The sequence below is a fragment of the Lactuca sativa genome, chromosome 5 (genome assembly GCF_002870075.4).
Source record: "Lactuca sativa cultivar Salinas chromosome 5, Lsat_Salinas_v11, whole genome shotgun sequence".
In the NCBI taxonomy this organism is placed as follows: Eukaryota; Viridiplantae; Streptophyta; class Magnoliopsida; order Asterales; family Asteraceae; genus Lactuca; species Lactuca sativa.
In genome coordinates, this window is record NC_056627.2 from 351589545 (window position 1) to 351661633 (window position 72089).

A 72089-nucleotide genomic window follows, 5' to 3' on the forward strand; every position below is an offset into this window, starting at 1 on the left:
GGCTGCTTCAGTTGGACTGGACAAAACTGGAAAAATGAAGTCAAATCTTATATTAATTCTTTAAATAAAAATTTTGACTTACTACTCTCTAGTCTAGGCAAAGAGAAAGGTGTGTTTTTTCGCAGGGACAGAAGATATGTGTAAGTTGTGAAGATTCAGGACACATTGCAGATGAGTGCATGAGAAGTCAAGAGGAAATTAATCAAGTGCACGGCTATGGTCAATTCCAAAATAATCCACAATCATTCAATCGGAACTATAACCAAGGCGGGAACTACAACAATAATGGGAATTTCAACAACAACAACCTTCAAGGGAATTACCAAAACCAAAATCAGCCAAAACAGTTCCAATAGTCCAACTATAACTAAGGTGGAACATCAATGAAGGAGGAAACTGATGGCAACAAGTTGGACAAAATCGTGGAGTTCATAACCCAAACATATCAAAAACCGACACTAACTCCAAGTCCATAGCTGCTATCGAGAAGCAGATTGCTCAACTGGCGGAGCAAATTGGGGAAAGAGAAGATGGCAAGTTTCCAAGCACCACAACAGTCAACCCATCTCACACCCAAAGACTCGGAAAAGAGCATCAAGTGAACGAGGTAATCACCTTGCGTAGTGGAAAAAAGGTTGACAACAAGGCAAGTGCTCCTGCCTTATATAATGACAGTGACACTGAAGTCATCTTTGACGAAAAAGAAGAGTTTGAGAAAGATTCTAAATTTGAAAAACAAAAAGAAGCTAAGGGTAAAAATGAATCTAAAGTTGGGGGGCATGGTGTGGAGGTTAATACCGCACCATACCCTTCGACTTTAGAGAAATCGACATCCTTCCCTATTGGGAAGCGAGGGCCGAAAATGGAAGACATGTGGGATCTATTTAGTCAAGTTAAAATAAATATCACGTTAGTCAAACTTATTAAGGAGGTACCTTCTTATGCTAAATTTTTGAAGGATTTGTGTGTTCAAAAACGCAAACTCCAAGCACACCTCCCTAAAAATATTGACTTAACCTAGCATGCAAGTTCCATAATATCAAATAAACTTCCACCCAAGCTTAAGGATCCCAGAGCACCTTTAATTTCTGTTACCTTAGGTAATATTAATATCAAAAAGGCGCTCCTTGATCTTGGAGCTAGTGTTAATATAATCCCAAGAAATCTTTTTGATCAACATGACTTAGGCACTTTGGAACAAACTGATATTATTTTACGATTGGCCGATAAGTCAACAAAAATTCCTCGGGGCATATTATCAGATGTTATTATTAAGGTGGAAGATTTCTATTACCCAATTGATTTTCTTGTGCTTGACACCGAGAGCACTTATAAAGAAAGTCAACCTTCTATTATTTTGGGTCGTCCATTTTTTGGCAACAATAAATGCACAAATTAATTGTAGAACGGGTGCAATGGATATCTCTTTTGGAAATAGGAAGCTTAGAATTAATATTTTTAATATGTTTCCTAACCCACCATCATATTATGAATGTTATCATGTGGATTTGGTTGATGAATTAGTGCATCAATTCACTCCTAAAATCATACACCCCGATCCGTTGGAGTTTTTTCTTTCTAATGACAAGGACGAAGTTTTAGAGTTGGATGACATCAAGATGGTTTAGGAGGCATTTGAAAATGCTATTGAGCAAGAGAGGCCACCATGGAGTTATCAAGTTGAAAAATTGCCAACAAGTTTTTCGGACGCACTTAAGCCATCTTTGGAGGAGCCACCCACTCTTGAACTTAAAACTCTTCCTTCACATCTTAAATACTCTTTTTTAGGATCTAATGAGAACTTACCAATTATCATATCTTCTAATTTGACAGGTCCACAGGAGGAAGCATTACTGAAGGTGCTTTCCAAGTACAAGGGAGCAATTGGATGGACCATAGCAGACTTGAAGGGAATTAGTCTAGCCACATGTATGCATCGAATCATCACTGAAGCTGGAGCAAAGCCATCCCGAGATGCACAATGAAGGCTCAACCCGAATCTGCGAGAAGTTGTTAAAAAGGAGGTGCTGAAATGGCTTGATGCGAGTATTATCTACCCAATATCTGATAGTGATTGGGTGAGCTCGACACAGACAATGCCAAAGAAGTCGGGCATTACAGTGGTAGATACAGAAGATGGAGAGAAGATCTCAACAAGACTGGTCACTGGATGGAGAGTTTGCGTCGATTATCGCAAGCTCAATGCAGCAGCGTCAAAGGACCATTTCCCTCTCCCTTTTATTGATCAAATAATTTAAATTTTATCCGGGAAAAAGTTTTATTGCTTTTTGGATGGATACTCGGGGTATAATCAAATTGTCATCCACCCCGATGATCAATCCAAAACCACATTCACGTGTCCCTATGGCACCTTTGCTTTCCGAAGGATGCCATTCGGCTTGTGTAATGCCCCTGCCACATTCCAAAGATGTATGATGGCTATTTTTTCAGACATGGTGGAGGATGCATTAGAAATTTTCATGGATGATTTTTCTATTTTTGGATCATCTTTTGAGACATTCTTAGACCAATTAGAAAAAGTTTTGAAACGTTGTATTGAGTCTAATTTGGTTTTAAGTTGGAAGAAGAGTCATTTCATGGTAAAAGAGGGAATTGTACTTGGCCACGTTGTCTCCGAGCGTGGTTTTGAAGTCAACCGGGCCAAAGTACAAATTATTTCTACTCTTCCCCCACCAACTTCGGTAAAAGGCGTCCGTTCTTTTCTTGGACATGCCGGCTTTTATCGAAGATTTATCAAGGATTTTAGTGCAATCTCAAAACCTCTTTGTAATTTACTTTTAAAAGACGCACCATTTTCCTTTGATAAAGCACTAGTTGTGAGACCCGTATGTTATACGGGTTGGATAAAACAAAAAAAATATGAAGGTTTAAACAAAAACTTATTCAAATTTGAAATTTAAAATTTGAATTTAAAAGAAAACATATTAAATACTATATGAGTTGTAATATTGTAATTTAGTGGTTATTTTCAATTAAGGCAATTATTAATTAAGGTGTAAATATGATGTGTTAATTAAGAAAGATTAAAAAAATGAGAAAATGACAAATGGAAAAAACATTTATTCAAAAATACCACAAAATGACAAGTGTCAAAGCTAATGAGAGATTGACATGTGGCAAAAAAACCTTTATTTATTAAGGATGATGTCTCGAACCTTTTACCACATTAAAAAATAAGCTGGTTGAAGCTCCTATCTTGCAATCACCCGATTGGACTTTACCTTTTGAGATTATGTGTGATGCGAGTGATTACACAGTAGGGGCAGTTATGGGACAACGGGTGAATAAAAAACCCGTTGCAATATGTTATGCGAGCAAAACTTTTTCGGATGCTCAATTGAATTACACCACTACCGAAAAAGAGTTGCTTGCGGTCGTGTTTGCACTTGACAAATTTAGACCTTACATATGGGGATCTAAAGTTGTAATTTTTACCGGCCATAGTGCCATTCACCACCTCTTGGAAAAGAAGGATGCCAAACCACGTCTCATAAGATGGATCCTTCTTCTTCAAGAGTTTGATCTTGAAATTTGGGACAAAAAGGGTTCCGAAAATGTTGTAGCGGGTCATTTATCTAGAATAACTAATAATGATAACTCAACGGAAGTTATTCAAGAAAATTTTCCGGATGAGCATATTCTTGCAGTCAAAACTATACCATGGTTTGCTAATTTAGTGAATTACTTTGTGACAGGGGAAACTCCATCATATTGGAATGCTCAACAAAGGAGGTTCTTCCACTCTCAAACAAAATATTACATATGCAAGGACCCAGATCTTTTCAAAATTGGAGCGGATCAAGTGATTAGGAGATGTGTACCACATACGGAGCAAGAAGACATTCTTCGACACTGTCATTCATATGCATGTGGAGGACATTTTAGTGCCAAAAAGACAGGGCACCGAGTTCTACAGAGCGGTTTTTTTGGCCCTCTATTTTTAAAGATGCACATACATTCGTTAAAGCTTGTATTCGTTGCCAAAAAGTTGGGGGGATCTCACGACGGGACATGATGCCAATGATCCCAATTTTAGTAGTTGAAATTTTTGATGTATGGGGCGTTGATTTTATGGGCCCATTCCCCATTTCTTTTGGCAATCTATACATTCTTGTAGCCGTTGATTATGTATCAAAATGGCTTGAAGCCGAGGCTACACGTACGAATGACCATAGTGTTGTTTGTAAATTTGTCAAAAAGAACATCTTTTCTAGGCATGGAATCCCTCGAACGATTATTAGTGACGGGGTTCCCATTTTAAAAATTGGCATTTTGCAAAGTTGTTAAAACATTATGGTGTCACTCATAAGATTGATACTCCATATCACCCACAAACAAGTGGACAAGTAGAGGTGTCAAATAGGGAAATAAAACGCATCTTGGAAAAGACTGTTCGTCCCGACCGAAAAGATTGGTCCCTAAGATTAGATGATGCATTATGGGCATATCGAACAGCCTATAAGACGCCCATTGGAATGTCCCTGTATCGGCTTGTTTATGGGAAGCCATGCCATCTCCCGGTGGAGTTGGGACACCGTGCCATGTGGGCCATAAAAAATGCTAATTTTGAATTGAGTGATGCAGGTACGTAAAGAAAACTCCAACTTGTTGAATTGGAAGAAATTCGAAAGGAAGCTTACGAAAGCTCAAAAATCTATAAAGAAAAGACGAAAGCATTTCACGATCGACACATTGTCCGAAAACAATTATTTGAAGGACAATTGGTGTGGCTATTTAACTCTCGTCTCAAACTCTTCCCCGGAAAGCTTCAGAGTAAATGGAGTGGACCATTTGTGGTGACAAATGTGGCGGATCACGGTGCCATTGAAATCAAGGACACGAAAGGCGGTGAACCATTCAAGGTAAACGGACAAAGACTCAAACCATACATTCGAATGGTAGATGGTGAAACGACACTCGTTGAGAAAACAACGCTCGAGGTACCTCAATATTCAGATGCAACTTAGTCGTGGTAAACCGTCCGGCTGAAGACGTAAAACTTAGCGCTTATCGGGAGGCAACCTGCGGTTTGGTGTGTTTTTACTTTTATTTTTTGTTTTGTGTGTTTTAATTTTTTGTATCGAGGCCGATCCCAGGTTTAAAGTTGGGGAGGGGGTATTTAATTTTTGATTAAAATTAAAAATTTCTTGAAAAATGCCCGAAAAACGTTCCCGGACAGTCAAAAACGCGAAAAACAGCAAAGAAATAAAACAATAGCAGCTTCAGGCGTCCTAGGAGACGTCTTAGACGCCGCCGGGCTGCCTTTTATTTACCTCCAACGAACTTCCAAGCGAAATTACCAAAATACCCTTGTTTTGTGAGAGACGTCCTAGGACGCGTCTAAGACACTGCCTAAGACGCCAATGCGTTTTTGGCCTTTACTGATGCGTTTTAGAGCTGTTTCCTGCACCTTCTTCCCCCGCTTCTTTTTATAAATTGCCATGGCCAAGAATAGCTTCTAAAAAACCAATTTTTCTTGATTTATTCATCAAATCTCAACCAAAACTCTTGATTTTTGTTGCATTCTTCAAGAAATCAAGTAAGAAACATCACAGTGCAAGATTTACACACTCTAATCATTTATTTGGGGCCAATTTCAAAACCCACAAAAACTAGGGCTTTAAATTTTTGACTTATTTTCGGGTTTTTGCTTCAAGTAATTGCTTCTTCTTCACTAGAAACATCATCTCAACAAGGTATGTGCTTCAAAACTTCATCGTTTAAGCTAATTTCAAATTTCTCTTGTATGTTCATATATGGTAGAAATTTTGAAATTTACTTGAAAATATGACATATAATGGTGTGAAATCTTATGGATAAATGTTTGTTGCTGCTGGATAGATGTTCCAAACAAGTTGCATGTGTCATCTGTGAATTTTTCTGGAAATTGAATTTTTTGTTAATTGTAAAAAAAACACATATAATTTTGGAAAATCATTGTTATGTTTACATTTGTGCTTAGATTAAAATTCAAGTTTTTAGGAAATTTTTAGAATGACACTGAATTTTGACACTGTATTACTAGTTTGAATATTTACTTGTTACACTTCTGTTTTGGTTTCAGTTAGAACTTGTCAGTTGCAGTTAAACTTGGGTTTATCTGTGTTTTACTGATTGGATAAATTTTTGAAAAATATTTAGTTACTGAAAACATAACATGACTTAAAACAGTTATTTATTTAGACTGGATTTATTTTAACTTTGTTTGGAACAGCTTGCCAACTGAATATTTGTTTTATTTTTGTGACACTTATGTGTTTAATGGCAAGTTTTGTTTTGTGGTTTTGTGTGTGGTTGATTTTGCAGATGCCAGCAAAGAGATCAAGGGTAACATCATCAAGCAGTGCAGCCAGACAACCAGCTAGACAGCCAGAGCCGAATGTACCTGTGGCTTTTGACCCACAGTATCAAACATTGCATGAGCATCCAGACGACATTCACCCGACAGTTTATGAGGCGACTCATCCGATTACGAGTTTTATCGTAGAGTACATGGTGGAGCGACCGAGCTTCACTGGGTACAATATTGTGGAGACGTTTGATCGACATGGATGGGTGGAGTGCTGGACTTCAATCCCACATAGATTTATGTTGATATAGTGCGGGAATGGATGAGGACACTTCGATGTGTCGAGGTGCCTGGTAGGCCGGAGGAGTTGCAGCAAATTGGGACGGTTCGTACTCATGATATAGTGATGACTGTGCAGGGTATTCGGGACATGTTTCATGTAGATACTGGGTATCATCTGCATGATCTTGAGAATCAGCCGACTGAGTATAGATGTATTGACACGAGGGGGGTAACCCCGGGGTTAGCATAACAGAAGTATATCGTACAGTATTCTGTGAGGGGACGAGGGTATATGACAGATTTCGCGAATTGGTACCCTTAACAAAGGCATTGCATAACATTATCATGGAAAATGTGAACCCGAGGAATAGTGATCCCAGGGCGGTGAAGACACAGGATTTATATGTATTATATAGATTGATGACAAGATCCATATTTATTTCTTATGCATATAATGATATGTGCAATATATGGTCCTATTTTGATATCCAGCACAGAGTCACCACCCCCCATGTCGCCCTGATATCGACATATGTGACTAGGGAGCTGGGGAATAGGATCAGGGTCCCACGAGTTACATTATACCCGCGTATCCTTCTCCCTACTGCTACTTCTTTCAAACACATCTAATTTCATGTTGAAAATGGGAGACATATTCTGAGGGATTCTGCCACAAACCTGACATACACGACACCACTCGGAGTGAGGGATGAGGAGCCATTCGTTGGTGATTTTCAGGAGGATCATCAGCAGCAACAGGGACAAGAAGTAAGTCAGGGATGGAACATGCAGGCAACTTGGGAGGACTTTGTGGGGAGACAAAACACACATAACCATGAGGTACAAGCTTGGATGGGGAGAACATATATATGGATGGAGGGTGTCGACACGACACTAGCTGACCTTACTGAGCAGATGTGATAAGTTGGCATTACAGCTAGCAACACTTATAGTGTTGCCACTCGTCAACTGTACCAGCAGGAGTACTATGCAGATGTCGCCTACAGACAGAGTTGTGTCCAATATGAACCAATGGACATTGATCAGCCACAGTATCGATACCGAGCTCCAGCTCCGGTCTTCTACTGATCCGAGGATCCGAGTAACTATCCACCGCCATCCGAGTATGAGCATTACCAGCCACCACCAGCTACAGAGGACTCTACTCGCTTTGAGGATTTAGTTGGATCGATCTTTGGGTATCCTCTACCATACCCACGTTATCCTCCACAGTCGCCTCCGCAGTGAACTTTGGTGAGATCCTCTTTTGATTTTATTTTTATGGTTGTGTGATGAAGACTTTCTTTTTCTTTTTCTTTTTTATTTTTCTTTTGATTTTCATATCTTTATTTGGGATGAATGTACTGCTATTAAACTTATTATTATTATTATTCTCTCCTGAGCTGGTTCTATGAAATATGTGATGATTTAGTAGCATCTTTATATCTTGAATGTAACTCATCAAGATGGAAAATGATAGGAGTTTCATACATCGATCGAGTCATAATATCTATTTAATATTGATTTTGTGGGTTGCTTAGCCGGTTTGGAAATATTTATATTTATTTAGAAATTGTTATGTGAAATACCCAAGTGTTTGAAAAATGAAGATTTTTGGCTCGAGCCTACGATCTTTCTTGAGGACCCAACCGAACAATATGTGTCATCACGCTCTGAGTACTTGGTCTTACTTACTCCTGCACCTTTGGGGTTGGGAGGGGTCTATTATTGTTTTCACACAACCAAAAAGCATCATAAGACATTGAAGAACTTCAAAGTATATATATTCAAGCTAAAGTCAAATACAAAGAGGATTAAATCCGATGAAGCATCAAAGAACTTGAAGAATGCACAATCAAGACAAATATGAAGAAAAGTTCAAGTTGAAGATATTGTGTGAAACAATATGTGACCCCTCGATAGCGGGAGTGTATGGGTTGGTCCATTAAGTGTTACCGACCGCGCTAACTATGTTAGTGAACCTTGAAAAGGGGACTTTGGCAATGAGTTCAACTGATTACTCATGAGGTTGATTATTGGAAAGGGTTCAAAAAGTGAAGGGTTTCAAACAACAAAGTAAAATAAGCATAACATGTGTTTTGAGTTTAAAAGTCCGGATATGAAACTAACAACCCCCAAAATCAATATATTGTGCTTATTAAATAATGTGATAAAATGTACGGAATTCGTGATTCCATTGAGTTTTTCTTAGGATAAGAGAGTAAGACTACACTGATTATTTCAGGCCAATCTCGGGACGAGTTTGGAATAAGTTGGTGAGGTTTGATAAGTCCATCTTATGAATGTACTAAATTGTCATAAATCTGTTGAATTGATGTATAATTGTTCAAGAATGGCACTACTTTGATGAGTTGTTGAACTTCATATGCAGGTCAATATATTGTACTAAATGTGGGCGGAACCTGCAAGTAAAACGGATTACTAAAGGAATAAAGAAACATTGCTGGGAAAATTGACCATGCTACAATGTTTTGGTCATATCTCAAGTTCTGGAACTCCGATTGACATGAGTACAGAATTTCTGGAAACTAGACAAGAATTTCTACAACTTTCGTGTTTTGTGTTTTTGCTAGATATGTCGTCTTGACCACCAAAACTTGCATGGAAGATGAAGGACACCTCCAGGCGTCTAAGACGTCCCCTAGGATGTCCAGGTCAAACGGTCAACATTTGGTCGTTATTTCAGAGCAAAAAAGAAGGAAGAACCCCCGTCGGCATCTTACATGACGTCTAAGATGTCCCCAAGGACGTATTGGCGTTTTAGGGATGTCCCGTGTTGGAACGGTGTGTTTCAGAAAGTTTGGAAATCAAGGAAGGGCGTCCTAGAACGCGTCTAAGACGTCTCCTAAGACGTCTGACGTTTTTGGCAATTTTTTAGTGTATTTCAAGGACAGCAGAAGGCATGTTATGTACAAAGAACGCTTGGGCGTTATACCCGACGTCTAAGACGTCTCCTACGACGTCCAACGTCCCACATCGCCCAATTTCATTATTTTTTTGTCTCACACTATAAAAAAGGGACTTATGCATTCGTTTTTAAGGTTCCCACCTTCGAATTTCAAAGTCTTTTCCTGCGTTTTTGAGGCTTCTAAACCCTTGGAAACATTTGGAAACACAAATCCATTCCATTTCAATCCGGATTCAAGGCAAGATTGGATTCAATTCATCATCAGGCAACATTTGAAGATCATTCAACCGGTGATTCTCATTAATTTGGGTAACTTTCAGAAACGATTACCTCTTCCCAAGGTTTATTTGTTTCATATTTTGATAATCATTAGGTTACAATTGTTGGATGATTTTAAGTTTGTCTATGAATTCTATTATGCATTTCAATCATTTCATCAAAGTTATTGTTTTTATGAATTTAATGGAAGGTTAAATCATTAGGGTCACTTCCGGGGATGTTTAAGACTTTTGGATGAACACACTTGATTATTACTTGATTCTAATTAATTTCAATTGTTATTTTATGCTTCATATGATGATCTTTGGTAATGATAAGTGAAATTGGGTTGTATGAATTGTTTGATGTCATAATTAAGATAGTCTATTGTTGATGGGATGTCAAGCCCACCAATTACACCCTTTGATTTCTAAATAAACGTAATATAATGGTAAAAAGGGGTATCGATCCTCGGGGAAATGGTTGTATTCAATCACCAATGCAATTCAATAGAACTAGTGAAATTAATCTAACTAACTACAATTAAACTAAAAGGGGGGGGGGTGTTTGATTACTTGAAAACTAAAATACTTGAATAAATAAAAAAACCTTGCAATTAAGCAAGTTGATGAGACGCTCAAAGGTTGAGAATAATTGGTTAACTAAGGCAATTCAACACAATGAACATTTGCGTGTTTATCATTAGGATCTAATACAAAGCTTATCCTTCATCCCAAATTGGTTATAGCAATCATGAAGCATGATATGCCAAGATTCCTCATAGGTAGTATGTGATGGGTTTTGGTCATAAGACATCCTATGTGCTCATACAAACCCTAAAGCTTGGATCTAGGTTTCTCTATTGTACATACTTTGAATCCAAGACTATGAACCCTAATTCCAGCATATGGAAATCAGAATTCACATGTAAATAGGTTTAAGAACATACCTTGATTGTTATATAGCAATAACAATCTAATTCCTCCTTGAATTGACCTTGGAAAGCTGAGAGTCACAAGTGTCACTCCTCTAATGGCTTACAAACACCATAAGCAAGTGGAGAAGGTATAAAAAGAGAGGAGGGAGGTTAGAATTCGTCTCTAAGACTTCCTGGGAAGGGATACACGAATTCATGACCCTAGGGGTGTTTATATAGGTGTAGAGATAGGGTTTCAGTCATTATCCTTATCTAGTTGCTTATCCACCAAGCAACCAATAAGATAATCCTTGAATCCTTATCATACTCGAATTCTAAGGGATTTACACCTCAAATTCGTTCACCATATATATAAGATAATCCTTACCTTATTTTGTAACTATCACATAATTACAATTCAGCCCCTCTAGTTTAATTAATTACACTTGATCACAAAATTAATTCTTAATTAATTATTGACCAATATTAATTAAACAAATATGATTTCTCCTTTAATATATTATTCTTATAACATATTAATAAATCATAATAACCTCTCTCTCTTTATTTATTTCTCCATTCAAGTTGCTTTGGTGAAGGCAACCCAAAAGGACCATGCACCATCGGGTCAAGTACATACCAAAATAGTTATGGACTTAGACACTAATCCAACAGTCTCCCACTTGGATAAGTCTAACAACTATTATGCGTATGACTTCGGATCCCAATCTGCAATCGTAGCTTTCCAAAGCCGCTGTCAACTCTGATCCTATCAGATACGCGTGTCCTTAGATAAGGGATCATATATTCCTCCATTCTAGATATCATATGAGATATGATTTCTAATCATTCTCTTTGTACTATATCTCGATTTCCCGATTTATGATGACTGACTAATTGAACAAATCAAATTAGCTCTAGCCCGACCGAGCATTTACGTTTGTCATCACTAAACCATCGAGGGGCCCAAAGATATCGCTTTTATCCTACTTTGGATAAAAGGAACGGATAAACTTTGATACAATGCTCGCTTGTACTCACGCACCGAATCACACACAACAATATGTTTTATAACACCAAGTTACTGGTGCGTTTACATATTATCAATGTGCAACCGATTCGCAAGATACAACTCACACATCTCGGTTTCAAGAATATAAGATGTTATCGTCTCACCAATCACTCGTGATACAATCCATGGAGTGATCCAAGTGAACGTGGGTCTAATCCAATGCTCAAATCACATTCATAAGCACTCATGAACGTTGCAGCAAACACTTGCTTATGTCTAATACTCTTTTAGACAATCCACACACCAATTCACGACAGTCTTCATTCATATCTACTTCCAACATATGAACGACTGTGGCCTATTTGAATAATTCGATTATTCTTAATAAACTCAGTTATTCTGGAAGTCAAAACATGCAAATGTGAAACACAAGAATAATACTAATCCCATATGCCTCAAACCTTTGAGTATAAATAAAACGCCTTTTATTTATCACCATATTGATTACTCATTATTTGTCGTTTTGGGTAATCAACTTCTTACTTGAATTCCCACACTTGTCCCATGCTCCTAGCATGAACACAATGTTTACCTATGGTTCTTACTTTGTGAAATAGATCTCATTGAATACATTTCCAATCCTTCTCATTTCACAACTCCAAATCCGTTTTTCATAAGTCAAAGAATATCAAATTCTTGCTACTTATATAATATGCTAGATTCTAACATTCTTTGCAACTATCCTTTCGTAATGTCACTGCACCAAAGTCACAAAAACTATTGTCAATGATATCACAAAGTCCTCTATCGGAGATTGTTACAAGACAATTCCATAGACGTGATGTCTCTCACTCAAAGTACATTCTTTGAACATCCTTTTGCATAGAAGTTTCTAATCTAGTCATAGATTTCTCAATATTCAATTCCTAATATGGACACACTTCCATATGTTCCATATGACAACTCATTCTTAATAGAATCTTATCTATTCGTAATGATGTCGATACGATCCATCCAATATGGAAACATTTCCATATTTTCCAATACTTCCAACTACTCACAAGCAACCAATCCTCGTCGAACTTTGGGTTGTCCTTTGATAGTTGTTTAATTGTTTTAGTCAAAACCAATTCTAGTCCCTTTTCCCTCTAAATGCGCTCGACATTTGGAAAATTTTAGAATGGTCAAACATTAAGTATTTGCAATCGATCCTATACCCGAAGCGTATGGGACACGACGCATAATGTTTTATTTGCTATGTTCTCAAAATTCGAATTGTGAAGAGGGATGCCGTAATCATAATCGAAATTTTAAGAACACACTATGTACCCTTGACTAAGTTTATAAACATTTCTCAACCTAATCCTTTAGATTTGAAATGAAGCATAATATTCTCTCCCTTAATTATAGCAAAACAACCTTTCAACTCTTACAACTTTGCAAAGTATGGCTCTTGTTTTCTATAATTAATATTGCTGACCTTGCAATACTTTCCTTAATAATCATACAATCATAACATTTATGCTCCCACTATCATGATGATTATTATAAAACATAACACTTATGCTCCCACTAGCTTCGACATGTATTCATAAACATCTTAACTTTCAGAAAACAATACTTATTGAATTTCTTAAGTTCATGTTTCTAATACATAGTGCTTTGATAATCCTTTATCAATGCTTCTTGAACTTATACACCTTTGCCTTCGATATTTCATATATGTGTCTAAACAATTAAGACTAATTGCCAAACCTCACAATTCAAATTATGGAAAGGGATGCCGTGACCATAATTGAATTCGAGAATGCAATTTTACAATCACTATCTTCTTAAAATCTCTCTTAGTGAAAGCATTTCTTCACAATCATTTTCATGAATGAGGAAATCTTATGACACTTAGATTTGAGCGGTGTATGTGTTCCTATCCATGTAAATTTGTTAAAACCAAAGTTTACGACAAATTCAAACTCATATGGACCGAACTATCTTAATTTTGATTTCTTGCCTTATGGTAGCACAGCTGCCCACCACGTCTTCCAAGTAGTTAAGCATCTCACCTTTTCCTATCAATGTACTTTTCATTGATTAAGGTGCTTTGCCTTTTATGCATTCAAGATGAGAACTCATAGGACTCATATGCATAATTAACTCAATTGTAACATAATCAAAATAATGTCAACACGATAGGTTGTAAACCTCAACTCGTGTGCTAGTGATGATCGATAAGGTTTATTTGATTTGTTCTTGAAACCTTTCAAGACCATTAAGACTCCCACTGACTCCTTGACATATACGATTCTCTTGTCAAAACATTTCTTGACAAACAAATATTCAAGAGTTAGTGTAGCTTTTATCAAAACTCTTCATAAATTGGTCCTAGTTGGTCTTTGTCTTACCCAAGACATCACAACTTTCCACATTTGATGAATGTTTCAAACCTTCTTAATACTTTTCACTCATTGTCACAATCTTAACTTTAAGACTTGTTTTGGAACGAAGTATGATTGACTTATTGATTTAACCATTTCTTCAATTCTTGATTCCTCTTCTTAGACATGCAATTGTACTAAGACTCACTTAGAGGATCAATTGAGACATGGTTCTTAATCATTAAGACCTATCATAAAGCATAAAAGCGACTCTCCCTTCTTCTTAGAATGGAAAAACTTTTATCTTTCTGCCTACTTGATTCTTCTTATTCGTTCTACTATTGATCTAAACCCTTTAATCAATTTAGAATTACACTTAATCTTGTAAGTATAATCATATTTACTAAGCCTTTAGTAAATCATGACGAATATCTTTGTTATTCTTATGGTGAACTTGATCAATACACTACTTTGTGTACTTGATCTCCTAGTCCTTCACTTGACACTTTGTCAACGAATTGATCTAATTTCCAAATATGAATTTCTCATTCATCATGCAACCAAGTTGCATGATTCCAAATTTCTGTCCAATTGAAACTTGGGCGATGAGAAACTCTCCCTATTTGGTAAATTCTTGACTTTCCATAAATAACATAATAAGAACCAAATCCATTATTGCTAATAATAGAACCATTTTAACATCAATTTTTCATACACGCCATTGTAAGGATAAATAAATAAAATTTAAAATCAAAATTCATTTTATTGCGGAAAAATTTTGTCCTTACAATGCAACTCATTTGAAAACTTATGCTAATACATCTTTCTTAGCAATCTAATTCTAACTCTAAGTAGTAGCTCAAGAATCTAATCTTCGAGAAACGCGATCGAAATCCATTCCTTCACGGTTAGATTCTGCTCACTTCTTCCTTTAAGCTTCCTTTCTTTTCTTCGATCCTACAAAACATCAATTGTAATCTTATTACATTATGTATTAAGAATCTAGAATAGAAGCTTAAAAGAGTTAGTAAATGGATTTTACCTATATTAGAGCCATACATTTCGACTCTCCCATCTCTTAGATCTCTTAGGTGAATAGGGCAGCTTCGTCTCCAATGCCCTTTCTCTTGGCAATAAAAGCAAATCGACTCTTTTGGAACAGGACATGGAACTACTTCAGACATCGCCTTTCTCTTATGATCAAACTTTTCGATCATTGCATGTCTTTCATTGCCATTGTCTATATCCATAGAGGTCTTGAAGGCAGATTCACCAATTAACTTTGCTTTTCTATTGCGCCAAACCATTGCTGATTCGGCAGCAATAAGCATAGAGGTGAGATCTATAAGGGTCACGTCATGGTTCATCATATAGTACTCTCTTACGAACTCACTATACGAGTTAGGAAGTGACTGAAGAACTCAATCAACAGCCATCTCTTCACTAATAACGGATCCCATCATTCTTAGTCTATCAATGTGCGACTTCATCCCGAGGACGTGTGCACACACCGACTTACCTTCTTTATGTTTACTTGCCAAAAGGGCTTGAGTGATCTTGAACTTTTCAAGCCTTTAAATTTGTGGGTTAGGGAGAATAATTGGAGGAGGTAGAGGAAGTGAAGCATGATTTCTTGTTCCTCGATCGAATCGTGGAATATCATCTTCATGTGGAATGCTTGTTCCACGGGATTTGAGAAGACCATAGTTGTCGAACTTTGACATCTACAATACGGGAGAAAACGAATTCAAGTTAGTTGATTAATTGAGTCCTTAGTAAATCACCCAAATGAGATACTAAGGCTAGGACCCAACACAATACGCTACAACCTAGAAAAGGGATGCCGTAATCTAGTTGCAGAATATTTGAAGGTAAGTGAATGACAATTCACTAATTTCCACCATGAAAAACGAAAAAGAAATTTAAGTTTTAAATCTATGAAAACTCCTAGATCCTTTGAGATACATTGAACTTTCAATGGCATGTTTATATCTCGATATGCCCCTCTAGTTTGTGACTGGGATGCCGAGGATCACAAAGCGGGTGTGAATAACCATGCAAACTACATAGTGCCCTCACATGTTACAATCACCTATTTGATGTGCCGGTAAACCACACACGCTCCACCGAACTATGACAAACATTGAGTCACCCTTTGCTACCTTTGCTTAGACCCATTTAGTGTGCCGGTTAACCACACACGCTCCACTAACGTCTTCGCAAGGGCACAAAGTGTAATTTCATGGAATTGCATCAATTCACTTTTGCCTAAGTAACTAAGATTGGGAATTTTATGAAAACATTTAGTTACTTTAGTGATTCATTATACTTATAATGGAAGGTTTCGTCCTATCCTACCCGTTCGGCTAACGACCCTCCACTAGTCAAGAGTGCGGTGGGTAAGAGTGGATACCCATTCAATCGCCATTTTATAGGCAATTTCCTTAAACACCCCTTATAGACTAGCTTCGTGAATGAGGCCTACTAACGGTAAGACTGACCTTTAGTTATACATATATATAATGTTAGACTTTTAATGTTATATATAGTATAGGGTGTATTTTATAACTTTTAAAATACTATGTGGTTAACTATAACAATTATACTTTTAATTAAATGGTTAACCTAAACTTTTATGGATTTATTAAATCTTTTTTAATTATACACCTTAATTAATTAATAAAACCATAAGGGTGTATTTGAACTTTTTCAAAACTAGGGTTTTAGAATTTAACATTCCTAATTAACTTTTAATCAACTTTTAAATTCCAAAACTTGAGGGAAAATTTTGAAACATTTCAAATATTAGGGTTTAGAATTTAAATATGCATCAAAATTAAACTATTTAATCAAAATTTAAATTCCAAAACTTGAGGGCAAGTTTTGAAACCTTGTCGGCATCTTACATGACGTCTAAGATGTCCCCAAGGACGTATTGGCGTTTTAGGGATGTCCCGTGTTGGAACGGTGTGTTTCAGAAAGTTTGGAAATCAAGGAAGGGCGTCCTAGAACGCGTCTAAGACGTCTCCTAAGACGTCTGACGTTTTTGGCAATTTTTTAGTGTATTTCAAGGACAGCAGAAGGCATGTTATGTACAAAGAACGCTTGGGCGTTATACCCGACGTCTAAGACGTCTCCTACGACGTCCAACGTCCCACATCGCCCAATTTCATTATTTTTTTGTCTCACACTATAAAAAAGGGACTTATGCATTCGTTTTTAAGGTTCCCACCTTCGAATTTCAAAGTCTTTTCCTGCGTTTTTGAGGCTTCTAAACCCTTGGAAACATTTGGAAACACAAATCCATTCCATTTCAATCCGGATTCAAGGCAAGATTGGATTCAATTCATCATCAGGCAACATTTGAAGATCATTCAACCGGTGATTCTCATTAATTTGGGTAACTTTCAGAAACGATTACCTCTTCCCAAGGTTTATTTGTTTCATATTTTGATAATCATTAGGTTACAATTGTTGGATGATTTTAAGTTTGTCTATGAATTCTATTATGCATTTCAATCATTTCATCAAAGTTATTGTTTTTATGAATTTAATGGAAGGTTAAATCATTAGGGTCACTTCCGGGGATGTTTAAGACTTTTGGATGAACACACTTGATTATTACTTGATTCTAATTAATTTCAATTGTTATTTTATGCTTCATATGATGATCTTTGGTAATGATAAGTGAAATTGGGTTGTATGAATTGTTTGATGTCATAATTAAGATAGTCTATTGTTGATGGGATGTCAAGCCCACCAATTACACCCTTTGATTTCTAAATAAACGTAATATAATGGTAAAAAGGGGTATCGATCCTCGGGGAAATGGTTGTATTCAATCACCAATGCAATTCAATAGAACTAGTGAAATTAATCTAACTAACTACAATTAAACTAAAAGGGGGGGTGTTTGATTACTTGAAAACTAAAATACTTGAATAAATAAAAAACCTTGCAATTAAGCAAGTTGATGAGACGCTCAAAGGTTGAGAATAATTGGTTAACTAAGGCAATTCAACACAATGAACATTTGCGTGTTTATCATTAGGATCTAATACAAAGCTTATCCTTCATCCCAAATTGGTTATAGCAATCATGAAGCATGATATGCCAAGATTCCTCATAGGTAGTATGTGATGGGTTTTGGTCATAAGACATCCTATGTGCTCATACAAACCCTAAAGCTTGGATCTAGGTTTCTCTATTGTACATACTTTGAATCCAAGACTATGAACCCTAATTCCAGCATATGGAAATCAGAATTCACATGTAAATAGGTTTAAGAACATACCTTGATTGTTATATAGCAATAACAATCTAATTCCTCCTTGAATTGACCTTGGAAAGCTGAGAGTCACAAGTGTCACTCCTCTAATGGCTTACAAACACCATAAGCAAGTGGAGAAGGTATAAAGAGAGAGGAGGGAGGTTAGAATTCGTCTCTAAGACTTCCTGGGAAGGGATACACGAATTCATGACCCTAGGGGTGTTTATATAGGTGTAGAGATAGGGTTTCAGTCATTATCCTTATCTAGTTGCTTATCCACCAAGCAACCAATAAGATAATCCTTGAATCCTTATCATACTCGAATTCTAAGGGATTTACACCTCAAATTCGTTCACCATATATATAAGATAATCCTTACCTTATTTTGTAACTATCACATAATTACAATTCAGCCCCTCTAGTTTAATTAATTACACTTGATCACAAAATTAATTCTTAATTAATTATTGACCAATATTAATTAAACAAATATGATTTCTCCTTTAATATATTATTCTTATAACATATTAATAAATCATAATAACCTCTCTCTCTTTATTTATTTCTCCATTCAAGTTGCTTTGGTGAAGGCAACCCAAAAGGACCATGCACCATCGGGTCAAGTACATACCAAAATAGTTATGGACTTAGACACGAATCCAACAGTATGGAGGTTAGGGAAGCCCACAACACACCTTCTTAATTAAGATTAAGGGTCAATTGAAGCAATTAATCCCAATAAATCAATTAGCCTTAAGAATGAAGGAATCCCTAATTCCTAGAGGATGTCAAATGCTTACACATCCATAAAGGAGATATGATTCATAAGCTAGAGATGATTTCTACCATCATAAAGCCTTTGTTCTAGATAAATTCAATGATCCAATGCAAAATCAATGAAATAAATCAACCATTGCTCAATCAAATACTAAGCTCATGATCAAAGCATCAAATAAGCATAAGAATTGCAAACTGGAATCATAAACATGGAATAAATTGATAATCAATATAAATCCTTCAAAACCCACAAACATTCATTGGTTTTCAGCCAAAGTCAACCAAATAAGAGTATTAGCCACTCATGGCATCAAAGTAACAAGAACAATAATCTAATTGCATAAAGAAACTACCTAAGATTTGGAAAGATGAAAGGAAATGGTTTCTAGCTCCCAAAATCGCCTCTTGCAGGTCTCCAATGGTGGAAAATCATGTATGAGCCTCTAGATCTGATCCCCAAAGGTTATGGTGTGCCAAATGACTAAAATGCCCAAACTGGGCAGTTGCGCGGGTACCCGAGCGACGAAAATTCCACCGGCGCAAATGTTGCTGTAATGCTATTGGTCCTTCCTTCCACCACTCCACCCTTCCACTACCAAAGATTCCTTTGGTCCCCCCCCCCCCCCCATTTTCCATGTAATTTGAAATGCACCAATCATCATTTAGCCACCAAATGGATGCTCCAAGCCCAAAATTAGAAATTTATGATCCATCTTCACAAGCCCAAATAATCCAAGCTAATAACTTTCAAAGCCCAATTCTTTTTCTTTGATTATTCCAAGCCCAATAATGCTTCGGGAGCCCACTAAGCCCGTCTCCAATCAACCCGCAACCGCAACAAGCTCCAAAACCCTGCAAATATCCTCATGAAACATAAAAAGCACCCGGTACGATCCATACTAAAGAAAAATAAATAAAATACAATGCATTAATGATAAAAAGATCTAAAAATCTAAAATAAACTAATAAAAATAAGGAAATAAAATAAGCTATCAAATCACCCCAAGCTTAAACCTAACTTGTCCTCAAGTTAGAACAAGACTAAAAATAAGCTCGGGATGAACTATCTAAAAAGGAAAAAGAAAGATACCATAGAACTTGGTCAACATCAGTCAACATGGTCAGAATTAGTCCTTCAATGGACCCTACGCATCTTCAAAATGTTCCCCGCTTTAGAACCATAAACCACATTCTCAACCACTTGATGGGCGAATAGATCACGGCTGGATGCGGTCACGGTGTGCAAGACAAAGGAAACAGAGATGTGCCCAGTGGGGGTACTTTAAATCACCAATGTAGACCATAGTGCATGAAGGAAAGGCGCCTCTTCACACACTATGATTCCTACATTTGTTAGGCCAAAGTGTATAATAACGAAATAGGGTTTTGCAGCACGGCCTCCGGGCAAACATCCGGTTTCAGAGGCTTCTCCCTTGTATTGTCCTTTACAGTCTACCGTCTCATCGTCGGGGCCTTTTCTCACCAAAAATAAAAAATAAAATAAAATAAAATAATAAAAACTCTACTTAACCTAAATCTAAACCTAACAACCTAAATCTTCAATCTTGAACTTCTGTTATTGGGTCTTCAATCACATTTGCTGCTTGACATCCAGTTTTTTTTTTTTGAATAATATATATAACATGAGTCTTGAACTTGGAATCTTGTTCTTCTTTTTGTGCTGCTCTTTTTATTCATTTTTCTTCTTTGCTTTTGTTGCTTTTCTTGAATCATCTTTAATAGGCTCTAATTGTCTTCACATTTTCAAATTTCTTCATTTATTTTTTTTGTTGTCTTCTTGGAAGGTCTAAGGAATTTCACCATGTAAGATAGGATGGAGACTAACATGAACACCTAATGATTATTGACAATGTGCCAACATCAACTAAAAAGGGTGGGATATGACTCAAAAATGGGTGTTACCGAAAAAACTTGGTCCCAAAAGATGTGAATTGGGGGACCCACTTCAAAGTTCATCAAGCACCTCAATGCAAGGTGTGATAAACAAAATCTATCTAACTATCTACTCTAGACCCCTAGAAAAATGATAACCTATCCTAAAAAGGTGGTGAGAATCTAACTAAGCAAGGCTTGGACGAGACTCGGGAGTACTAAGGGGTACTCCCTCCAAAACCAAGATGCGAGTCTTCAATATCTTCAATGTCTTCAAAATACCTTACCGGGATAGTCTTTGCTCGCACACATTGGCATGACCAACCACATCCCTCCGCAGCTAGACCCAATCAAGCTACCTGCATCTGACCCCCACACAAGCGGTCTCAAAGTGGTCTGTGAGGCTCAAAACGTGTCCCATTCATCAAATACAAGAAATTCCATATCAAGACCCGGGACCAATCTATGATTCAATACTTATGACTCGGTGCTCTGGTACCTGTACGGATGAGAAGACAAGAGAGAACAAAAATGCATGAACTTAAACTAGAATGCATCTAAAAAGTATGAAAATTAGAAAAGAAAGAAACAAAATATGCAATATTTTTTTGAATTTTTTATGCAATTTTTATGAATGCCCTAAATGACTAACTCTAAATGCAACTATATACAACCTAAATGCAATAAAAATAAAAGATTAAATTACCTCACCCCAAGCTTAAAATTAAGCATTGTCCTCAATGCTTAGGATGAGAATAAGGAAGGATCATACCGGGATCAAGGTGGAGGAGGCACGTGAGGACGGTATGGAAGCAACACATGGGTCGCATAATGATGCTTGGATGGAGTTCTTGGCCGCCTTAATACACATAGATGAAAGCTTGGTCGCGCAAAGGACGCATATGAAATGGCTCGAAATTTTCTTATGAAATGACATATTTGCGCGGGTACCCTCGCAAACTTTGCGTGGGGGGGGGGGCACCGCGCGCACACATCAGAATACATCCCATGTGGGGGTAATTTAGAACTCGGAATCTGTGCGGCTGTGCGGGCACCCGCGCGCAGCAATTAGGAAGCACCCCATGTTGGTGTAATTTGGAACTCGGGACCTGCGCGGCTGGGGTCGGTCGCGCAAAGCCTGTGCGGGTACCCGCACAAAAGTCGAATTTTTGGAATTTTTCAAACTCCACCAAAATCACTGGAAGACTTCTATATGCTTATTTTTATGCCAACTTCAAGTGTAGAAACACCCAAAACTTCAAACGGACATTATTTATTTACATTGCATTTATTTAACGTCTTTGCCAAGACATAGTCCCGCGTCCATCAACTTTCGTAATTTGGGATTTCCAATGTTATGTTGTCGAATTCTCTAATATAAAAGCCTTCATAAAATGGTTTCAAGCGGTGTCCATTCACTTTGAATATTTGATTTGTTTCCAAACTCTTAATTTCAACCGCACCATGATCAAACACTTTTATAACAATAAAAGGTCCGTACCATCAAGATCGTAACTTTCCCGGGAATAACTTTAAGTGTGAATGATAAAGAAGAACTTTTTGGCCCGGAATGAAATGCTTTCGAGTGATGTGCTTGTCATGAAATGCTTTTGTCTTATCTTTGTAGATGCTTGTGTTTTCGTAAGACCCGTTTCTCAACTCCTAGATTTCTTGAAGTTGTATTTTTTGGTGCTTTTCACTTTCTTCAAGATTGAAATTGCACTTTTTAACCGCCCAATATGCCTTGTGTTCTAATTCCACCGGTAAATGACAAGACTTTCCATAGACAAGGCGGAATGGAGATATACCAATTGGTGTTTTGTAAGCGGTCCGATACGCCCATAAAGCATCTTCTAACTTCAAGCTCCAATCTTTTCAGGTAGTGTTGACGGTCTTTTCAAGAATTTGTTTGACTTCTCGATTTGACACTTCGGCTTGGCCATTTGTTTGTGGATGGTAAACGGTTGATATCCGATGTGTGACACCATATATGTAACATCCCCCTCTGGCACGTATCACAATATTGTCCGCTTTGGGCCACTCGGCACGAGGACTTCCCAAGGGGTCACCCATCCTGGTACTACTCCCGCCCGAGCACGCTTAACTGCAGAGTTCTTATGGGATCTGCTGCCTCACGGCTTTAAAACGGGTTGTGATAGGGAAAGTATCCACACCCCTTATAAGGAATGTTTAGTTCTCCTTCCCAGCCGATGTGGGATCAGATCTAACCCACTTTCACCCCCCCATTATAGGGTTTGACGTCCCCGTCGAACACATCGACCCGTGCCTTGGCTCTGATACCATTTGTTGATGGGTTTTGGTCATAAGACATCCTATGAGCTCATACAAACCCTAATGCTTGGATCTAGGTTTCTCTATTGTACATGCTTTAAATCCAAGACTATAAACCCTAATTCTAGCATATGGAAATCAATATTAACATATAACTAGGTTTAAGATATTACCTTGATTGTTATGTAGCAATAACAATCCCAATTCCTCCTTGAATTGACTTTGGAAGGCTTAGAGTCACAAGTGTCACTCCTCTAATGGCTCACAAACACCATAAGCAAGAGGATGAAGAGGAGAGAGGTTAGAGGTTGCCCAAAACGTGTGAAAACCCTAGCAAGAAGCTTAGCCACGTTTTTAGTCCTTAAGGGATCTATATATAGTGAGGCTATTAGGGTTATCTAACAAGGAAACCCTAATTTGGTTGCTTAAGCCCTAAGCAACGCATAGACTCCTTTAATCAAGCCCTTGGATGATTTCCTTATGGGCTTCCCATAAGAATTCGTCCACCTCTTGATTTAAGACAATCCATGGCCCAAATTGCAATTATCTTATAATTACAATTCCAGTCCCTTAAGTTTAATTAATCTCTTTTAGTCACAAAACTAATTACCAATTAATTATTGACTAACATTAATTAAACAATATGATTTCTCCTTTAATATATTATTCCCATAATATATTAATAAATCATATTTAATCCTTTCTCTCCAAAATTCATCCTATCAAGTTGCTTTGGTGAAGGCAACCCAAAAGGACCATGCACCATCGGGTCAAGTACATACCAAAATAGTTATGGACTTAGACAATAATCCAACAGTCTCCCACTTGGATAAGTCTAATAACTATTTTGTGTATGACTTCAGATCCTGATCTGCAATCGTAGCTTTCCAAAGCCGTTGTCAACTCTGATCCTATCAGATACGCTTGTCCTTAGATAAGGGATCATATATTCCTCCATTCTAGATATCGTATGAGATATGATTTCAAATCATTCTCTTTGTACTATATCTCGATTCCTGATTTATGACGACTGATTAATTGAACAAATCAAATTAGCCCTAGCCCGACCGAGCATTTACGTTTGTCATCACTAAACCATCGAGGGGCCCAAAGATATCGCTTTTATTCTACTTTGAATAGAAGGAATGGATAAACTTTGATACAATGCTCGCTTGCACTCACTAACCAGATCACACACAACAATATGTTTTATAACACCAAGTTACTAGTGCGATTACATATTATCAATGTGCAACCGACTCGCAAGATACAACTCACACATCTCGGTTTCAAGAATATAAGATGTTATCGTCTCACCAATCACTCGTGATACAATTCATGGAGCGATCCAAGTGAGTGTGGGTTTAATCCAATGCTCAAATCATATTCATAAGCACTCATGAACGTTGCAGCAAACATTTGCTTATGTCTAATGCTCTTTAGACAATCCACACACCAATTCATGACAGTCTTCATTCATATCTACTTCCAACATATGAACAACTGTGGCCCGTTCGAATAATTCGATTATTCTTAATAAACTCAATTATTCTGGAAGTCAAAACATGCAAATGTGAAACACAAGAATAATATTAATCCCATATGGCCTCAAACCTTTGAGTATAAATAAAACGCCTTTTATTTATCACCATATTGATTACTCATTATTTGTCGTTTCGGGTAATCAACTTCTTTCTTGAATTCCAACACTTGTCCCATGCTCCTAGCATGCACACAATGTTTACCTATGGTTCTTACTTTGTGAAATATATCACATTGAACACATTTGCAATCCTTCTCATTTCACAACTCCAAATCCGTTTTTCATAAGTTAAAGAATATCAAATTCTTGTTACTTATAGAATATGCTAGATTCTAACATTCTATGCAACTATCCTTTCGTAATGTCACTGCACCAAAGTCACAAAGACTATTGCCAATGATATTACAAAGTCCTCTATCGGAGATTGTTACAATACAATTCCTTAGATATGATGTCTCTCACTCAAAGTACATTCCTTTGAACATCCTTTTGCATAAAAGTTTCTAATCTAGTCATAGATTTTCAATATTCAATTCCCAATATGGACACGCTTCCATATTTTCCATATGACAACTCATTCTTAATAGAATCTTATCTATTCGTAATGATGTCGATATGGTCCATCCAATACGGAAACATTTCCATAATTTCCATAAGACAATTCATTCTTAATAGAATCTTTTCTATTCATAATAATGTCGATATGGTCCATCCAATATCATGCTTCCAACTACTCACACGCGACCAATCCTTGTCAAACTTTGGATTGTCCTTTGATAGTTGTTTAATTATTTTAGTCAAAACCGATTCTAGTCCTTTTTCCCTCTAAATGTGCTCGACATTTGGAAAATTTTAGAATGGTCAAACATTAAAGCATTTGCAATCGATCCTATACCCGAAGCGTATGGGACACGAAGCATAATGTTTTATTTGCTATGTTCTCAAAATTCGAATTGTGAAGAGGGATGCCGTAATCATAATCGAAATTTCAAGAACACACTATGTACCTTTGACTAAATTTTATTAACATTCCACAACCTAAGCCTTTAGATTTGAAATGAATCATAATATTCTCTCCCTTAATTATAGCAAAACAACTTTACAACCCTTACGACTTTGCAAGGTATAACTCTTGTTTTCTATAATTAATATTGCAAACTTGCAGTACGTGCCTTAATAATCATATAATCATAACATTTATGCTCCCACTATCATGATGATTATTATAAAACATAACACTTATGCTCCCACTAGCTTCGACATGTATTCAGAAACAGCTTAACCTTCAGAAAAACAATACTTATTGAATTTCTTAAGTGCATGTTTCTAATACTTAGTGCTTTGATAATCTTTTATCTATGCTTCTTGAACTTATACACCTTTGCCTTAGATAGTTTATATGTGTGTTTAAACAATTGCCAAACCTCACAATTCAAATTATGGAAAGGGATACCGTAACCATAATCGAATTCGAGAATTCAATTTTACAATCACTATCTTCTTAAAATCTTTCTTAGTGAAAGCATTTCCTCACAATCATTTTCATGAAGGAGGAAATCTTATGACACTTAGATTTAATGGTGTATTTGTTCCTATCCATGTGAATTTGTCAAAACAAAAGTTTACGACAAATCCAAACTCATATGGATCGAACTTTCTTGATCTCGATTTCTTGCCTTATGGTAGCACAGCTGCCCACCACGTCTTCCAAGTAGTTAAGCATCTCACATTTTCCTATCAATGTACCTTTCATTGATTAAGGTGCCTTGCCTTTTATGCGTTCAAAATGAGAATTCATAGAACTCACATGCATAATTAACTCAATTGGAACAGCACAGAAACCAAATAATGTCAACACGATAGGTTGCAAACCTCAACTCATGCGCTAGTGATGATCGATAAGGTCTATTTGATTTGTTCTTGAAGCCTTTCAAGACCAATAAGACTCCCACTGACTCCTTGACATATAAGATTCTCTTGTCAATAATCATTTCTTGACAAACAAATATTCAAGAGTTAGTGTATCTTTTATTAAAACAAAACACTTCATAACTTTGGTCCTAGTTGGTCTATGTCTTATCCAAGACATCACAACTTTCCACAATTGATGAATGTTATAAACCTTACTTTTTCACTCGATGTCACAATCTTAACTTTAAGACTTGTTATTGGAACGAAGTATGATTGACTTATTGATTTAACCATTTCTTCAATTCTTGATTCCTCTTCTTAGACATACAATTGTACTAAGACTCATTTAGAGGATCAATTGAGATATGGTTCTTAATCATTAAGACCTATCATAAAGCATAAAAGGTACTCTCCCTTCTTCTTAGAATGGAGAAACTTTTATCTTTCTGCCTACTTGATTCTTCTTATTCGTTCTGCTATTGATCTAAACCCTTTAATCAATCCAGACTTACACTTAATCTCATATTTACTAAACCTTTAGTAAATCATGACGAATATCTTTGTTACTCTTATGGTGGACTTGATCAACACGCAACTTTGTGTATTCGATCTCCAAGTCCTTCACTTGACACTTTGTCAATGAATTAGTCTAATTTCCAAATATGAAATTTCTCATTCATCGTGCAACCAAGTTGCATGATTCCAAATTTTTGTCCAATTGAAACTTGGGCGATGAGAAACTCTCCCTATTTGGTAAATTCTCGACTTTTCCATAAACACCATAAATAAGAATCATATCCATTTGTTGTAGAAATATGCAAACACCAATTTTCATAACGATTTCATTGCAAGGAAATAAACAAATAAATAAATAAGTCAAACGGAAATTTATTTTATTTATAAAAGCAACGGAAAACATTTGTCCTTACAATGCAAAATCCATTGAAAACTATGTATTTCAAAAGAAAATTATCTAACAACTCTATCATAACTATCTAAGCTCAAAATCTAATCTTCAAGTCCATGCGATCAAGATCCATTCCTTGTGATTAGATTCATCTTGCTCTTTCACCAAGCTTTCTTTCTTTTCACCGATCCTGTAAAACATTCAAATGCAATCTTATTACATTATGTATTAAGAATTAATGAATAGGAACTTAATGGAGTTAGTGGATTTTACCTGAAGCGCAGCCATACTCTTTGACTCTCCCATCTCCTGGACTCTTCAGACTCTTTGGGCAGACTTGTATCCAACGCCCTTTCTTTTGGTAGCAAACGCAGGTCGGTTCTCCTAGAACGTCCTCGGAAGCATGGTTGGTTGACTTTCCCAACAAATACGCTCCATTGCTTCGCCAAATCATTTCTAATTCAGCAACAATGAGCATGTAAGTTAGGTCAATGAGGTTGTCGTCATGATCCATCATATAATACTTTCTTTTGAACTCATTATATGATTCAGGAAGTGACTGCAAAACCCAATTCACAGCCAACTCATCTGGGAATGACACACCCAACATTACCAACCTATCAATGTGTGATTTCATTCGTAGAACGTGGGCATACACGGGTTTACCATCTTCATGTTTCATTTCCAACAGGTCTTTAGTGATATTGAACCTTTCAATTCTTCGATCTTGTGGGTTGGGGAGAACAATAGGAGGAGGAGGAGGAAGTGAAGCATGATTTCTTGTTCCTCGATTGAATCGTGGAATATCATCTTCATGTGGAATGCTTGTTCCACGGGATTTGAGAAGACCATAGTTGTCAAACTTTGACATCTACAAAACGGGAGAAAACGAATTCAAGTTAGTTGATTGATTGAGTCCTTAGTAAGTCACCCAAATGAGATACTAAGGCTAGGACCCAACACAATATTCTACAACTCGGGAGAGGGATGCCGTAACCCAAATTGCAGAGCATTTGAAGGTAAGTGAATGACGATTCACTAATTTCCACCATCAAAAACAAAAAAAAAATTAAGTTTTAAATCTATGAAAACTCCTAGATCCTCTGAGATTCATTGAACTTTCAACGGCATGTTTAAATCTCGATATGCCCCTCTTGTTTGTGACTGGGATGCCTAGGATGACAAAGCGGGTGTGAATAACCATGCAAACTTACATGGTGCCCTCACATGTTACAGTCACCTATTAGATGTGCCGGTAAACCACACACGCTCCACCGAACTATGACAAACATTGAGTCACCCTTTGCTACGTTTGCTTAGAACCATTTAGTGTGCCGGTAAACCACACACGCTCCACTAACGTCTTTGCAAGGGCACAAAGTGTAATTTCATGGAATTGCATCAATTCACTTTTGCCTAAGTAACTAATATTGGGAATTTTATGAAAACATTTAGTTACTTTAATAATTTATTATACTTATAATGGAAGGTTTCGTCCTATCCTACCCGTTCGGCTAACGACCCTCCGCTAGTCAAGAGTGTGGTGGGTAAGAGTGGATACCCATTCAATCGTCATTTTATAGGCAATTTCCTTAAACACCCCTTATAGACCAGCTTCGTGAATGAGGCCTACTAACGGTAAGACTGACTTTTACTCATACATATATATAATGTTAGACTTTTAATGTTATATATAGTATATGGTGTATTTTACACTTTTAAAATATTAGGTGGTTAAATTTAACAATTATACTTTTAATTCAATTAAATTGTAAACCAAAACTTTTATGGATTTATTAAACTTCTTTTAATTATACACCTTAATTAATAAAACCATAAGGGTGTGATTTGAACTTTTTCAAAACTATACTAGAGTTTTAGAATTTAACATTCCTAATTAAACTTTTAATCAACTTTTAAATTCCAAAACTTGAGGGTAAGTTTTGAAACATTTGAACACATTACGGTTTAGAATTTAAATATACATCAAAATTAAACCATTTAATCAAAATTTAAACTCCAAAACTTGAGGGCAAGTTTTGAAACCTTTTTTCAAAACATTAGGGTTTTAACTATTTAAATTTCAAAACAACAAAACTTTTGGGTTCAAATTTAAACTATAAAACCTAAAGGGGAAAATATGAAACATTTCATAACAACAAGGATCAAATAACAAATAATCTAAAATTAACATTTAATCACATAATTATCCATATTTGATTTATTTAATGATTTCTTGCAAAACAATTTATCAATTTAGTCAAAATAATTAATGATCAATTATCACATAAGGAAACAATTATCTTATTAACTGATAAATATCTTCAATTAGATCAAAAATATAGTTAAATATATCATAAAATCGGATTTATATTGATCTAACATGATAAGGTAACTATCCCAAAGCAAAAACAACAAGAAATCCCGAGATATACTCCATCTGACGAGTTGACTTGTCGAGTCAAGCATGGACTCGTCGAGTCACCATGGACTCGGCGAGTTCAGCTATGGACTCGGCGAGTCCAGCCTCCAGAAACCAAAAATCGATTTTTTTTCAAACATATCAAGCATCAATACAATAGAAACCAATCAAGGCTCTGATACCACTGATGGGTTTTGGTCATAAGACATCCTATGTGCTCATACAAACCCTAATGCTTGGATCTAGGTTTCTCTATTGTACATGCTTTGAATCCAAGACTATAAACCCTAATTCTAGCATATGGAAATCAATATTAACATATAATTAGGTTTAAGATATTACCTTGATTGTTATGTAGCAATAACAATCCCAATTCCTCCTTGAATTGACTTTGGAAGGCTTAGAGTCACAAGTGTCACTCCTCTAATGGCTCACAAACACCATAAGCAAGAGGATGAAGAGGAGAGAGGTTAGAGGCTGCCCAAAACATGTGAAAACCCTAGCAAGAAGCTTAGCCACGTTTTTGGTCCTTAAGGGATCTATATATAGTGAGGCTATTAGGGTTATCTAACAAGGAAACCCTAATTTGGTTGCTTAAGCCCTAAGCAACCCATAGACTCCTTTAATCAAGCCCTTGGACGATTTCCTTATGGGCTTCCCATAAGAATTCGTCCACCTCTTGATTTAAGACAATCCATGGCCCAAATTGCAATTATCTTATAATTACAATTCCAGTCCCTTAAGTTTAATTAATCTTTTTTAGTCACAAAACTAATTACCAATTAATTATTAACTAACATTAATTAAACAATATGATTTCTCCTTTAATATATTATTCCCATAATATATTAATAAATCATATTTAATCATTTCTCTCCATAATTCATCCTATCAAGTTGCTTTGGTGAAGGCAACCCAAAAGGACCATGCACCATCGGGTCAAGTACATACCAAAATAGTTATGGACTTAGACACTAATCCAACATTTGTAACATCCCCCTCTGGCACGTATCACAATATTGTCCGCTTTGGGCCACTCGGCACGAGGACTTCCCAGGGGGTCACCCATCCTGGTACTACTCCCGCCCGATCACGCTTAACTGCAGAGTTCTTATGGGATCTGCTGCCCTCACGACTTTAAAACGCGTTGTGATAGGGAAGGTATCCACACCCCTTATAAGGAATGCTTAGTTCTCCTTCCCAGCCGATGTGGGATCAGATCTAACTCACTTTACTAAAGTGGGTTAGATCTGATCCCACATCGGCTGGGTAGGAGAACTAAGCATTCCTTATAAGGGGTGTGGATACCTTCCCTATCACAACGCGTTTTAAAGCCGTGAGGGTAGCAGATCCCATAAGAACTCTGCAGTTAAGCGTGCTCGGGCGGGAGTAGTACCAGGATGGGTGACCCCCTGGGAAGTCCTCGTGTCGAGTGGCCCAAAGCGGACAGTATTGTGATACGTGCCAGAGGGGGATGTTACAATATCTCTTTGTAATTGCTTCCATCATTTTATTGCAAAAATGAGTGCCCCTATCACTCACCAAGGCTCTCGGTACACCGTATCTTGCGAAAATGTTTGACTTCAAGAAGTCAATTACAGTTTTTGAATCATCATGCCGTGTAGCCTTTGCTTCAACCCACTTTGAAACGTAATCAACCGCCAAGAGTATATAAGTATAATCAATGCACACCCTCCATCCATTTTGAACTTGAGTGGGTACCATTACGCCTTTGTTATTCTCAACAACCGTGATTCCCGTTTTCTTGGGAACCACTTGCATCGGACTAACCCATTTGGAGTCGGAAATTGGGTAAATCATATCCGCATCAAGTATCTTGATTATCTCCTTCTTGACAACTTCCATCATGGGAGGGTTTAATCGTCTTTAGGCTTCCTTCCTAGGCTTGCAATCATCTTCCAAGAGTATCTTGTGAGTGCATACATTAGGACTTATCCCCTTGATGTCCGCTATGGTCCACCCCATGGCCTCTTTATGCTCTTTCAAGACTTCAATCAATTGGTTTTCTTCAAAGTCTTTCAATTGAGAAGAGATAATCACCGGTAGAGTCTCATCTTGACCTAGATAAACATATTACAAATGGCTAGGTAAGACTTTCAATTCAAGTGTGGGTGGTTGGATTATGGAAGGTGGCATCTTGATTGGAGAATGAGATAAGGCAACTTGAGAAACATCCTTCTTTGTGGAATTAGTAATTTCTAAATACTTCACAATATCTTCAACTTCGGAATCCAATGTATACAAATCCAAGGTATTCTTCAAACTTTCACCTTCAAGACTCATGTTAAGCACCATCTTCAAAAGATCCCCATTTGATAACTCGGATAATTGTTGGGTGATTGGCTCAATCACATCAACTCGATACAATGGAGATATGTTGCTAGGATATCTCATTGCTTCAAAGATATTGAAGTGAATGTTCTCTCCATCAAACTCCATGGTGATCTTCCCATTGTGGACATCAATAATCGTGTGAGCGGTATTCATGAAGGGTCTTCCAAGGAGAATCATAGATGACTTGGAAGGAGTCTTTTCTTCAAGGTCAATGACATAGAAATCCGCGGGAAATACTAGTTGATTAACTTGAACTAGTACATCCTCCAACACGCCTCTTGGAAATACACTTGACTTGTCCGTTAATTGAATGATTACTCCAGTTTCTTCCAAAGGTCCAACATTGAGAGATTGAAAAACCGACTATGGCATCACATTGATCGAGGCTCCAAGATCTAGCATGGCACTTTCGACATGCAAATCACCAATGGTACAAGGGATAAAAAATATTATCGGATCCTTGCATTTGGGAGGTAACTTATTTTGGATAACCGCAGACACATTTGCATTGACTTGAATCTTTTCATTTGCCTTGAGTTTTCTCTTCTTGGTGCATAAATCCTTGAGGAATTTTGCATAACTTGGAATTTGCTTAATAGCATTCAATAGTGGAATGTTGATTTGGACCTTGCGAAAAGTTTCAAATAATTCATTTTCTTCCTCTATCTTCTTGGAAAAGGCTAACCGGGAAAGGAAGGGCGGTGGTATGACCAATGGTTTGATGGGTTTGTTGGAAGAGTCGGGTTGATCAACGTTTGGCACAACCGGTTCCTTTGGAGTAGCTTCAACCTTCGGAGGCTCAACAACAATAACCTCATCTTCTTCTTCTTCTCTTGAAACTCTTTTAGGGTTGCTTTCTCCAAGTGCTTTGCCACTTCTCAAAGTTATTGCACTCATATTGGGGTTCTTCTCGGTTTGAGATGGAAGTCTACCCCTTTGTTCTATCTTGTTGATAGCGGTGGCCAAGTCTCCGATTTGTGCTTGAATGTTGAAGAAGGTGTTCTTGGTTTCTTGTTGAAATTGGGTTTGGCTTTGAGCAAGAGAAGCGACAAGTTCTTGAAGGTTCATTTGATGGTTACCACTTGATTGGCCTTGTTGTGGTGGTTGTTGGTAGTTTGGAGGGTTATAATAATTTTGTGGATATGGAGGTTTTTGGGATTGGTATTGTGGATGTTGGGGTCTCATCAAAAGATTTGGTGGATTTTGCTTTGGTGGATAAGGGTTGTTTTGGTTATTCCTCCAATTTGGGTTGAAATTGTTTTGAAATCCCATGGGTCTTAGTTGACCTTGATATCCGCCCATTGCATTCACATCTTCCGGTTCACTTCCAAGTGTGGCACACTTATCCGTATAATGGCCTGTCATTGCACAAATGCCACATACCATCAATTGTTGACCACTTCCCACCACCATTTGACTTAGCACATTAGTCAAATCTAATAGTTTTGATTCCAAGTGTTGAGTGTTGCTAACTTCACCAACCACTTGTGTATAGTTTCTCTTCATGTCATTTCGAGTCCCAAAATTCCTTTGATTTTGAGAAATGGTACCAAAAAGTAATCGGATCTCGTGAGGGGGTTTGTTGAAGATGTCACCACCACTTGAAGCATCAATCATCCTTCGATCTTTTTCATTCATACCCTCATAAAATTGTTGAAGAAGTAGTTGTTCGGGTATATTGTGTTGAGGACAACTTCTACACAAATTGTTGAAGCGCTCCCAAAAATCATGAAATGTTTCATTTTCCCCTTGACGAATCCCCAAAATGTCACTTCTTTGATTTGAAATGTGGGAGGTGGGATAGAATTTGCTATCGAAGGCCTTGAGTAACTCTTCACATGTGTGAATTGATCCCGGTGGTAAGTTGAATAACCACTCTCTAGCTTTGTCTTCCAAGGTGAGCGGGAATGCGGTTAACTTGAAATCATCCAATGTCACATTGTCGGGCAACATGATAACACATATCATATGAAAGGACTTCAAATGCTTTTGAGGATCTTCTCTATCCAAACCATGGAACTTGGTAAGTTGATGTATGAAACTTGAATTCAATTCAATTCCTCGGCGGTTTGCGGGATAAACAATAGCAAGAGGTGTATGAGTAACATCCATTTCCATCATTTGTCTAAGTGTCAACTATTGAGGAGGATTGGGTGGAAAGGGGTTATTGGGATATTGTTGCATGTAATTGGGATGTTGTTGGTAAGGTGGGTATGGGTATTGTTGGGGATTGTAGATTGGTGGTGGATAAGGTTGGTAGTTAGGGTATTGGTTGTAAGGAGGTTATTGTTGTGGGTACATTGGGTTTTGGTACATTGGAGGGTGTTGGTAATTGGGTTGATTTGGGTAATGTACTTGTTGAACTTGAAAAGCATTGTTTTGAGGTTGGTTGTTTTGGTGGAAGTGTTGGTTTTGTAGTTGTGGTGGCGGTTGATAATTGGGTTGGTTTTGAGGAGGGGCTTGATTCCAAGGTGGCATATCAATGAGAGGTTCTTGTGGTTGTTGTCTTGGTTGATGGGGTGGGGTATTGGCATCTTGATTGATTGGGTTTGGGTTGGCATTGTGAGGTGGAGTGTGATTCATGGCTATGTGGTTTTCAAACGGAATGTCTTCAAAGGAATGACCGACAATTGGAGAACTCGGTTCGGTGTCGGTATCACTTGAAGTATGAACTTGATCTTCTATGTTGATTAGTGGAGAAGAGGAAGAAGCTTGAACGAGTTGTTGTTTCTTTGCTTGTTTGGCTAACTTTTTCAACCTTTTTGCTTCTCTTTCAATTTCCGGATTGTAGAGTAGTTCACCGGTTCTTGTAGACTTAGGCATAAACAATCAAATAACAATAACCAATTTCACCGGCAACGGCGCCAAAACTTGGTGGGATGTCAAGCCCACCAAGCAAATTACACCCTTTGATTGCTAAATAAACGTAATATAATGGTAAAAAGGGGTATCGGTCCTCGGGGAAATGGTTGTATTCAATCACCAATGCAATTCAATAGAACTAGTGAAATTAATCTAACTAACTACAATTAAACTAAAAGGGGGGGTGTTTGATTACTTGAAAACTAAAATACTTGAATAAATAAAAAACCTTGCAATTAAGCAAGTTGATGAGACGCTCAAAGGTTGAGAATAATTGGTTAACTAAGGCAATTCAACACAATGAACATTTGTGTGTTTATCATTAGGATCTAATACAAAGCTTATCCTTCATCCCAAATTGGTTATAGCAATCATGAAGCATGATATGCCAAGATTCCTCATAGGTAGTATGTGATGGGTTTTGGTCATAAGACATCCTATGTGCTCATACAAACCCTAAAGCTTGGATCTAGGTTTCTCTATTGTACATACTTTGAATCCAAGACTATGAACCCTAATTCCAGCATATGGAAATCAGAATTCACATGTAAATAGGTTTAAGAACATACCTTGATTGTTATATAGCAATAACAATCTAATTCCTCCTTGAATTGACCTTGGAAAGCTGAGAGTCACAAGTGTCACTCCTCTAATGGCTTACAAACACCATAAGCAAGTGGAGAAGGTATAAAGAGAGAGGAGGGAGGTTAGAATTCGTCTCTAAGACTTCCTGGGAAGGGATACACGAATTCATGACCCTAGGGGTGTTTATATAGGTGTAGAGATAGGGTTTCAGTCATTATCCTTATCTAGTTGCTTATCCACCAAGCAACCAATAAGATAATCCTTGAATCCTTATCATACTCGAATTCTAAGGGATTTACACCTCAAATTCGTTCACCATATATATAAGATAATCCTTACCTTATTTTGTAACTATCACATAATTACAATTCAGCCCCTCTAGTTTAATTAATTACACTTGATCACAAAATTAATTCTTAATTAATTATTGACCAATATTAATTAAACAAATATGATTTCTCCTTTAATATATTATTCTTATAACATATTAATAAATCATAATAACCTCTCTCTCTTTATTTATTTCTCCATTCAAGTTGCTTTGGTGAAGGCAACCCAAAAGGACCATGCACCATCGGGTCAAGTACATACCAAAATAGTTATGGACTTAGACACGAATCCAACAGTATGGAGGTTAGGGAAGCCCACAACACACCTTCTTAATTAAGATTAAGGGTCAATTGAAGCAATTAATCCCAATAAATCAATTAGCCTTAAGAATGAAGGAATCCCTAATTCCTAGAGGATGTCAAATGCTTACACATCCATAAAGGAGATATGATTCATAAGCTAGAGATGATTTCTACCATCATAAAGCCTTTGTTCTAGATAAATTCAATGATCCAATGCAAAATCAATGAAATAAATCAACCATTGCTCAATCAAATACTAAGCTCATGATCAAAGCATCAAATAAGCATAAGAATTGCAAACTGGAATCATAAACATGGAATAAATTGATAATCAATATAAATCCTTCAAAACCCACAAACATTCATTGGTTTTCAGCCAAAGTCAACCAAATAAGAGTATTAGCCACTCATGGCATCAAAGTAACAAGAACAATAATCTAATTGCATAAAGAAACTACCTAAGATTTGGAAAGATGAAAGGAAATGGTTTCTAGCTCCCAAAATCGCCTCTTGCAGGTCTCCAATGGTGGAAAATCATGTATGAGCCTCTAGATCTGATCCCCAAAGGTTATGGTGTGCCAAATGACTAAAATGCCCAAACTGGGCAGTTGCGCGGGTACCCGAGCGACGAAAATTCCACCGGCGCAAATGTTGCTGTAATGCTATTGGTCCTTCCTTCCACCACTCCACCCTTCCACTACCAAAGATTCCTTTGGTCCCCCCCCCCCATTTTCCATGTAATTTGAAATGCACCAATCATCATTTAGCCACCAAATGGATGCTCCAAGCCCAAAATTAGAAATTTATGATCCATCTTCACAAGCCCAAATAATCCAAGCTAATAACTTTCAAAGCCCAATTCTTTTTCTTTGATTATTCCAAGCCCAATAATGCTTCGGGAGCCCACTAAGCCCGTCTCCAATCAACCCGCAACCGCAACAAGCTCCAAAACCCTGCAAATATCCTCATGAAACATAAAAAGCACCCGGTACGATCCATACTAAAGAAAAATAAATAAAATACAATGCATTAATGATAAAAAGATCTAAAAATCTAAAATAAACCAATAAAAATAAGGAAATAAAATAAGCTATCAATTGTCAATTCATAATTTGTTCCAAGTTCAATTAGTTTAGGAATAAAGACAAGTGATTGAATCAACATATATTATTCCAATTTATGATATTGAATCTTAATATGGTAATAGGTAGTCGTAAGACATTTTATTGCTAGTTCACTAATTGTTCCCAATTCATTTAGATATAAAGGAGTAAGACAACTAGTTGAATGAACATATTGTGTATCCCAACTATGTGTTACAAGTTAAATAACCCCAATTGCATCTAAGTAACTGAATTAGGATTCTAGGGAAGAAAGTGGGTGAATCTAAAGTGTCTATAACAGAGTACTCTAGTTTTCTCATTTTAATTAATAAATCTCCAAGTTTTTGTTTGATTTTTACTTTAATCTTTTCCGTGACAATTGCTAGTAATACTTTTCTCTTTATTTATTACTTTGACACAATGTTTAACCACGAACTCCTTGTGGATTCGACCCGACTTACCCTATCTACTTAGGTTAGTTGGTTTATTTTTGATTGATATAACGAATTCGATCAATTACGGGGTGGAGGCATAGGAATACCATGTCCTATGTGTTGAAGCATACAAGCCCCACTGACCCCACACCCCTTTACCACTTAGGTTCCACCTCACTAATTTACATCGTCCATAAACATCCCTTTACCACTCAGGCTCCACATCATTAACTTACATAATCCATACACATGAGGGCATGAAACACCCACACAAATAGAGAGCAAGAGAGAATTCCATGAAAATATACCAAAGCCTTTATCAAACGCGATAAGATAATCAAATTCAATATATTGTTTAATCATGTTCACGTATCAAGATGTTATATTTCTACAATATATTTAAAACTAGCAAGTTAAATGAAAATTAAAAATAATAAAATGGGGCGTTAAATAATACAACAATGATATTAGTTTTATTATATTGTATATGCTCTTCCATTTTAATATCATGCACCCTAAATTACATACTTTTATTATAATCTAAATTGTGTCAATGGTCTCTACATACGGGTTGATCATGAATAAAATTAAATAAAAATACATGGTTTAATGATATTTATAGTTGTTGCTATGATTAATTCATTTAAAAAGTTTATTTGCTTAAGAGTTTAATTTCTATCATTATAATTATTTAAAACATCAAACATTATTTTTGCTTTTAAAGGTAACAATATAATTTTTATATATAATGTTATTTTTAACTATTATTGTTGTAAGTTATTTAAAATAATGTATTTGGAAACTCTTAACTATTTTAATTTGATTTCATAAATTTAACCTTTCAAAAATTTATTTGAGGAATATTGTTAGTTTTTTTATTGTAATTATTTAAAACAACAAACATTATTTTTGTTTTAAAGATAGTATAATTTTTTTTATATAATATTACTTTTTACTATTCTTATTCTAAATTATTTTTAAGCTACTTATTTGAAATTTTTTATGATTATAAAAAAAAGTTTCATGATTTTTTTTTGTTAATTTATGATTACAATTTAGGTTTAACAATATAATTTTTAACTTTTCAATATTTATAAAATAGTCTCTCGATTTTTTTTCAAGTTTAACTGAAATTTTGATTTAAATTAACCGTTTAACATTCTATTGAAGCTAACAATTTAACTATTTTACATAAAATCATTAATTATACAAAAGTTGTGACTTTAAAATGAGAATTGCTCATATACGACAATATGTCTAAACTAATAAGTTAATTATAATATGTAAAAAGTTAAAGTCATAACTTTATAAATAGAAGTAAAATATGATATTTTAATATTGTAATTTATTTAATTTATGATTACAATTTAGTTTTTGCATTAATTGAACATTATTAAACCAATATATAATAATTATTAGAAAGAAATTGAAAATTCATGGAGGTTTAAAATGCATGTGGTGCATTTAAAAAAGTCTCTTTTATATTTAAAACATCAAATATTATTTTTGTTTTTAAAGGTAACAATATAATTTTTGTATATAAGATTACTTTTAACTATCATTGTTGTAAGTTATTTAAAATAACGTATTTGGAAACTCTTAACTATTTTAACTTGGTTTTAGAAATTTAATTTTTCTAAAATTTATTTGATGAATATTATTAGTTTCTTTGATTGTAATTATTTAAAACAACAAACATTGTTTTTGTTTTTAAAGATAATATAATTTTTTTTTATATAATATTACTTTTAACTATTCTTATTGCCAATTATCTTTTAAGTTACTTATTTGAAATTTTTTAATGATTATAAAAAAGTAGTTTCATGATTTTTTTGTTAATTTAGGGTTACAATTTAGGTTTAACAATATAATTTATAACTTTTAACTATTTATAAAATATTGTATTGATTTTTTTCAAGTTTAACTGAAATTTTGATTAAGTTAGCAGTTTAACATTCTATTGGAATTAATAATTTAACTATTTTATATAAAACCATTAATTATACAAAACTTGTGACTTTAAAATGACAATTGCTCACAACGACAACACGTCTAAACTAATAAGTTAAGTATAATATGTAAAAAGTTAAAGTCGAATTTTATAAATAGAAGTAAAACATGATATTTTAATATTATATTTTATTTAATTTATGATTGCAATTTAGTTTTTGCATTAATTTAATATTATTAATCAATTTATAATAATTATTAGAAATAAATTAAAAAGTCATGGAAGTTTCAAATGCATGTGATGCAAGTAAAAATGTATATTTTATAGGTATATATAGATATAGATAGATATGATATGATTTCTCGTTATGCATTATAGTGTTATGTGAGAATTTGAGTACAAAACGTGGGTTGTTTGCAACAAGTTCAATTGTGATGTATTGTTTAATATGTTCCTTATACGATATATTTAATGACCTCTAATAGAATTAACACATCAAACAACTTGAAATTGTTGTGCTTGGTAAAGAAGTTCCCTCTAGATGATATTGTGAAAGAGATTTCACAAGTAACATGCTTGTTAAAGCTTACTGATAGTGTCTCGTTGAATTTCGGTTCGGAACTGATAAAACCCGAAATCAAGGACCCAACAATTGATTTAACTGAAACTGAAAATTGAAAATACGAAGAACCGATAACCGAACTTATAAGTGTATTTTGTTCGAAATCGGTTTCATTCGGTTCACACAATTTTTTTGCTCATCCTTACATTTAATCCCTATTTTTAAACGGAATTATATATATATATATATATATATATATATATATATATATATATATATATATATATATATATATATATATATATATATATAAGAGTTCATTTGAGACGGACATAATTTTGTGAGACCGCGAGACCAAATTTTTTTATTGAAATATTCAAATATTCTATTGTTCGTAAAAATAAAATATGTTGTTGGGTTTTTATTCAAAAATCCGATTTCACAACTGGTAGAATTGACAACGGAAGCTTTAAAATTGTTGAATAAAACTAAAACTATTTTACTTACCAAGTATCATTTTGCAAGAGTTAGAAAGATTAAAACAACCATAGAAGTGAAAACATAACAACCTTTGAAGACTTTGATCCTCATGGGAGGTTGGAAGTTGATGAAGTGTGACATTAAACTCTAAAGCAAGAGTTCTCTACAAGTATCCACCAAGCAAGAGTAGAACCATCAAAACATGTTAGTATTCACTTGTAATTTTTTGTTCATAAGCCTTTGAAATATATACCAAATATATGTTCAAAGGTAAAGGAACAAATGGACTTTGTCTAGCATCAAAATGAAAGAGAATGGAGAAGAAGAAGAGTCTTCAAATTCCGAAATTTGGCAATCCTCTAGAGAGCATGGAGCTCTCAAATTTGGCTTTAAGAAGAGGAACAAGAAGACTTGCAAGGAGTGTATCAAAAACTCTTCCATGTTCTCTCTTATATAATAGCCAAAAAGTGAAAGGAGACCATAAAGTAGAAAGAGAGACGGCAAAAGAAGACCATGCTTGGTCTCCTCCCTAAATTTTGAGAAAAACATGTCCAAAAAGAAGAAAGAAGTTGTATCATAGCTAGTTTATACACACATACATATTATCTTTATAAAAATCAATAATTTTTATAAAGAATTCCCAACATATATATATATATATATATATATATATATATATATATCTTATTTATATAAAATTATCTTTTATCTAAATTGTAACTAGTTTATTAAGATATGAATATATAAATATCTTATTTTATATAAAAATACCTTTATATAAATTGAATTAGTTTATTAAGATATAAATATAACTTATAAATAATCATACTTTATGATATATTTCATAAGTTGTTATTTCTCCAATAAATATTACTTCCACAGATAATAAATTCCCAATTAGTAAAAATATTATTTCCATGAAATAATAATTTTCCAATTAAATACAAGTGTTGATATATTTATTAATAATCAAATTATATTAATAAATAATCAATTGATGGTTACTTGTTATATGGTGTGACCTTATATGATCATATATTATTAGCAATATCATTCTATAATGACTCTTGGGGATACTAGATCTTTCAATCTCCCACTTGCACAAAACTCATCATAGATTGATATAGACAATGTCTAGCAATATTTCACTGCCCCCAATAATATATGACGAAGAATGCCATTCATCAACATCTAATTCCGAAAATCTCCAAGCTTCAATTGATGTATCAAGGTAAGTTTATCAATTATCCCTTTGTTACAGACATCCTACTGAACATGAGCCTTGGATCGCAATCAATCTCATTTGTAATTCAACTTTGGGTAACATGCGTTAGATGTCTAACTCTCAACTCATAAGAGGAACAAATCTCATCTTGAATATATAAGCCTCTTGTATAGTTCACACCATACCTGAATATGACTTTTATAACTGCCCGGTCAAGGAACAACATCTGGTCATATCAAAGCACAAAACTCCCTACACTTAAGTCCTATTATGTATCTCAGGTGTTAAGGATACAAAGATAGTACCTTTAATCAAGTATTACCCATAACTGTGATCTATGAAATGATCTTGATGTGGGTCCGTTCATTACTAGTTCTCTGACAAGTACCTATGAAACTTTGTTACAACCACTTGCCTACTTTCATCTAGTGAGAGTCAACCAATCCATTTCATATTAGTCTTACTTCATAATTGCTCCCACAATCATGGCCGACTATGAACCTTTAGAATAATAATATTATTCATGGATTAAACATGTTAATATAGAACACAACAAGTATTAATGTAATGATCATATCTCAGTATATCAAAACATTATTTAATAGTTGTTGTTACAATGTTCCAATATCCAATTACTAAATTCAAATCAAAATCCCATTACTAGAATAACAAAAGTCTTATGGCTGAAGTTTGACCACTCATACTTAGCTTAGAAGGAAAGACTTTATTAATGGGTTCGACTAAATTTAATTTGTGTGAATTCTACGAATACAATCATCTCAATATTTGACAATACTCTAAGTATAGTTAAATATTTTGGAGAATATAATTGGTGCTCTTATGTGACATAGAGTTTCTTAGCTTGATTAAGTACACTCTATTACTCACAAAAGATTTCTAGGTTATCCCTGAATGGAAGGATTCAACCTAGTTTTTCAATGATCTAGTTTATCCAATTATATTTGATTTCAACTTCTTGAAAAGCAGTGTATTCTTATTTAGTAGATTGTGCTATTTTGTTTTGCTTGGATCTCATTCCAACTAAACTTACTCTTCATTCCAAAATGAAGTCATAATCCAATTATAACTCATAATTATCTATATTTATTTAGAAATCAAAAATCCTATGTAGCTCCTTACATTAAGATTTCATTCTAAACTAATTATCTCATATACATTCTCTTAGCTCTTCTTAAGTACTCTTAGAATGCTCTCACGGTCATCTAGTGACTTAACCATGTATTCAATTTTGTATCTCATGATATGACATAAATGATGGATTCATTTGTCAAGCAAATAGAATATAAATCTTTTTATCTAGCTCAAACCTATGTGTTAGATCCATTTGAGACAAACTCGAAAATGGTTTCATGTGATAATGTCAAGAATCTTCCAGATGAATCTTGTATCTTGACCTCTTTCAAGATATTGTCATTTCATGCAAAAAGAATTTTAAATCCTTTAACATTCATCTTTATCTATCTCTTAAGGATTTTACATTCCAAGAATGTATCTTGTCATTCCTAAGTCTTTCATTTTAGAAATACTTTCCGAGTCAAGGTGAAAACCACATTGCGTAGTCGGAATGTCATTTCAAGTGATTAAGTATGTTTCTTTCATACAAGATTAGGAATATTACTATCCTCTCACTAGTTCTTAGTAAACACACAAACGTTATTTTTCATTTTAAAATAAAAGCATACCTTGTATCTTTATATTAAAATAACTATTCCAACCTTGATATGTTTGCTTTATACAAGTGGATCTTAAGCCTTACACATTTGGTTAGGATAACATGGATTAAGAAAACCTCCAGGCTAAGCTATATAGATATCTTCTAGTAGATGTCTATAAAGAAAAATGGTATTTCTTGAAATCTATTTGTTATATCTCATATTAAGAATATGAAGTTATAGTAAATAATATCCTTGTTGATTTAATCATAACTACTTGTGAAAAGGTTTGATCATAGTCAATGTCATGAGTATGATAAGGATCATAGTCAATGACATGAGTATGAGAAAGTCCTTATTTAACAAGTATTACTAAATGTGTATATATATACATGTATATATTATTTCTAGAAGAATCTCTTACTCCTTCTAGCCTTGCTATAGAGGAAGATTAATCAAGCCCATACTTAATTATTAAACATGGATTACATCTCAATGTTCATGACTCTAAGTCATTTGACAGATTCAAGATCTGATATAACATTTTGGTAGTCGATGGTTTAACTAGAAACCATCAAGAACTCATCAATGATAAATTCCACATTTCTCAAGTCATAGATGATTTCTACCATTATTATGAACAGTTTGTGTTTATGAATAGCTAATATTCATGTTCAACACTTTCTTGTTGAAACTAGTGCCAACAATTGTTACATCTAGCCATGGTTCTTGAGCTGCTTCAAGTTCCACGTGCCTCCCACTTGTTTTGTCATTAGAAGCTTGTTTTCTGCTAACTCAGCTTTCAGAGGAATAAATGTACTTATTCCTGGTGGGTTTGTATATAATAATTTAAATGCCCTTTTAGAATATTCTACAATTATGTAACTAGTTGGTGTTTGTATTCTAGATACAATTAGTGGTGACTGAAGTATAATCCCAAAAAGGTTGAAAGGAGGACATCTCTACCGATTAGAAAGTAAACTATATCAAGTAAAGTTTAGTTCACTCTTTATCATCACGAAGGCTTTAGATGGTACTATTGGGTTGTATCTTGTGCTCAATCATAGACATTCATTAGAAAGAAAGTCATACACCAAAGTGTATAGTTCCTTAATAATTATTTTATCTACACTTTAGTGAAAATATTATTAGGAATATTTTATATATAAATAAGATTTACATATGTCAAATAAACTACATTATTTGCCTTCAAAGATCCCTTTCTTGAAGTTGGAATACATGGATTTCATTTATACAATAAAGATAACAATGTAATTGATAAGTTTGATTTAAAACAAGTTTAAGTCAAAAGTGCTTGCATATAGAACTTAATTTTATTTATAAAATATTGATATTTACTTTGTAATTCTATTAAGAGAACTAGTATGAGAAATAGAAGTCAATAATTTTAGAATATGAGTATTATCGTTATGAAAAACAATCTAGTAAATATCAAACATTTAAACAAATAAATGAGACATAAATATTTAGACATGCTAAATTTAAAACATACATTGTTCCAAAACAAATATTGTTTTATATTACAATAAATTTATGTTCTAAGCATAAATAATAAACTAAACTTCTAAGCATAAATATTGTTTTATATTACATTGTGGATTTCAATTATATAAGGTTATCGACATTAACCACAAAACAATCAATAGTGCCAATCACGACATACCATAGATTGCATTAGCTTTCCTCGTGTGTCCAATCACCCTTGATTGTCCAATGTGTGACCATTATTGTTACTGTTTGTTTACTAACACACTTTACTTTACCACCAAATGATAACCGACAATAACTCTTGCAAATGCATCACAATATAGAAGAAAATAAACAATCCAATAAGTTTGGGGATGACAAAATTAAAGTAAGCTTAAGTCTTAATAATTAACTACAACTTGGAATAGAGGTAACGGAGAGGCTGAGAATGAAAAACCAGGGGCGGTTATGTTATGTGTTTCATAATGGCACAGATAATGCTTGACTTTCGTGTATGCAGTGCAAGAAAGTAATTTTTTCCACTATTGTGCCACTACGTATGTAACATCCATAAAATTTTGAAAATTTTAAAACTTTTACATAAATCCAAAAACCATCATTTATTACATATTGTTTTTGAAATGGGTTTCACATCAGAGTTTTTTTTTCCGGAAATCATAACATGAAATACAAGGAGGTGCACGATCAAGTCTTCACCTTTCCGCGATCATCTGAAGTACCTGGAACACAACCAAAAACTATAAGCCCAAAGCTTAACGAGTCTTCCCCAAAATACCACCACATAACATACATACAACAGCAATCATAAATGAGCCTTCAACCTGACTGGACCGCCTCACATGCCTTCAATCTATCCGGGCTGCCCTGAGTTTGTTGGCCTTCAGCACAAAGTAGGACCGCCTCAACCCAACCACACACATACATGTCGACATATACATAAATCAGAAGTCATAATCAATCAACAAGCAAGCACAAATCATACATAAGAATAACAGCATCCTATCTATCAGGATACCGATCTAACAACTCATAACAACATAATAACATCCTAAGATAACCAGGATAACAATCCAAAAAGGACCGACATTGGTGTCTTCGACCCATAAGTATAGTGAGGAAAACTCACTTCACAAGTAGTGTTGAACCGGTAAAATCCAACTCCAAAACTCAGCTTCGGACTCAATAGCCTACAACCACCATATGACCATTTCTATCAAAACCTCAAAATACTCAAAGTGCCCCCAAAAGTCAAACTTCGTCAACTATGGTCAAAGTCAAGGTCAACAATCCATGTTGACCCAACTCGTCAAGTGCACCTACCAACTCGTCAGGTTCCTTTAGTACTTAGAGAAATAGGGAAAACCCGAACCAACTCGCCGAGTTATCAAGACAACTTGTCGAGTTCCTACAATTTCTAGAAAAGTGGGAAAACCCGATCCAACTTGTCGAGCTGTCAGGACAATTCGTTGAGTTTTCCTATCTTAACTCATTCAGTTTTTTTCATCCCTTCTAACACTCAAGAAAGTAGATCTAGAACCCAAGAGCTGAAAAACCACGTAAAGTTGCTAACTTTACGTCTATGCATAACACCAAGAGGCTAAAACACTCAAAGAAGGCCTAACAAGTGTAACATCCCAAATTTCCAATACAAATTTTCATTTTTAAGTAACGAAATCATTTCCATAAAATATAAAATTCCAATCACATTTGTTTTCAAAATCCATAACATCATACAATTTATCCATACTATCAAAGTGTCCCCAATAAAAACGCCAGAGAGTGCATGTCGCGCCATCACGCCAGGCTCTTGCCCTTAGATCCTGAAGTACTCGAAACAATCAACAAACTGTAAGCTAACGTTTAGTGAATTCCCTACTTCCCCATAACATACCCCACACAATCCACATAATCACATAAACCATATCAACCATAAAAGTTACACAAGCCTTGCATATAAACATATAAGGATGCCATGGAAACCCTCCAAGGTCTTACACCGGGTGCCACTGGAACCCCCACGTGGTCTTAACCCACTGCCATGGGAGCCCCCACATGGTCTTAGCTAACCAAGGAAGTATCATACAAGCTAAACATGCAAACATACTAGGTTGCCATGGAAACCCTCCAAGGTCTTACATCGAATGCCATGGGAACCCCCTCATGGTCTTAGTCCACTGCCATGGGAACCGCCACATGGTCTTCATATAATACCTAATACACTGATAACACGTGTGCAATAAATATCCCAACTAAATAACATGGGCCGGCTTTGGTGCCTTCAACCCATTGGTATGGTGAAGAGACTCACCTTAGTCTGCTGAACTCAAAAGCTGCTCACCTAACAATCCGAAAACCAGTCACGCTCCAGAAGCTCCTCAAGGTGAACTAGATGCAGGTTCTTGAAGCCCAATGCTACACCAAGCTTACTCACTAACTTCTTCTTTTTGAATAAGCTCCAAAATGGCCACCAACACACTTCTATGCTCCAAAATCACACTTATAAAGGAAAACTGATTTGGAGTGTTACAACAAGGCCTAAAGCATGAAGGGGGGCCTATAACATGATAGAGCTTGAAGCTTTAAGCCCAAAAAGGCCACAAAGCATCAGATCTGAAGTGGCGACTTCAATAAATGGTCAAACCCAAGAATGACCCCAATATGAGCCAAAAATGGCAATAAATTTCCAAAAGGGAAGATCTAAGCAATAAAAGACCAAGGTATCGACTTTATACCCCAAAATGGTTGCAACAACAAAGAAGATACCGGATCTACAACCTTCCTCTCAATCAAACCTATCCAACCTCCAAGATCCTTCAAAAGATCACCAAAAACTCACTCTTAAAGCTCTCACACACACAAAAAGGGAGAAAATACACGAATTAGGGTTTCTCTGGACAGAGGGACGGATAAAGAGGCCATCCAAAGGCCATAAGGCCTTTAAATAGGGTGTAACACCCTAAAAATTAGGGTTTCATAATCAGCCACCAACTCGTCAAATTTTCCTCAACAACTCGTCGAGTTGGTCCAAAAACATACGCAACCCAAGAGCTTCCAACACATCGAGTTGAGGCCATCAACTCGACGAGTTCCAAAGGGAAATTTGTCTTTTAAGCCATAAATCTCATACCTATGAGTCGGGATGTTACAACGTAAAAAATTATGTCACTATTGTGACACATCCAATATGAAATCCTACTTCCGCTCAAAAGACCATTATGCCCTAGTGTGGGAGGTGCATGATCTTAAATAACATGTGCAAACAAATGGAAATGGATGGAAGGACCGCTAGTGAAAGCAACAAAGGAATTTGGATGGTTAGGATGGTTAGAAAAAAAAAAGTTGGACTTGAAGTGTAACAATCATATGGACACGGGAACATTTACGTAATCTAGTCATATTAACCCAACAAACCGAGGTCTCCCATCCAACTGAACAAGCTCAGGAAGCAGGCGAATAGTCAATTTAACCCTTTGAGATTAATCCTCTTACTATTTATAGTTCCTCGCCGCGATAGAACATCATCTTTTCAACTCTCTCGACACGTATTAGGGTTTATTTCGGTTAAGGGGAAAACGACGAGAAAGACCCAAAAAAACCCATCGATTTCGTAGTACATACAAAAATTAGACGCAAATTGATCCCATTTGAGCTCTACATCTTCCAAATCAGGTAAGTTAAGCTCTTCGCATTACAAGTTTCTACAACTACAGTCATAGTTGCTGAAACCCATTACTTCGATCTACAATGAGATCAACCTCTATATTATGCCAAGCTAAGGAAATAAGCACAAATTTTAGTATTTAGTGTGCAAATATGGAATCTGGTGTTGAATTGTATGAAATAGTGTAAAAAAATGGTTTCCGGGGGATGGAATTTTGGATGAGATTCGAAATTTAGTTAACTTAGTGTTGTCCAGTTTGAAATCGGAGATTGCTTAAATGAATGTTGTTTTAGATATTGACAGCAAAAGAATATGATTTTGACTTTTCGCGTTAAGTTGATAAATCATAAGATTCACAAATCGGTTGTTTTTGATATTTCTCTTTTGGGGTTGCTTTTTCCTTATTGGGAACTTCGAAAACTGTATCTTTTTAGTGTGACTTTGTGACTCATGAGGACATGACTGTTGCGTGTTTTGTTATAGCAGTTTCTCTTTTGGATAGACACAAAAATTGATAGAATAGTGTCCATTTTTGCTTTCTGTCCTTATCCCAAAGTTTAAACTTTTGCAATTTGTACATTACATTAGCCGAATGCTCTTATTTTCCAAATTTTGAGATCTATGATATCCTCATACGTGATATGTATTTGGTTCATTTACTCTGAGCAATTTTATGTGTCTAGTCTTTTGATTTACAAGCAGCGGGTTGACAAGATGACACACCAATCTAAGCAATTTAAATGCTTGTTATCAATCCTTTTAAGAAGCTTGGCCTGTAAAGTTTCATTATAGTGGGGCCATCATATGAATATAATCAATATATCTTGTAATCAATTCATGTCCTATTATATTCAGCCAAGCGTGACTTTCTAACATTGATAACTTAGTTACATAGCTACAGATCCAAGAAAATGATGCATAAAGTATTGATGATAATATATATTTGGTGTACATATTTGTTCTTGAATTTCATATTGAAGACCATTTACGATTCTTGCTATCAATTCTCAGGTGATAATGGTATATCCTCATACTAGACACTGATCAATGGATCCTGAAAGCAAGAATTTTGGAAGAGGTAATCTTGAAGATCAAATACTTTCTTTTTTGCCACTTCATATCCAGTTAAAACGATGTCAATAAAGGCCAAGAAGACATTGATACTATAATCACCACAACAAAAAATTCACAATAATGGAATAACTGTGAAACTTAGTTACTATTTAATAAAAACAAGTAACTATCTGCATTGTGGTGTGTTGGTAATCTAGGACCAAGGGAGCTCACTGGTGCTGTGGATCTAATAAGTTACTATAAATTGTTACCACACTATGAGTTCTTCTGCAAGAAGTCACTTCCTTTGTCACTTTCAGATACACATTACCTTCATGATGTTATTGGAGATACAGAGATTAGAAAAGGTGAAGGGATGCAGTTGGATCAACTCCTACAATACAACAATTCTTTTTCTAGAGATACAAACACACGCATACAACCATTTGACCTTGACCTCCTCAGAGAAGCCTTTCAGCTCAAGGAAACTGCACCTGTTGACCTTCCATCTGTAAGAAAGTTGACTTCTTTTTTTCTTCTTCAATCAATACAGTTTTGTGGTATTTAATGTAAATGATTGTTTTGTAGTCTGAGAAGGGGATGCCTACTATACCTGGAAAATCTAAGAGTGAGGTAAAAGATAAGGAAAAGAAGCATAAAAAACACAAGGATAAAGATAAAGAGCACAAGAAACATAAACATAGACATAAAGATCGAAGTAAAGATAAAGACAAGGATAAAAAGAAGGATAAAAGTAGTCATCATGATTCTGGTGCTGAACACTCAAAGAAACACCATGAGAAGGTTTGTTTCTTTTCTAGACTGAAATGAATGGCAAATAAGTAAAGGGTTGGTGTCTTAATTCATTAAGACATGTGGACTTATTGGGACAATATTTAATATAATGGGATTATTTTAAATTGAATTTAGAAAAGGAAGCATGATGGAAATGAAGATGTTAATGACATTCACAGGCAGAAGAAAAGTAAGGTAATTTGGATGCACAGCTTTCATCAAAACATAGTTTTTTTTTTTTTTTTTTTTTTTTCTTTTGTTTTTGTGTTGATTTGTTATGTAATTTTGCAGCATAAGAGCTCAAAGATTGATGAGATAGGGGGAATAAAGATAGCAGCTTGAAAATGGCATGTGGTGTATAGTGTTGTTTGTTCTCATATTGCAAATGGAAGCTAAAGGATTCCCCATACATACTGTAGTAAAAAATTAACTGAGGTAACAAAGGTAGCATGTTTTATCTTTTACCATAAGAAGAAACACTTGATTAGCATTTAGAAATTAACTTTTAGTTTTCTTTTTCTGCAGAATAGCCACAGGATTAGTTAAAAGATGTCCAAGAAGGTGAATTCACCTTTTGCCATTGATTTATTATTCAAGGTAAAAAAAAAATAGATGGAAAACAAACTTCTTTGTAGTCTGTGCCATAGTTTAGAGATTTTAAAAACTTTGATCCTTTGGTTTAGTTTAGTCATTAGTGCTATTATGCACATTTGATATATCAATTCTAATCATTTTTAACAAACTGTTAAGTCGATGTGTGTAAGAGTTTTTTGACCTTGTAAATACTAGTGAGATTAGAAAAGATCACATGAATATTTCTGTCACTAGTAATCAAAGAGATATATATGTCGATTATTGGCCATTTTTAATCAAGTATTTTAAATGTGTTCCTTATTTCTTATTTTTATATTTTACCATTTGACTTAACAAATATCCGTTTTCATGTTCAAATATTCCCTTTCATGTGTTCCTCTTTGGGATCCAAACCATATATTCTATTATACTACCAACAAAAAAGGATATATTTTGTTCCTTTGACGCTTCAAAGTCTTGAAAAGAAAACCCAAATTGGGGTCACTTTTGTCATTAATGATTCTTTTTTGTGTGGAACAATATGTACATATAGTACAGGTACTTTAAGTAGTCGTAATTACAAGGTTCAAAAGGGTATATAATTTTAAACCTTAAATATTCCTAATTTTGATCAAAAACAAAAAAATACTAATGTTCTTTAATTTAAACTTCAAAGTTCCGCAATTAGCGAGATTCAAGTTTAATTCTATGGAGGACACGTATGGTGAAAGTTTCAATTGTTCATGGAATCATGAGAACGTATATAATGATACTATGGCAATTTAAAATTTGCTTTTGAGAATTTCAAAAAAAAAAGAAAGCTATATGATAATGAGTATGTGACCGTATGAGGCTTTTAAAACCTTAAATCATTCAGGCTAAATTACATGAAACGTCCATATGGTAATTACGTCCACTCTGCTAGTTTATTCTCTATCTTTTAATTTTCATTCAAACCGTTAAGTGTTATGTAATAATTAAACAAGGAAGATTATACATATTAATATGGAATGAAATGACCCTTTTGTATATAATTATAAATATTTAAAAATGATGGGAAGTATACATAGAGTGGCAAGGATAGTGTTGGCTCTATGAGGAAAACCATATAGTGTTGCTTTACGAGGAAAACCAGTTAGTTATGATTCCACAAGGAAATTTAGAATGTGTGGACTTTGTGAGAAAAGTTGGTTAGCGTCGACCCCACGAGGAAAGTCAGATAATGTTGGCTCTACGAGGAAAGCAAATCGAATGTTTTTTTAGACGACCAATTCGACACATGGTTCACCAAAGATGGGTAAACTGGAGTGATATTGGCTCTACGAGGAAAGCTGGTGCAAACAACACGGGAGATATGGGAGGTGTGTCATGGTTGAATTAGGCATACTGTATGTACCAATCCTTAATGACAAAGTGGAATACTTGTATTACGCAACGTCGGAGTGGAACACCATGTCTCGGGCGAGAGTCATGCCTCACCTCTTGCCTCAGTCCGACCGGACAAGCTAGTAGTGAATTGGGTGGTCCTTTGGGTTGAGCGAGGTAGAAACTCAATTAACGATGTAGGGACCCGTGAGCGGTGAAAATTAATAATAGTAATTGCAAAGAGCGAGAGTGTGTAATTATAGCGACGAACTATTATTAATAAGTAATTACAACAAGGTATGAGGATAAGTAATTACAACGATGAATACTATTATTACAACGATGAAAATTAAAATTGCAATTGCAATGATCAATGGGGACAAATAGTTACAATTAAACGAGAAAAAACATATTAATATTACGATGAATGTTGATAGTATACAATGTTATGTGCTATGTAAAGTTGAAAACATGTTATGTGTTAGACAATTCGAATGATTGATCCATTAGAAGAATTGTATGTTTTCACTTTGACATTGTACAACTAGTTGACTCACTAAGCATTGTATGTTTTCAGTTTGACATTGTACAACTAGTTGACTCACTAAGCAGTTGTTGACATTTATTTTTGTTGCTGTTTGCCCTGCTTTTCTTGTATTGGTTCAGGTTGTTAGATAGTGTGGCTTGATGAGGTTTGGATTTTGGGTATTTGTCGTTATGTTTAGTTGATACCACTTGGGATTTTTATGGTGGTCACTTTTGGTAATTTGAATTATTGAACTTTAACATTTTCCATTTGGGGTTGTTTTTCAAAGTTAAGTAATCTTAGTTGTTTTTGAAACATTTGATTAAATACTTTCCTTGCATGTTTTATTTTAAATGCTATTTTAATAAAGAAATTTTTTTATGGTGAAACCACGACTTACATAATTAGACCAAGATAACTAGTACATTAGAAATCGGTAAATAATAACTAATATTCATCGCACTCGATTGGAATCCACCATATCTGAAAGCGAAGTCGAATTCTATATGACAACATCTTTATCGCTTTTGTCTCTAAAATTATTCTCTCATTCTGTGTTCGATTTATTGAGTTTAATTAAGTTTAGATAAAAACTCTTCTTTTTTACTTTGTTATTTATAATTTAATTAACATTTGAATTTATCTAAACTGAATCTCATTCTCCTTAAGATCGACAATTGGTCTTACCAAAACTATACTGCTACACAAATAGGCCCATTGCCTGTCATATGTATTAGTTTAGCCGCGATAGATTAGGATTTATAAATTTATTATATAAAATAATTTTAATCTATTTTAAAGTTCCAAATAAACTCTTTTTGCTTCTTTTCTTCTTATGATATTGGGGATGATATATAAGGTTAAAATGAGATTTTTAGGATTAAGAACTTTGATTGGGATGGTTAGAATGTATCTAGTTAATAGTTACTCAATTTATTTCTACCCTTAAGTGAAACCTGGGCAACCAAACAAGAATGAAAAGTGAACTAGAGTATTGCAACAAGTTGATGTGAGTTCGTTTCTTAAGAATACATGTCCCTATACTTATTTTGTGTTAAGGGTTTTCCTATAATTGTACTTTTATATAAATTTATTATATGAGATATTATAAGTAACATGTGTCCATTAACAAAATACATTTACAATGAGTTTTATAACGGGGTTAAATTTTTTGATTTGAAAAGAGTTTTGAGCATTTTCATTGCATCCTCTATGAATGGGTTGAAACTTGTGTGTTATCCCGAAATTTTGAATTTAGGAATAAGGTCCCATGAAAACGATGACACTTATGAGTTATGATTGACATTCTAGAAGACTGTGAAAGAGGGGATGGACCTTACAAACCCATATTTTGGTTTCATGTGTGATGGTCGCAAGTCACCAAAATCTACGAGTGAGGCCTCTAAACAAGTGTGGAGAGAGATCCTAATGCATTGTTTATGCTTCGAGTTACCAACATGACACTTAGAATGAAAATGAGCATTTATGATAGTAAAAATTTGGGTATTGAGGATTTAAAAGCATATAAATTGCATCTTGTTTTGATGATGTTCTGATATTGATGAGTTATGATGATCACTTAGCAATGCTTGTATGCTAAATTGCTCATTTCCTTGAATATATTGAATATAACTGCTACTAATTTTTTTGATGTTATAAAAATGTTTTAGGGTTTGACTATAACTTTGACTTGTTGACATTATCTAATATCACTAAGAATTGACCACGAGAATGTTAGACTTTCTAACCCTAACCTATATACTCCATTCATCCTAAAATTATAGTTCATCTTTCATTTTTGGTTTGTCCCAAAATAATAGTTCATTTCTAAAAATAAATAACATTTTTACCAAAATATCTTCTTATTATTACTTAACCAACTAAGCATTTAATGGAACATTAAATGCAAAGTAAGGACAAAACTGTCATTTTATTAAATAAAGTTAGTGGTAATTCATGTTTTGGTTTTCTTAATCTGTGTGTTTTTTGTATGTGGATAATGATATTGGTACGGAGGAAGTATTTTAATATGTATTCAAAATGTAAGACTTAGTTGAAGATGAAAGATGAGTTTTAACTTTTGGATATTTAAAGATATTGCAAGTAAGATTTAAATTTTATATATGTTGTTTACTTAACTTTTTTTTTTAATTATTTTATTACAACCTCATATATCTTCAGAAAATTTATTTATTTTCTAGACTTGACCGCTTGGGAGTATTATCCGCAACTTGTTTTTTGAAAATGATTTTGTTTTAGGAAATAACACAAATCTTTATTTGAAAAACATATTTCAAATAGTTTATACGAGGGGTGTTTCATATATTTGTATTTATTATAATATTTAAATTAACAAATAAGTATATTAAATTAAATAAAAATGCTTTTAGCATTAAAAGATAATATTTTACATCGAATAACATATTTAAATCAACAAATTAAATAAAAAAAAGTTAAAAATTAAAGAGTTAGCGTTGAATTAAAAATAATTAAATAACTTCAATATATTAAGAAATAAAGTAATGCGTCTAAATATAGAAATAATTTATCTTAAACCATATGAAAAAAAATAACTGTCTCCTTTATATATATAACTTAAAAATTAGTAGAAATCACGATGATAAATTTAGGCCATAAGATTGAAAAAATAAAAGGTAAAGATTTGATTTTATTTATCGTCAAAATCTCGCAAGATGATATGACGATTTGGTAATTATGAATGAGATAATGACAATTTCCGGTGAAGATTTATTATTTGGAAGGTTAAAATGAAAAAAAAAAATTAATTTCCACCCTTACACACGTGCCTAGCTCACTCTCCCCCACTTTCAGCACCCAAGTGTTAGCCCCTCATTGGTTGGGGCCTTTTTTTTCCATTTATTTTGTTTTTTGCCATATTTTTTTTCTTTTGAAAAAAAAATTCTGAAAAAACCAAAGTTCTTAAAATTTTATTCTCTACAAAATCAAAACAATCATGAAATTTTGAAAACAAATATATATATTTTTAAAATTTTTATATTTATAAAAAAACCCAGAAAAAAAATTCTCCAAAAGTTATAAAAATTTAACAAATACTTCTACCCACTATTCTAGTGACTTTGTAAAAACAAATTTTAAAAAATAAGGCGTTTTAAATACCAAGCTTGATTTTAAAAGACTAAAAGTTATTTTAAAAAAATGTTGAACATAATATAATCCAAATAGAGATGATTCAAAATATTTATAATTCAATATGTTTATGATCATTAACTTGTTATGATCCAAAATATTTTGATTCAAATATTTAATGATCATTAATTATTATATTTTTTGTGATTAAAAAATAAATGATTTAAAAAATATAATGATCCAAATGTTTTATTGAATAAAAACTTTACTTAATTAAACATATAATGATCCAAATTAATATGATCGAAAAATATATGATGTATAATATCGTTATGATTCAAAATTTTATGATCCAAAAATAATATGATTTAAAAAAAGGAACGGAAAATATTATAATCCTTAATATTCTTCTTATTTAAAATTTTATAATTGTTAAACGTTAAAAACTCAAACTGATATTTAGTTAAAAAAAAACCCTACTATTTTCAAATGTAATGCTAGTGTTTCTCATTAGACATAGTTATGAATTTGTACTCATATTGTTCGACGATTGAAATCTTCATGAATAAATAAAAGTGAATCATTAAATATATATGTTTATGTGAAGTAAATAGATATTTGGTATATACAATATTTGTGAACTTACGTCAAAACTTAATACATAAGGCTAAAATAGAAATTAAAGATAAAATATTATTTATGATTAATAATCTAAACAAGAATCATAGTAATCGTAAAAGCAAACTCGTTCATATAAAGAACACAAAAATCTGACTTCGTAAGAGAAAATTATGATTTTTCGAAATTTCAGCATATAAATGTACAACTCAGAAACCGAAATTTAAATTAATCGATTGTTAGGCAAAACAATCTAAACAAGAATCGAAGATCTCATGAATAGGAATCCGTCTATATAAAGATAGTCGAGAACAGAGGTTGCATGAGAAAGTTATAATTTTTTTACGAACTCCAACAGTCTAAGCTTGTTAAAAGTATAACTTTAAAAATCAATTGAACATTAGCCGACAGAGTCTAAACAAAAGTTGTAGATATTGTCGATAGCTACGTGTGGATATAAATAACGTCAAAAAAGGGAGCTCGTATGAAGAAGATATGAATTTAATCAAAGAATCCGTGCGCACGTAGGCACGTGTCGACAAAGGCGTGCGGCTCGTACTGACAACCTACCCAAAATCTGACACGTGACAACCTCTAACTGGAACCACGCCAACACCCCCGAAAAGAGGCACAACGCGCCTAGACCAGGTGTGCAGCGTGCCTTTTTATCCTAGCTATAAATAGGTTGTGAATTTCATTCATTTCCTCACACCATTTCACCCATAATCCTTTGGAAACTCTCTCGCACCCCTAGTCCTTTTACTTTCTAGTTCCCGACTACTTTAGCAAGATCCTACGACATTTGAGAGCCGGAAAAATAGAAGTTCCCGGGTCGGAGTTCTCCCCACTTAATTACCAGTTCTTGTATGAAAATTTTGTAAGTTAAGCTGCACTTATCTTAATTCAAGTGTAACTTATATTTATAATCATAATCATTATTATAAACCTATAAATAAAATTTATCAGAGATTCCAAGCTATAATGTTGACTGATCTACTTACGAGAGTGATGTTTAGGGTGAATTTAGTGATGTGTTTAAAGTGGATTTCCAAAAAGTATACTTTGTATACTAAACAAGCCCTACCTTTGATATGATCCTATCTGGTTATTCTTTATTTGATAGATCTTGATGTAGACATTGAGATTATTGAGGAATCTAGACTATCATTATTATAGTCACAAGAAATGTGAAACTAGACTAAGACTTAACACTATTTAAATATAGGTCTATTGAAAGGATAATGTGTCAGGCGAAGCGATGCCCTAACCTAAAATCACTCATTCTTGTCAGGTGAGTACATAGTTACTTTCAAGAGTAGGAATGAGTAGTTTGTACCAAATCCCAATCCTATATCGGTACCGTACCGGAACCGATACCGAACATTACTGAATTTAAAAATATGGGACGGGACTCGGTACTTCAAAATTACGAAATTTGGGATTCTGTACCATCGGGACCTATACTAGTACCGAAAACCGGTACCATTCATGGTACCGGTACCGATAAAAGAGAATAATTTAATAAAAGTATTTATTAAATACTAATTGTATTAATTATACTTTGTGTTATTTGTATAACTATAATAGTACTACTTGATTAGGATTTTTATTGGGAGTAGAATGCCTTTAACTATAGTCTTGTTTAATTATGAAAAATAAGACTTATAAAGGATTGCATGGTTTAAATTAAGTAGAATGTTAAATAGGTCTCATCCCGAGGTAGAATGTGAGATCAAGGCAGAGTATAGACGTATAGTAGTCCTCCTCTTCTTGGATGACCATAAATGGTGGGTCCATATCAAACAACTAACATGTATGTTTGGGTCATCGGCCAGAGTAGATGACAAGACTTGACTATTCTAGGAAGTGTAGTGAATTATGTTGTTAGTATGAACTTATAACCCACAAGTAGATAAAATGAGATATTATATTTATCAAATATTATGAACATTTGTTGACTGAATATGACTTACACTGACCAACGACTCCCCTAATTATGCAGACAAACAGTTGCTCAAACGAATCGGTTGGGCTGGGTATATAGTCTTATGGATATGTACATCAGATTTTATATATCTATATTATATGGTATTGATTATTTTGCGAGAATGTTATTATGATTTATTATCATTAAAGTATTATGGGCTTGAATATCCTATGCATCTCACTAGGTTTTTTCAAACCTAACCCACTCAATTTATATGCATCACAGGTAGCGAAACTAAAACTGCTTAAAACTAATTAGGATGCTGGGTGAAATAACATATGAACTTCTAATAGTATTTCAGAACCTTTTAGCATTTACGGTGTTAGCTTTGTTTGAATATTAATACTACATCTTTGGTATTTTAATATAATAAAATACTTTTATTATCTCAAATGTTTTAGCTAAAGCGAATTTTTTCGCAACATAATAATTTAAAGCGTAAAGAAAAAAAATTAATTGATTCTGAAAATTTGGAGATGTGACAAGCTTTTAAAAAAAATGTTTAATCGGGATAATATATTATATTAACCATTGAGATGAATATAGATTATATATTACTAAAAATACAGTAAAGGACAAATTTCAGTTTGCTTATTTTCAAGAAAACTACAAGGAAAACACAAAAGAAGCGCCTAAAGCCCAAATCTTTTATGTCTTTCTGTTAGATATTAAAACCTTTGTGGGTGGAGACCACCACTACTAAAAGTAGCTCCGATATTCACTTTATTTATTAATATTTGAAAAGGAGACACTTTAATATGATAAATCCTTAAGAATGTTGTCAAGATTTGCAATAATATTATAAAACATACATAATAAGTGTGAATGTTTATATATCAAGATTTTAATTAGAGATTTGATAAAAGATATGTCAATCATATATTTTTAGTTTTATAACATATTAGTACTATTGTTTTGACCGTGATAGTCTAGTGGTCAAGATGTTAAATTCTATACAAAGATTTGGTGTTAGTTTTAACGTTGATACATCCAAAATATAACTAGCATTCAACGGTTGATCTCTTATATGGTTCTTAAGGCGGGTTAACATTAATTACTCAGATGATACGATTTACCTTTTGTTTTTGTTTATCATATAACTTCTTTCTAGTATAAACCTTATGACTATATTTTTCGAAAATATTATATTATTTTCTTGAATGTTTCATCTATTTAAAGTGATAGTCGTTTTCCTTTTTGCAACATAACTTCGAACAAAATTCTTCCAAATTTTTATGCATATGTTATGCTATGATTATATGAAGGAGATGTTCGAAACATATAAACCTCTACAGAAAATGTCTTTTTTTTTTTCGATCGTCGACTCAAAATTAATGTTGGCTACACTTAGGCACGAGTCTCGCGTCACACAAGGATTGACAAACATACATAATAGTATCGTCGGACAAATAATATCACCCACACTGCATGGCTAGACCACAATCCTAGCTGGTGTTGACGCAATGACCCATTAGGGCAACACCCCGACAGAGCCCCTACTAGGAATGATCTTATGTAAGACAACAACCGAAACTAAGCAACCAACACCCAAGATCGAGCTAAAAGAAATGTCTTTACTTATGTTATTCTAGTAGTATAAAAAAATAGTGCGGAAATTTTGAACATGTTCGAAAACGGATAACTTATTAATATGTTCAAAAATCATATATTAAAAAAAGATAGAACATGTTCGAGAAGATGTAGCTTTTATTAATAATGTTTTTTTAATCTAGTCGATGGATTATTAGAGACCGGGTGTATGACATATCTCGAGTGTAGCTTTGATCGTTACTATTGTCAATGGTATACCTAGGGGTGTAAACAAGCCGAGTCGAGCCGAATACTACCAAGCTCGAAGCTCGGCTCGACTAAAATACTCGAGCTCAAAACTCGGCTCGAACTCGACTCGAGCCTTGATTTTAAGCTCGAGCTCGGGCTCGTGAAATACTCGACAGTTTCGAGCTCGGCTCGACTAATATTTAAAAAAATCAAAATCACTAAATTGAGTACGAAATATTAAACATTCCACATGTAAATGTCCAAACTGCAAAAAAAAAAACCACTATTAATCACCTAATATTAATATAATATCAACCATATATGTTATAAACGAATAATTATAAAGAAATGACATATATCTTATAACTGAACAATTATAAAGAAATGACATATATGTAAATTACATTAAGTTCGACTAAGCTCGTAAGCCTTACAAACTGAGTATTTTTGTACTCGAAGTCGGCTCGATTAAGGTCGAGTTGATTTCGAGTATTTTCCGAGTCGGTCTCGATTTTCTCGCGAGTTGGCTTGTCTCACTTACACCCCTAAGTATACCACGTAACCACGACATGAAACGACATAGAATACGAGGTTTTAGTTGTATGTTTTAGAGCACTTGGTATTGATAAGGAGTTAGAAATTAAAAACTTATTGATCCCTTAAATAAAAAAAGAACTTTTAGGTTCATTTACCCTTACTTTTGACATCTATGTTGTTGATTTCTTAACAACTCCATAGCAGCCCATCAAAAAGCGGAGGTCTTTGATGGAAATTCTCCACCACAATAAAAGTCCTTATAACATGAACAACATAGGAAAATAAGTTGTGAATTGAACAAAAAAAATCATTGTCTTTGCAACGATAATATGAAAGATATGATGAATAACTTATTGACTTATGTTAAAATCATGACACTATTCAATATTTGTGACCATAAAGGTTCGTCTGCAGTAATTTTAGGATATGAACATAACGTCATGTTTGCAACGGGGATTAGCTGGTGCGCGAAAGCTGGCTCATAACTCTCGTTAGGAAAGTTCCATTTCCAAAAAGCGATGATCAAGTGTTTTTCGTATACTCTGAAGAGCTTGCAATCCCTTTATCCGTTGTATGTATTTTTTGATAAGAGTATAGAATAAAAAATTTAAATTATAAAAAAGATAGGAAAGTTATGACAATTTTATTAAGCCGAATAAATGAATTGTGTGAGCAAATCGCAAACCTTTTAAGATGGTAGTCAACGTAAAAAAAAAAATCATAAATTTAACGAATTTCTCAAGGTTTCACGAAACGAAAGCATTTATTGGGAAAAGATTTTTTATGAATTTAATTGTCATTTTGTCATATAAGTTGAAATTTTAAATATTTTGTGATATTTTTCTTTCAGTTTTATGTCATTTTAATGAAAAAATATTTATTCCAAACACAAAGAAAAATTGAAAAGTTTACGACAAAAATATACAAAACTATTTAGACCATCTCCAACCTAATTATATTCTTTTATATTTTAAAATTGCACTTCTAATCTAAGGTTTGTTTCAAATCCAAAAAAAAAAAAAATGGAAGGTTCACGAACGAATATTTAAAGCTAATTTCCATTATGGTCACAATATATATTATTATACCTTGTCTTTTGTATATTTTAATAATGAAAGGTCTATTGTAAATCCTAAGAAAAAATGAAATCGAAACAAAAATGACAAAATAAAGCTCATTGTAAGGGCGTCTCTTTCCAAAACTCCCAAATTAAAAGAAAAAGAAACCCAACTTGCATTTATTGTTTACCAAGAAAAGGAAAATGTAATTTATTTTTTATTTAACCAACAACAATAATAAATTGTAAAACCAATATATATATATATATATATATATATATATATATATATATATATATATATATATATATATATATATATATAGGGTTAGGTTATTTTGTTTTCACTATCTATTGTGTGCATGTATGATTGATTCTGGACCAATCATTTTAGTTATTTTAAGAAAGTAATTAATGCATATTACATGTTGAAGATATAATAGGTATTAATTACATCTTCAGCATTTAATATGCATTAATTACTTTCTTAAAATAACTAAAATGATTGGTCCAGAATCAATCATAAATGCACACAATAGACAGTGAAAACATTTGAATCTAACTCTCTCTCTCTCTCTCTCTATATATATATATATATATATATATATATATATATATATATATATATATATATATATATATATTTATAAGATGCACCACACTTAACAAGTAGCTAAAAACGAAGACAAAGACTACATTGAATAAGGAAGACAATAACAAAATATGAAATAATCAAAATTTGATGCTAGAGAATGGTGAACAAATCCATTCCCGTAGTTATTCCTCCTATGTTTACACTATAAATAGGATTGTGAGATAATGTTATCAACCATCTCTGTAGGCGACCCCTTCAAATATTTGAATATTGTTTCGTTCCTTATTGCCCACATGTTGCACAGTAAACAAAAAAATATGGAATCAATGATAGACTTTTTTTTGACAATTGCCCTAAAGGGCGACATGATTCAAGTAATCAAATACAATTGAAAAGTTTTGATTATGAGAATCGATCCATTTGAAAATCCACTTATTCACCTCCCGTGTAAATTTGCATCTAGCAAGAAGACGGTGTTAGAACATGAAAAGTGATCCTTTAACAATCCGAGGTGAAACATGTTAGAGGTGATGATTTCCGAAGTGAAGAAAATTTCGAAGTCATAGTTCAGTTTGAGATGCATCTTAGTGTTAAAGTGTTTTTGAGTCAGTAATATGAATTAATTATTACAAGTACTATTTCATTATGTTCCCATTGTCTTAGAGTATAGTGCATGAGACAAGATAACAACAACGGTTGTATCAATTTGTTGATCGCCAGAAGTCTAGCAGTCTACGCTTACTTTTTCTTATTTGTCTTCTAGTTATTCCTTAACTATTTAAGGAGTAGTCACCTATGTATCATGTGCGGAACATGCACCTTTTTCACACCTATCAAGAATTATTTAGTCAATCATTATCTCTTACATTATTCTTGTTCTTGAACTATTTTACATCATTCATATTTAATCATTTATACTTTTGAGCACTTTGTTGATTATCTTAATTCCGAGACAAGACTGGTTTACTAAACTTGGCCGGATCTCCATTATTAGCAGACATTGATCTTAAGTTAACACAGGGTTTGAGTTTTCAAACCTTGTCTGCAACCCTTTTAGTATTCACAATTGGTATCAGAGCCTAAGTGGTTGTCCTTTGAATCTATAAGAACAAATTATAATTGATTGTAGGTTACCTTGGTATCTCAATCATTTCTGTGTTCAGGATAAAAGTTCTTCTATATACCACTTCAGCTCTAATATCTCAACTTCAACGACTACTTCTAATCAATCTTAACAAATGTATTTAATACATATCTCTTTGAGCACATCAAGCTGTGCAAATCTACTAAGGAGATTTAGGATACACTACAAGATTTGTTTAAAGGATCAGAGAACATTAAGGATAGGCGTTTGACACCCATTTTAACGACTTCGACACCTTACTACAACTTCTGGTGAAGTTGTAGCCTCTGCATCAAATCGGTATAGGATTGTGGTGAACAACGTGACGACACATGGAGTAGTCCGAACTCCACTTGAGTGCAACCTCAATTTCATCAACATCCCTGGAAAAGGATGGGGAAAATTCAAGTCATGCTTTCAAAGTAATGGATCTTTGAAGAAACTGAAATTCTATGTAACGACGTAAATTTTCAAATAAAAATTTCATTTTCAAACACAATAAAAACTTGTTTCATAATTCTCAAAATCACATATGTCTCAAATGTCAACAATTAAAACACAATCCCAAAATCATAAAAACAATCTCCTATCGGTGTGTACAATCATGCCGGTGCCTTGCTGTGATCCTCAGAACTACCTGAAACACATAACACATAACACGGTAAGCATAAGGCTTAGTGAGTTCCCCAAAACACCACACACAGCACATTAGCCACTCGAGGCTATAACTCAATAAGAACCTCTGGTCGATGTGTCTCAGTGGGACCCTCCGGTCCCACAACTCAGATGGACCCTCCGGTCCCTCAACTCATTGTTGGATTAGTGTCTAAGTCCATAACTGTTTTGGTATGTACTTGACCCGATGGTGCATGGTCCTTTTGGGTTGCCTTCACCAAAGCAACTTGATAGGATGAATTATGGAGAAAAAGGATTAAATATGATTTATTAATATGTTATGAGAATAATATATTAAAGGAGAAATCATATTGTTTAATTAATATTAGTCAAAAATTAATTGGTAATTAGTTTTGTGACTAAAAGAGATTAATTAAACTTAAGGGACTGGAATTGTAATTATAAGATAATTGCAATTTGGGCCATGGATTGCCTTATATTAGGTAGTGGACGAATTCCATGGGGAAACCCATGAGGAAATCGTCCAAGGCCTTAAGGAAAGGAATCTATGGGTTGTTTAGGGCTTAAGCATCCAAATTAGGGTTTCCTTGTTAGATAATCCTAATAGCCTCCTATATATATATATATATATATATATATATATATATATATATATATATATATATATATATATATATCCCTTATGACCCAAAAACGTGGCTAAGCATCCTTCTAGGGTTTCACACGTTTTAGGGCAGCCTCCATCCTCTCTCCTCCTCATCCTCTTGCTCTTGGTGTTTGTGAACCACTAGAGGAGTGACATTTGTGACTCTAAGCTTTCTAAAGTCAATACAAGAAGGAATTGAGATTGTTATTGCTACATAACAATCAAGGTAATATCTTAAACCCATTCTTATGTTTATATGAATACTTGTATGCTAGAATTAGGGTTTATAGTCTTGGATAACTTGCATGTACAATAGAGAAACCTAGATCCAAGCATTAGGGTTTGTATGAGCACATAGGATGTTCTTATGACCAAAACCCATCAGTGGTATCAGAGCCTAGATTGGTTTCTATTGTATTGATGCCTTGTATGTTGAAAAAAATCCGTTTTTTGTGGTTCTGCTTGCTGAACTCGCCGAGTCTATAGATGAACTCGCCGAGTCCATGCTGACTCGACGAGTCCATGCCTGACTCGACGAGTCGGCTGGTCAGAATGAGGGAAAACCAGGATTTCTTGCTGTTTTTGCTTGAGGATACTTGCCTTATCATATTAGATCAATATAAATCCGATTTTTTTGATATATATGCTATATTCTTGATCTAGTTGAAGATATTTATCAATTAATAAAATATTTGTTTCCTTATGTGATAATTGATTAATTATTTTGATTAAATTGGTAAATTGTTTTGCAAGAAATCATTAAATAAATCAAATATGGATAATTATGTGATTAAATGTTAATTATTTGTTATTTGATCCTTGTGTTATGAAATGTTTCATATTTTCCCCTTTAGGTTTTATAGTTTAAATTTGACCTCAAAAGTTTTGTTGTTTTGAAATTTAAATAGTTGAAACCCTAATGTTTTGAAAGGTTTCAAAACTTGCCCTCAAGTTTTGGAATTTAAATTTTGATTAATAGTTTAATTTTGATGTATATTTAAATTCTAACCCTAATGTTTTGAAATGTTTCAAAACGTTCCCTCAAGTTTTGGAATTTAAAAGTTGATTAAAGGTTTAATTTGGAATGTTAAATTCTAAAACCCTAATATTGTTTTGAAAAGTTCATATCTCTCCCTTATGATTTTATTAATTAATTAAGGTGTATAATTAAAAGAGGTTTAATAAATCCATAAAAGTTTTAGTTTACAATTTAATTAAATTAAAAGTATGATTATTAAATTTGACCACCTAGTATTTTAAAAGTTGTAAAATACACCCTATACTATATATAACATTAAAAGTCTAACATTATATATATGTATGAGTAAAAGTCAGTCTTACCATTAGTAGGCCTCATTCACGAAGCTGGTCTATAAAGGGTGTTTAAGGAAATTGCCTATAAAATGGCGATTGAATGGGTATCCACTCTTACCCACCGCACTCTTGACTAGTGGATGGTCGTTAGCCGAACGGGTAGGATAGGACGAAACCTTCCATTATAAGTATAATGAATTACAAAAGTAACTAAATGTTTTACAAATTCCCAATCTTAGTTACTTAGGCAAAAGTGAATTGATGTAATTCCATGAAATTACACTTTGTGCCCTTGCGAAGACGTTAGTGGAGCGTGTGTGGTTGACCGGCACACTAAATGGTTCTAAGCAAAGGTAGCAAAGGGTGACTCAATGTTTGTCATAGTTCGGTGGAGCGTGTGTGGTTTACCGGCACATCGAATAGGTAACTGTAACATGTGGGGGCACCATGTAGTTTGCATGGTTATTCACACCCGCTTTGTGATCCTGGCATCCCAGTCACAAACAAGAGGGGCATATCGAGATTTAAACATGCCGTTGAAATGTTCAATGAATCTCATAGGATCTAGGAGTTTTCATAGATTTAAAACTTAAATTTATTTTTTGTTTTTTCATGGTGGAAATTAGTGAATCGTCATTCACTTACCTTCAAATGTTCTGCAATTTGGGTTACGGCATCCCTCTCCCGAGTTGTAGAATATTGTGTTGGGTCCTAGCCTTAGTATCTCATTTGGGTGATTTACTAAGGACTCAATCAATCAACTAACTTGAATTTGTTTCTCCCGTTTTGTAGATGTCTAAGTTCGACAACTATGGTCTTCCCAAATCCCGTGGAACAAGCATTCCACATGAAGATGGTATTCCACGATTCGATTGAGGAACAAGAAATAATGCTTCACTTCCTCCACCTCCTCCAATTGTTCTCCCTAACCCACTAGATCGAAGAATTGAAAGGTTCAATATCACTAAAGCCCTATTGGAAATGAAACATGAAGATGGTAAACCCGTGTGTGCCCACGTTCTAGGAATGAAATCACACATTGATAGGTTGATAATGTTGGGTGTGTCATTCCCGGATGAGTTGGCTATGAATTGGGTTTTGCAGTCACTTCCTGAATCATATAATGAGTTCAAAAGAAAGTATTATATGATGGATCATGACGACAACCTCATTGACCTAACTTACATGCTCATTGTTGCTGAATCAGAAATGATTTGGCGAAGCAATGGAGCGTATTTGTTGGGAAAGTCAACCGACCATGCTTCCGAGGACGTTCTAGGAGAACCGACCTGCGTTTGCTGCCAAAAGAAAGGGCATTGGATACAAGTCTGCCCAAAGAGCCTGAAGAGTCCAGAAGATGGGAGAGTCAAAGAGTATGGCTGCGCTTCAGGTAAGATCCACTATCTAACTCCGTTAAGTTCCTATTCATTAATTCTTAATACATGATGTGATAAGATTGCATTTGAATGTTTTGCAGGATCGGTGAAAAGAAAGGAACCTTGGTGAAAGAGCAAGATGAATCTAATCACAAGGAATGGATCTTGATCGCATGGACTTGAAGATTAGATTTTGATCTTAGATAGTTATGTTGTTAGAAATTTTCCTTTTGAAATACATAGTTTTCAATGGATTTTGCATTGTAAGGACAAATGTTTTCCGCTGATTTTATAAATAAAATAAATTTTGGTTTGACTTATTTATTTATTTGTTTATTTCCTTGCAATGAAATCGTTATGAAAATTGGTGTTTGCATATTTCTACAACAAATGGATATGATTCTTATTTATGGTGTTTATAGAAAAGTCGAGAATTTACCAAATAGGGAGAGTTTCTCATCGCCCAAGTTTCAATTGGACAGAAATTTGGAATCATGCAACTTGGTTGCACGAAGAATGAGAAATTTCATATTTGAAAATTAGACTAATTCATTGACAAAATGTCAAGTGAAGGACTAGGAGATCGAGTACACAAAGTTGTGTGTTGGTCAAAGTCCACCATAAGAGTAACAAGATATTCGTCATGGTTTACTAAAAGTTTAGTAAATATGATTATACTTATAAGATTAAGTGTAATTTGGAATTGATTAAAAAGGTTTAAATCAATAGCAAAACGAATAAGAAGAATCATGTAGGCAGAAAGATAAAAGTTTCTCCATTGTAAGAAGAAGGGAGAGTAGCTTTTATGCTTTATGATAGGTCTTAATGATTAAGAACTATATCTCAATTGATCCTCTAAGTGAGTCTTAGTACAATTGTATGTTTAAGAAGAGGAATCAAGGATTAAAGAAATGGTTAAATCAAGAAGCCAATCATACTTCGTTCCAATAACAAGTATTAAAGTTAAGATTGTGACAATGAGTGACAAATATTAAGAAGGTTTATAACATTCATCAAATGTAGAATATGGAAAAAGGTTTTCTTGTTCTTGCACATTTGAAATTGGTAAGCTGTGATGTCTTGGATAAGACAAAGACCAACTAGGACAAATTTATGAAATGTTTTGATAAAAACTACGCTAACTCTTGAATATTTGTTTGTCAAGAAATGGTTATTGACAAGAGAATCTTATATGTCAAGGAGTAAGTGGGAGTCTTAACGGTCTTGAAAGGTTTCAAGAAAAAATCAAAATAGACCTTATCGATCATCACTAGCACACGAGTTTAGGTTTACAACCTATCGTGTTGACACTATTTTGTTTCTATGCCATTCCAATTGAGTTAATTATGCATGTGAGTCCTATGAGTTCTCATTTGAACGCATAAAAGGCAAGGCATCTTAATCAATGAAAGGTACATTGATAAGAAAGGGTGAGCTGCTTAACTACTTGGAAGACATGTGGGTAGCTGTGCTACCATAAGGCAAGAAATTGAGATTAAGAAAGTTCGATCCATATGAGTTTGAATTTGTCGTAAACTTTGGTTTTGACAAATTCACATGGATAGGAACAAATACACCATTTAAATCTGAATTCATACACATAATAGTTATTAGACTTATCCAAGTGGGAGACTGTTGGATTAGTGTCTAAGTCCATAACTGTTTTGGTATGTACTTGACCCGATGGTGCATGGTCCTTTTGGGTTGCCTTCACCAAAGCAACTTGATAGGATGAGTTATGGAGAGAAAGGATTAAATATGATTTATTAATATGTTATGAGAATAATATATTAAAGGAGAAATCATATTGTTTAATTAATATTAGTCAATAATTAATTGGTAATTAGTTTTGTGACTAAAAGAGATTAATTAAACTTAAGGGACTGGAATTGTAATTATAAGATAATTGCAATTTGGGCCATGGATTGCCTTATATTAAGGAGTGGACGAATTCCATGGGGAAACCCATGAGGAAATCGTCCAAGGCCTTAAGGAAAGGAATCTATGGGTTGCTTAGGGCTTAAGCATCCAAATTAGGGTTTCCTTGTTAGATAAACCTAATAGCCTCCTATATATATATATATATATATATATATATATATATAGATCCCTTATGACCTAAAAATGTGGCTAAGCATCCTTCTAGGGTTTCACCCGTTTTAGGGCAGCCTCCATCCTCTCTCCTCCTCATCCTCTTGCTCTTGGTGTTTGTGAGCCATTAGAGGAGTGACATTTGTGACTCTAAGCTTTCTAAAGTCAATACAAGGAGGAATTGGGATTGTTATTGCTATATAACAATCAAGGTAATATCTTAAACCCATTCTTATGTTTATATGAATACTTGTATGCTAGAATTAGCATTTATAGTCTTGGATAACTTGCATGTACAATAGAGAAACCTAGATCCAAACATCAGGGTTTGTATGAGCACATAGGATGTTATTATGACCAAAAACCATCACTCATCATCTCAATATAATACACAAAAAGCATAACACAAATAATAGCAGGATATCTCATTACACAGCTTATGCACATAAGACCCTCTGGTCACACATAAAAGTTACCACTCAAGGTAAGTATAGTGGGAAGACTCACCTCGTAAGCTAATGAATGAAAATCTCGCACTCGGGATCTTGATCTCTACCCGCCGGTCTAGCCTCCGCCTAACACATAATAATTATCCCTAATTAATGTTGGCCCTCAAGAAGCTAGACTAACCCTTCTACAACTCACAGAAGAGTAAAAGACCATTTTGCCCCTCCAAAGCTTAATAGTCCTCAATCTTGACCAAACCCTGAAAGTCAACAAAAGTCAACAGTAGGGAGTACGCTGAGCGTTCCAACTCCCTACGCTGGGCGTACTCGGCTGCTATCCAGTATCGGGGTGCTCGGCCCCTACGCGGCGCGTACTAGGGGTTACGCCCAACGACGCCCCAGTTTCACTCTTCTCATACTCATGGTCTTAATTAGTTAAGATATAAGCTCATATCTCAGATCTGGACCTTCTAATGCCTCTTATTCCATAAAGTCATCGACTTTAAGCCTTTACATGGCTGAAAAGTCTCCATCCTCCAAAAATACACACTCTTTTGTCCCAAGGGTCTCATAACTCATGCATGGAGTGATTTCACCAACCAAGATTGTATTTTTATGGCATAACACTACTCATACACTCAAAAGGGGTTGGTCCTAGACTCTAGAGTTCAAGATCTCATCAAGACTCCACCTTTATGGGACAAAATCCTAAAATGATCATCACAACATGCTCAAGAAAGGAAAGGCAAAGTCTGAAGCTTTATACCTCAAAGAGAAGCTTCCCACCTAGATTTGATCAGATCTAAAAGCTTGGACTCAACCTCTCCTTCTTCAAGGCCTTCTCTTCTCTTCAAAACCACACAAACACCCTCTCAAAGCTCAAACACACACACACGAGCTCTAGAATGGATATAAGGGGACTCTTAGGGTTTTCTCTCTGGAAATGGTGGCCAGAAATGAGGCCATCATGTTCCTTATATAGGGTACTCACCCCAAACTAGGGTTGCATTATTGTCCTAGTACGCCCAACGTACTCACGGGTACACCCAACGTACTAGGTGCTCTCCGCGTTACATGCACGCCTACGAGTATGCTAAGCGTACCCCAGGTACGCCCCGCGTACTCGTTTTTCACTCTTTTATAACTTAAGGCCAAAAATGACAATAGCTCAAAAGATCAAGGTTCTCGAGGTATACTTGGACTCTGTATGTTACACTCTATCAATTGTTTGACGAACTACAAGGTCATGAATCCGACATTTCTCAAATGTTAAGAGAACTTTCAGAAGGTCCTCTAGCTTTAGTCAGCTCGGTCAATTCACTGATTGCAAACCCACCT

The 72089-nt window shown here is 34.5% G+C and overlaps 2 protein-coding genes and 1 pseudogene across 3 annotated transcripts; 1 reads left to right on the plus strand and 2 right to left on the minus strand.

Annotated features, from left to right (window-relative positions):
* Nucleotides 1-31126: 31126 nt before the first annotated feature.
* On the minus strand, nt 31127-31244 carry LOC128126513 (5S ribosomal RNA; annotated as a pseudogene).
* Nucleotides 31245-32812: 1568 nt separating this feature from the next.
* LOC111891578 (uncharacterized) lies at nt 32813-33955 on the minus strand. The gene has a single exon (XM_023887629.3). The coding sequence runs from the start codon at nt 33953-33955 to the stop codon at nt 32813-32815; it is 1143 nt and encodes a 380-aa protein (XP_023743397.3).
* A 14946-nt stretch (nt 33956-48901) lies between these two features.
* LOC111891589 (mediator of RNA polymerase II transcription subunit 19a) lies at nt 48902-51868 on the plus strand. Of its 2 annotated transcripts, none has more exons than XM_023887646.3 (7): nt 48902-49134; nt 50138-50204; nt 50398-50690; nt 50768-50983; nt 51110-51169; nt 51266-51418; nt 51500-51868. In XM_023887646.3, the coding sequence occupies exons 2-6, from the start codon at nt 50174-50176 to the stop codon at nt 51314-51316; spliced, it is 651 nt and encodes a 216-aa protein (XP_023743414.1). In that variant the 5' UTR covers nt 48902-49134; nt 50138-50173; the 3' UTR covers nt 51317-51418; nt 51500-51868. The 2 variants fall into 2 exon arrangements, with proteins under 2 accessions (XP_023743414.1, XP_023743413.1); XM_023887645.3 differs by having other exon boundaries at nt 48903-49134; nt 51266-51409.
* Nucleotides 51869-72089: the final 20221 nt, after the last annotated feature.

Bases quoted from the DNA above. Each gene is read 5' to 3' on its own strand.
- LOC111891578 (XM_023887629.3), bottom strand. From the start codon at position 33,955: ATGAAGAGAAACTATACACAAGTGGTTGGTGAAGTTAGCAACACTCAA.
- LOC111891589 (XM_023887646.3), top strand. From the start codon at position 50,174: ATGGATCCTGAAAGCAAGAATTTTGGAAGAG. The intron at 50,691-50,767 runs GTAAGAAAGTTG...ATTGTTTTGTAG, and splicing joins CACCTGTTGACCTTCCATCT to TCTGAGAAGGGGATGCCTAC. The intron at 50,984-51,109 runs GTTTGTTTCTTT...AATTGAATTTAG, and splicing joins CAAAGAAACACCATGAGAAG to AAAAGGAAGCATGATGGAAA.